The following is a 61,190-nucleotide window of genomic DNA, read 5'->3' on the forward strand; positions in this document are numbered from 1 at the left end:
GATAAAGCATTTTAGTACGCGGTTTTCACTAATACACACATTTTATACATATCTGTATACACATATTTGTACAGGTTAAGAATGGCATTTCAAAATTTGGAGAAGTGCTGATTTTGAAGGATAGTTGTGGATCAGTTTGTATATATTGTTTTACAAACTGAACCAAACTTCCCCACCACCATCCCTAGGACTCAGCTACATTAGTAAAGAAACAATGATTTGAATGCTCTATAAACATGCAATACCAGATGGCGCCAAAGAGCAGGAAATTTTCATACTTATTTTCCATAGGGTTTTATATATATATATAATGATCTAATTTCTGACTTATTTATAGCGTTCCCCTCTCCACCCCCATGTGTAGATCTACCCCTAGTGTACAATGTCCATTGCAGGGCAATTGAAAGAGAGCATGCTTGAGAAGAGGCCACAGGACTCAATGAGTAAATCTATGCCTCAATTCTGTTTGGTCACACCAGTGCAGCTGTCTGCTTCCTTCCTACTCCAGAAGAGGAAGAAACCTTACCAAGGGGAATGTGGTAGCTGACCAAGAGAAGAGGCCCATCTTAGGCCCCTCGGCTGGTTAGAAAAGACACACTCATGATGTCTTTTCCCACTGGGGATGTTGGAGCTAAACTAAAAACCCCTCATTCTCAAGTGAGATTCAGAGGTGGTTTAGGGTTGGAAATGACATTTCAAACATTTTTTTCCCCAGAGATGGTAGGATTCATAATTCAGCTCACCATTCCTAGTAGGAAAAGACATGATGCCATACATTTCCCCAGCGCTTTTTTCCTGGGGGTACGCAGGGTTACGCATACCCCTAAACAGTTTGTGAATCTTTGTACTTTTGTCCATTTTCCGTATTTATTTTTCCCGATTTCAACTATAAAATAGTGATTTTCTTGAGTCAAAATGAGAGTACCCATAAACTTTTTTTTAAAAAAAGGGAAAAAAAGCACTGCCTTTTCCTGAGGGACATGGGTGGCGCTGTGGGTTAAACCACAGAGCCTAGGACTTGCCGAGCAGAAGGTCGGCGGTTCGAATCCCTGTGATGGGGTGAGCTCCCGTTGCTCGGTCCCTGCTCCTGCCAACCTAGCAGTTCGAAAGCACGTCAAAGTGCAAGTAGATAAATAGCTACTGCTCCGGCGGGAAGGTAAACGGCCTTTCCGTGCGCTGCTCTGGTTTTCCAGAAGTGGCTTAGTCATGCTGGCCACATGACCCGGAAGCTGTACGCCGGCCAGTAAAGCGAGATGCGCGCCGCAACCCCAGAGTCGGTCACGACTGGACCTAATGGTCAGGGGTCCCTTTACCTTTCCTGAGGTTGGAGCTCTCCTTCCTACAATGGAGTGTATGGACATCTACTACGACAATGACTATCACCTGCACGAAGGCAAAGCTTTTTTCGCCTCTTTGCCTGTGAGGAAGAGAGAGTAGCAGCGGGTGGAGGATTGGCCAGAGCTTGTGCCCTCTTGAGAACTGAGCAAATGCTTCCCAGACGACTTCAAGGATTTGAAAACATTGACTAGAAAGGCTTTCAATGCTCAGCAGGCTTTTGGTAGGAACCCAGTTTGTGCTTGCCCACCACCACTGTGTAATAAGCAGCCCTTAGCCCATGCTAATTCAATTATTTCATTTGTTGCAGTCGGTGCCCACTTGGATGACTTTATACCAGCCTAAGAGACAATGTATAAAGGGTCTGGCACATAAATGTACTCACAGCACACTGCAAGGGACTGATAACCTCCACAGTTCAAAAGGCAGGATGAATCATTGCAAGTGAGGCGGTTGCCAAGCCGATGCTCGAGGCAGGAACCTGATTTGATGCATACATTTTAAATATACACTTAAAACTTCACTCGTCCTTTCAGTCGTTTTCCAGTCATTGTTGCAAAAGAACTCACTTCCAGACAGCTGATCATTTGTAAGGATGGGCTAGGATTGCCCTGGAAGACTTGTGCGGGGAATCTTTGGCCCTCCGGTAAACTACAAGTCTCATCAGCTCCAGCAAGCATGGCCAATGCCCGGGGATTATGGGAATTGTAGTTCAGCTAAACACCTGCTCTTACACTAGATAGGTTTTAGTTGCCCTTAATCTATCAACAAATAGCCCATTGTTTCCCAAACTTGGGTCTCCTGAGGTTTTCAGACTACAGTTCCCATCATTCCTGACTACTGGTCCTGCTAGCTCAGGAGGATAGGAGTTGTAGTCCAAAAACAGTGGGAGAACCAAGCTTGGAAAACCCTGAAATAATCAAATGTTGAGTGTCTACATACCACATGCCATTCCAATGTATTCAGATCCAAATATATGATATTGGTGGCCTGGGATCACTTGAGAAGGAAGGAAACAGCTGTCAAATCTGCAGCCAAGTGACTGTGAACAATGGCAAAAAGCCACAAAAGATTGGGGAGGGGCCCAACCAGCCTAAAGATAAAGCACAATAAAAATAATCTCAGTTGTCATTAATAGACCATAGCCTGTACAGCTTTCAAATTATTGGTCCTAGCATATATATACAGTCGTACCTCGGGTTAAGAACTTAATTCATTCTGGAGGTCTGTTCTTAACCTGAAACTGTTCTTAATCTGAGGTACCATTTTAGGCAATGGGGCCTCCCGCTGCCGCCGCACAATTTCTGTTCTCATCCTGAGATAAAGTTCTTAACCTGAAGTACTATTTCTGGGTTAGCGGAGTCTGTAACCTGAAGCGTCTGTAACCTGAAGCATCTGTAACCCGAAGTACCACTGTATATATATATATATATTTTCTGATGCTGACACAAGGTAATGCATTGTAAGTACATTGTGGTTCCAACAAACTAATTTGTCTCAGGAGCACCCTGTGCACTGATAGTGCTGTCATTTTTATGCTGTAAAAAGCATAGTTCCTTTGCTAGCTCACTTGTGGTGCTCTGTTCCTTTACAGAAAGATAAATGCCTCAAGCAAGCCAGATGAGGTTAAGTGCCCCCCTGTATCATCACCGGCTACAAATGTCTGAAAGCACAAAAGATTAATTCCTCACTATAAAGCCCATTTTGTTTTCAAGCCACATGGATTATTGTTGCAACAAACAAAAGGAAGGGAAGATGGGATCAAATTGATGCCCACTGAATGGTCTGTTTACATGCATTCCTTTCCATTATAAAGGTGATTTTATACACTGATTGGCAGTGGATTTCCAAGGTTTCAGACAGGGTTCTCTCTCAGTCCTACCAGGAGATGTTGGAGAAAGGACCAGAGGCCGTCTGTATTTGAGCAGGTGCTCTGCCACTGAGCTACCTCCCCTCCCTGTTTAAAATTTATTTACCGCACCCTCTGCTAGAAACAGATTCTTCCCTTAGCTCTGTTTGTTCCATGTTTTTATGATTGCTAGAATCACAGATGCGACAACTGTACATTCCCATTGTCAAACTTGGAATGCCTGCAATCATAAAAGCAATCAAGTATCTATCAGCAGCATAAAACCCAGCTCTAAAAAATCAGCCCAAATGACATAAAACCCAGCAGCAAAACTAACCATGTAAGATCCATGTAATCAGAGCTGACAAGGGAGCTTTCACTCCATGAATGCCAGCAACAATTCTGCAACCTTTTCTTGACATAAGTGGTGGGTTTATTCTGCTTTACTTTGTGTTCTGCGATGCCACAGCCCAACAAAAGTGGGACCACAAAACCCTCCCAGGACATTTATGGTATGAAAAGTTAGGGTGTTTCAGCTGCAAGTTATGAGGCACGCTCTGATTGGAAATGAAACAGTGTGATGTATAGGAAACAGGGCTGTGTGTAACCACCCCAGGAGCATCAAGTGCACAAATCATGGACGTGCGATAAAACGGATGTCACCCTAATGTGCTTCCACATTAGAGCATGGGTACCACTACAGAAAAGCCCCAAACCCATTCAGTCCTTTGAGAATGGCATATTGAACAGTACCACCCCCACCCCCTTCCTGGCTCATCCCAATGTATGGGAGGACATATATGGGAGAATGCACTCCGCAAGTGCTCAGATTGTTGATGGCTTCAAATCACCTGCAATTTGGGCTGGCTCCAGGAGCATATAGGAAGGCAGTGCAGTTGTGCCAGACTTGGAGTCATATACGCCCTGTGGCCTGTCAATATAAAGAAAAGAACCATAGCATTCTGCACGAGCAGTTTTTAAAAGCAGCTCTACCTAGAGCACCTTTGCTATAGTCAATTCTTTTGGTGATGGTTGTCAAAAATTACATTCTTATGTGAGAGAAGCAGTCACCTGAACCCAGGAGTGGTGTATAAAGGGTAGGGATGGGGCAAATCAAGAGCAGCACTCTCCTGCCAGGACCAGAACAGGGTGGAGAGTCATAGCATGAAGGTTGAGTGAGCTCTGAGGAAACTGCTGGAATGCACCTTGGTCTACTGGCACCATTGGAATTTAAGTGGAGTGTACCCAAGACAGGTAACACCACACAGAATAGCTGCCATAGACTAGAGCTACAGTCACCCAGTGCTGCTGCTGGTACTGGTCTGTCAGGTAGGAGAGATAGCCGCACCAAACAGCACCTTAGCTCATATCAGGCATGATAGAATATTCTGGTAGTGTCAACCAGGCCAATTTAAGGCATTTTCTCATTGGTGCAGATCTAGAAAACCCACCTTAGCCAGTTGGGTCCAAGTGAAGGATGATCAAAGTTTTATGAAAGCAGGCAAATATATTCAGTGAGAATTTGACATTTCTCTTTTCTTGTAATGCTCTGGAATAATACCGTAAATCTCAAGTTCACACAAGGCCATGCCTTTCGTGTTTCTCTTTGTGACTGGTACAATCCATTCAGTCTGCCCCAAACATCCATCTCTCAACGGAATGGATATTTATTTTCATTTTATCCTCCAAGGATACTGTATGTTTACCGTGACTGTTACAAACAATTATCCTTTGGGCATTTTGCTGTCATTTAGGGTGAAGCTGTTCATTTGTCTTGCATATAGGTAGAAGTCCTTCTTTCCTTGGCATTCTGTACAAGGCTTTGCTGCTCTTTGACTTAAGGGCAAAGTGCACAGAACATTTTGTGTGTGATCAGTACACAATTGATATGTCTGTTGTTTAGGGAATGGCCAGGCAAAGAGGGAGGAATGCTTTTGCATCTTTAATTGTATAGAAGACGGAATTTCAACAGGCATATCTCGTCATGCCCTCTTTTCCACCTGCAGTTGTTTTTTTAAATAGTTAAGGGATCAGGGCTGTGGCATGAAGCAGAGTTAGCTCTTTCCTTGTTGGAGAGCTGTGAACTTTATTCTAAAATACTAATATGTTGGCAAAACTATGATTCATAAAGGTATTTCAGTGCTTTAAGTTGCTTCATTATCTTCTCGTTTTATGATTTCTTTATCATCTATATGATGATAATAATAATAATGTACTTTAAAGGAAGCATTGTACACCATTAATCCAATTTATTCATTTCAGTTGCCATTCTCCTGAGTCTGTTATTATTAACTCCCTGTCTCACAGGGTTGCTAATGAGCAAATTCAAACCCTGATTAGAGGATGCAACTGACATGGGCGCATTGGCCAGGAATTGGTTGGGTAAGTGTTAAGATTTATTCGATCCCCAAATTAACCACATTCATGTAACAAATTACATCTGGATGAGGCACCAAAGGAAACACACTTTCAAATAAAACCGCTTTATGATTTCCTTCCCTCTGCAGCTGGTGCATTTGGGATTAGTCACACTGGTCTTACAACTACTGGGTTGGGACCAGCATGAGCTCTGCCACCATGCAAATATATGTGAAAATGTTAAGAAATGGGCCCCCAAATGAATGTTTGGGTTAAAAGTGGGTCCTGGGTCCAACAAAGGTTGAAGATACCTTGCATAGACCATAGGTTCTCCTTGTCCATGTTAGTGTGGCAGTACTTCTATCAATATAACAATTCATGTGTTCAGGTTTTGTAGATTTCTGCATATTCCCTGTCTACTCTGGAAGTTTCATCTGCAGGTATCTAGAAACTGAACATGTGAATCAGTCCTACTTCAGGAGAGTTATGGATCAGCCTGCTCTTACACCGTATATTTCATTCTGCTGGGGGGGGGAAAGACTGCTGTCACCATAATAGATTATAGAATTGTAGAGTTGTGCCATATGTTGGTTTAATTGTTGTTAAGGACTCTGCTCTGGGTTCTGTTTGCTGGTTTCTCTTGAATGCAGCTCCTCTTCTGAGGTGGCCAGCCACATTTGGCTGTTTCCACTGTGGCCACTGCTGCAGACCTAATGAGGCAACAATGCCAGCAGGAGAGTTTAGAAGAGGATTATATATGTACCTCACTATAAAATCCTCTTCTAGGCTTTTTTGCTGGGTTGGAGCCAAATTACTATCTCTCTAGGTCCGGGATGCCTAACTAATGGTCCTCCAGATGCTGTTAGATTACAGCTCTCATTAAACCTGGCCATTGCCCATGCTGGTGGGAGTCCCAGTACATCTGGAAGGCTACAGCTTCTCCCTTCCTGCCCTAGCACCCAAAACAGCCACCATTCCTGAGAGTTCTATTTTGTATTCTTATCAATAAGTATTTGTGGCTTGGTGCTGAATGGAAGGGTTTATGTGGCAGCCACGGGCAGTGAAAAAGAGTCTGCAAATGGCTCCTGGAACATACAGGATGTGATGGTGTCCACTCACTTGCACAGAAACTATTTGGCAAAACAAAAAGCCAAAGAAACTGTTTCCCACATAGGAAATATTCCCCCCAAAAAATACACTTCCCATGTGAGTCTCCCAGAAGGCCACAGGTGCTGGTGTCCAGGAGGTAGGTTGTTCCATAGAGTGGATGCCACCGTCAAAAGGTCCCACCCACTGGTTGCCATCAAGTTGAAATCTATCACCTTGGGGAAGCAATGCTAGAGAGGTCCTGGAGAACAGGAGAGAAAAGGCATGCAATAAGAAATGGGGGGGGGGGAATGATTTGTGTAATCAAAGAACAATTTCCCACATGGTTGTCAAGTGCCCACAAACACCCTGTGCAATGCAGATATACAGAATAAATGTGTAATGTGTTAGGAGTCCTTACAGGGATAATGAAATAAGGATTAATATAGGAGGCAAACTGTGTCCATATGTGTGTGTGTGTGTGTGTGTGTGTGTGTGTGTGTGTGTGTGTGTATGAAAGAAGTATTCTGTGCATTCTCTTCTTCACTGCAATACTGTGATTTGCACATCCTGGCTGAATGAAGAAGCTGGAAGCATGTGCTGCTTTTGTTGCTTGCCTCTGTGTCGCTGCAGCCTCTGAGTGTTTCCTCCTCTCTCCTGGCACTGCTGCATGCCTCTTTCCACTGGGAAATCCTTGGTATGAAACTGGTCATAGAAGTTGCAGTTGGCACTGGGCTGTTTCCTCACTGCCCACCCCCACCCCCTTGTTTCTCTTTTCTCTGCACATTCTTCTGTCACATAAACTATGGATGGATGGGCTTGATCACAGCCTGAACTACTGGATGGTTGGATTCAGATCCAGAGCACAGCAAATTATGTCTCTAACTCAAGTGGAGGAAGGCTTCCCATCTTGTCGAAACTGGTCATCTAATATAGAGCTGAATGGCACCCAGGAGGCTTTTGGAAACCCCTCCGCAGATTATGATGAGGAGGAATTTCTGCAATACCTTTGGAAGGAATATTTGCATCCCAAGGAATACGAATGGGTTCTGATTGCTGGATATATTATTGTGTTTATTGTGGCTCTCGTTGGAAACATCCTGGGTGAGTAACATTTTGTATACTAGACTCCTATAGCTATTATTATTGTTGTTATTGGATTCTTTTGATTTATTGGTTTTTTTGTTGCTCGTATGGGATATATATATATTTAATGTTGTGTTTTTATATATGTTGTAAGCTGCCCAGAGTGGCTGGGGAAACCCAGCAAGATGGGTGGGATATAAATTAAAAAATTATATTATTATTATCATCATCATCATTATTATTGTACTGTCATACCATCTTTTTCACACCACTTGTATACTGTACTGATAAAACTTTAAAAACCAACCGTACAACACTGAGATTTAGAAATATTATTTCTTTTTCTGACTGTGGAAAAGATTTCTATTTATTCTGAGGGTTTTGACATTCATAATCTTTGTTCTTTTCTGTTGGGATATGATAGAAGCATTTGATAATACAGCCACCTGAGACTGTTAGAAATGCAATTTCCATTTTTAAAAAAAATATCTGATGGTAAACATGTTTATTTGAAGGATTTCAGTAGCCTTTAACTTGTTGAGGCATCAGTCTTATACTTAGTTAAATGGAGTAAATATCATTGAACTCAACAGATATTACTTCTGTTCAGATGTGTATAGGATTTCACTGTAAGTGTCGATTTCATTTGAAAACATGTTCCTAAATCCAGACCTTGTAACAAGTCAGTAATAAGTGAGGAACACTTTGACCTTAAGCAAATTACATGGAAGTAAGTCATATCAAGTTCAGTGAGTCCTCAGGCAACATATTCAGCTATTTGTTTATTGGTTTACAGACTGAACTGCTGCCTTGCTTTCCAAAGGCAACTGGTGTGTTTTTTATTGCTGTCCACAGAGGAGGGGTGCTGAATTCTTCAAGCCTCATTCATATAACCAGAACACATTTTTCTTCATATGACAGTTTACCCTAGTGGTTCCATTCATACCAAGAGAATTTTGAATGACGAGTTCTACTTCATTCAACAGAATTCTGAATGAAATTCTGAATGAACATTCAGCCTGAGAAAGAGAGCAGCTGTTCTTCACGGTTCTCAATACTGATGGCTCTTGTATCCCATAGTCTTGGTGGTGTTATTTAAGACAATCTCAGATCTTAAAGCTGCCATTTGCCACATGCCAGTTGCAGTTTGCTGAAGTCAGTGACAACAGTATGAAAATTGTATGGAGCTTTGGCCCTCCCTGAGAACATATCAATTGCTGTACACATATGGTGTATGGGTTTTGAGGATGGGGAGGGGAGATAAAGTTAAACCCATCCCTTCTATATCATCCAGAGCCTGTTGAGAAGGGACAGAAGAATTAATCACTGAAATTCTGCACCAATCCAACTCACAGCCCTTAGGGGAAGTGCATCTGTGAGAAATGGGAAGATGAAAGTGAAGTTGGGTAAAGCATAGTAGGTAGGGTTGAGATAGCATAAAAATCAGGAACTGAGGGAAGAAGCAAACAGGAACAAGAAAGGATGAAGCATTAATTCAGGCATTTATAGAAACAAAGGAAAGGTGCATGTAAATGGGAAGTAAGGGAGCAGATAAAAGCTGATAAAATGATAGATAACGAAATGTTGCTTAAAATGCATGAGATGTTTTGAGGGAATGACTGATCCACATTGTTTGTGGCAGGATCAGGAAATACATAGGAAGAGCAATGTCAAATAGAGGTGATGAGGATAGAAGTTTTAGAACTCTCCGATGAGCTAGAGCTGTTGCGAACATTCCAAAAAGCATGCTCAGGAATGTGTTTGAATACTCCAGTACATTTGTGAAGCAAGCATGACCCAGCTATTGAAATGCAAAGCACCCACTACTGCTACTCCCTCCCCCTTAGCTAGTGCCTATAAGGACCACAAATCAGATCAAGGGAAGTAATAGTACCACTCTATTCTGCCTTCGTCAGACCACACCTGGAGTACAGTGTCCAGTTCTGGGTGCCACAATTTAAGAAGAATATTGACAAGCTGGAATGTGTGCAAGAGGAGGGAGACCAAGAGATGAGGAGAGGGTGTGTGGAACCAGGCATCTGGCTGAGTTCAACAGGTGTGAATCGTGAGAGGCAGAGCTCCCCACTCCCCTCATCCACCTTGTACAGAAGTCATAACTGAATTCTGTAAAACAGGTTAAGAAAGAGGACATCACACAAACATCCCAAAATAATCCATTTTTTGAAACTGATCGGTTACAAATCGGTGTCAGGGGAGCAGGTTCACCAACAGGTCAGAAAGGAGACTCAGAGACTCAAAGTAAAGTCAGTTGTTTTATTTAGGAAATTAGTAAGTAACAGAGATCACGCAGGCATGAAAACATTGCCAAGACTTGCTCTTAGCACTTCCTCTTCCTGCTACACCTCTTCTTCTGGACGTCTTCCAAGCAGACACAAGCTCTGGCAGGGAGAAAACATGAGAAAATCCAGCATACCTAAGACAGGAGGGTCCCTAAATGTCAGGAGTGGCTCTTCAGAGGACATAAGAGATTGTAACAGGAAAGAGGAATCTGAACAATCTCAGTGCTCACACAGAAACCTTTTCAGTCTGAGACTCTATCATTGTGAAGCCTAATAATTTGCAACAGGTGAGCCCTAATGTTCATAGTTACAGATAAAAAGAGGCAGACATTCACTCTTGTCTTGAGTCTAATCATTTCGAGCTATATGTTCTCATATTATTGATTTAGGCTGCAGTTCTATACACACTCACCTGGAACTAAGCCCCACTGGATTCAGCAGAGCAGCTAACACAACCACTTGCTAGCCATTAGAACAATGTATACTTTTTTCATTTTAAAACAGTGTTGCATTTCTATTTTCCCTTCAGGATTTTCAAGGCTAGAGAGGAGCAGATTGGTGCTGCATAGGCTTTAATCCCATGAAAGCAGTGAGACCTTTCATCAGCAAAATCCTCAGTAGATCAATTAATTTGCTTTTGGTAGTTTGAGCCAATTTAACTGGATCCATGTGCTTTGTGGATTAGATGCTTAGGTCAATATTAAACTGCACGGCACCAGCGCAGCACGACATGGTTTAATTAAAAAGTACCGTATTTTTCGCCCTATAGGATGGACTTTTTCCCCTCCAAAAATGAAGGGGAAATGTGTGTGCGTCCTATGGGGCGAATGCAGGCTTTCGCTGAAGCCTGGAGAGCGAGAGGCATCGGTGCGCACTGACACCTCTCACTCTCCAGGCTCCAGGAAGCTATCCGCAAGCCTTGCGTGCCCGGGGGAACTCCCCCCGGGCGCGCAAGACTTGCGGGCGGCAGCCTGCAGCACGGAGCAAGGGGCACCCTTTGGAGGACGCCCCGTGCTTCGCGCAGGTGTCCGCAAGCCTTGTGCGCCCGGGGGGAACTTCCCCCGGGCGCGCACGGCTTGCGGGTGGCAGCCGGCAGCGTGGAGCACGGGGCGCCCTCCGGAGGACGCCCCGTGCTTCGCGCAGGTGTCCGCAAGCCTTGCGCGCCCGGGTGAACTCCCCCCGGTGTGCAGGGCTTGCGGGCGGCAGCCGGAAGCGCGGAGCACGGGGCGCCCTTTGGAGGACGCCCCGTGCTTTGCGTAGGTGTCCGCAGCCTGCCGCCTGGCGGGCGGGGCACCCTGAAGCAGAGTGCCCCGCGCGCCGGACAAACATCCGCACCGTGGGGAGCCCTGCAGGAGTTCCCCGCAGGGCTCCCTACGCTGCGGATAGCAGCCTGCCACCCAGCGGGCGGGGCACCCTGAAGCAGAGCACCCCGCGCACCGGACAGACATCCGCAGCGTGGGGAGCCCTGCAGGAGTTCCCCGCAGGGCTCCCCACCCTGCGGATAGCAGCCTGCCGCCCGGCGTGCGTGGTGCCCTGAAGCAGAGCACCCCGCGCGCTGGACAGACATCGGCCAGCCCCACAAGCTCGGGGGACAGCAGGGAGGCGCAGCGCCGCCATCCCACTGTTCCCCGACCTGGTTTTGGGGGGGAAATAAAGGGGGGGAAATCCTTTATTCCCCCCCCAAAAAAGTAGGTGCGTCCTATGGGACGGAGCGTCCTATGGGACGAAAAATACGGTAATCAAATCTATATTAAAAGCGTGAGTGCTATCACCCTTCAAAGAAACGTGAGCATTTCCACACTAGGAATTCACTGCACTGGTATCATCGCCTTTATTTCTGATAATCTGCTTACCCTGTTTTGGACTATAACTCTATCGTTCCTGTCCATTGGCCAATGCTAGCTGTGGCCAATGGGGTTTGTCGCCCGAAATGCCTGAAAGGCACGAGGCTGGCAAAGGCTGCTCTGTGCCTTTAACACAGGACTGGCCCAGGGCAAAAGACAAGATGGCAGCCACCACCATTCCACCTACTGAAGCTGGTTGGACCTTAATCCCAACACTGGTGATGGGATGGCATAATCCACTGTAACTGAGGCAGCAGCACAGAATAGAGGGCCCAGGAGAATCTACATGGCAACAGATGGGTATGGTTGAGGATTCAAGCTAACTGTGAGGGGGCAGCAACTGCTGCCTCAGGTAGCTGTCTCACTCTGCCTAATGATAGGGCCAGCCCCTCTTTAACAGCTGCCATTGACAGCTTGCCACACACACAGTTTTCCCAGCATGGAGATGCAATGATGAAGGGCTATGCTTCTGCTGAATTATTTCTGGCATATAAAGACAAAGGTTTGTTTCTGAAAAGTATGGCAAGAGAATCACAAAGTCCTAGTGCATGAGTAGGCAAACTAAGGCCTGGTGGCCGGATCCAGCCCAATCGCCTTCTAAATCCGGCCTGCAGATGGTCCGGGAATCAGAGTGTTTTTACATGAGCAGAATGTGTCCTTTTATTTAAAATGCATCTCTGGGTTATTTGTGGGGCATAGGAATTCATTCATTGTTTTTCCAAAATATAGTCCTGCCCCCCCCCCACAAGATCTGAGGGACAGTGGACCGACCCCTTGCTGAAAAAGATTGCTGACCCCTGTCCTAGTGGGTGTGGAATTAGTTTATCCTACACATTTACCCCTGCATTTCCCCAGACCTCATTTCCTTTTGAAAGAAGCTCTTACTTTTCTTTGAAGCAGCATTCCTAAACAGCATGAAATTGGTACTCCAGCAGATATCTTTTCATTCTTCCCATTGAATAGTCCAAGTGAGATAGCTTTATTAAATCCTAAGGAAGGTAGGTATTTCAAGGGCGGCTGAAGATGTTTTGCTGCCCAAGATGAAACAGTAAATCACAAGGTAAAGGTAAAGGTAAAGGTAAAGGTACCCCTGTCCGTACGGGCCAGTCGTGTCCGACTCTAGGGTTGTGTGCCCATCTCACTTAAGAGGCCGGGGGCCAGCGCTGTCTGGAGACACTTCCGGGTCACGTGGCCAGCGTGACGAAGCTGCTCTGGCGAGCCAGCACCAGCGCAGCACAAGGAAACGCCGTTTACCTTCCCGCTATAAAGCGGTACCTATTTATCTACTTGCACTTAAGGGTGCTTTCGAACTGCTAGGTGGGCAGGAGCTGGGACCGAGAGACGGGAGCTCACTCCGCCGTGGGGATTCGAACCGCTGACCATGCGATCGGCAAGCCCTAGGTGCTGAGGTTTTACCCACAGCGCCACCTGCATCCCTAAATCACAAGGTAGGGGACCTTTTAAAGCCAGGGGGACATGTTCCCTTGAGGACATCTTCTAGGGCACAAATTCTAGTGGTCGATAGGACAAGATGCAAAAGTGGACAGAGCAACAGATGTGACTTTCACCTTTGTGCAGAGGTTGCATTTCAGCTATGCAGAAGTCAAAGGGATACGCATACTTATCCACTTATCCATTCTCCATCCAGACATTATCATCACTCAAGGACACATTCTGGTTAGGCAAAAGCCTTTGAGGAGGTTATGGAGCAAGGCCAGTGAATGGTGTGACCTGGGGTGGTATGTATCCTATGGAGAATCCTGAGAGTCAAGCAGAGAGACCTGGAGGTGCCAGTTGTCCTCAGGCCTGAGAGTCCCCATCTCTTCAGTAAATAGTACTTCCCAGGTCAAGGTACATAATGTCTAAGGAAAGCCAGTTCTGGAACCTCAGGCAAAACAAATATCTGCAAGCAGCCCACACTTGCATCAAAAATACATTGATAATAAATTCAATAGCCAAAAATTCCCTGCCCTTTCATGACACCCAAAACCAGTTACTTCGGGCAGCTTCCTCACTCTGCCTAATGGTAAGTCAGGCCCTGATCTATGTGCTGATAGGAAAGAACTGGTTTAAGTTGCACTGCATTCTTCATTCAAATTATTCATAGGAAGAATTTGGGCAGAAACTGATAGGGAAAAATGCAAGAGAAGTCCTATAAGTCAGTATATGTTGACATCAGTTATGAGGATGAACACAGCAGCGACTGCCAACTGCCAGATTGCAATGATGCAAAGATATCAGAGCTTCTGATCTGTTGTGGATGCTATTTTCCTGCCTCTCTTGAGAGGGTATCTTTGGGTTATCTCTTTTGTCCTCCCTCTCTCTGAAGCCTCTCAGATTTCATATCCTCTGCGAATGCAATTTATGGCTTCAATAAAATCAGCAATGATTATACAGAAAACTTCATAGACTTCTAAAAATGAAAGTTCCCTAAGGTGATCACTTGAGACCAGAGGTGGCTAAACTGTGGGTTTCCAGATGTTGAAGGACTACAACTCCCATCACCCCTGACCATTTTGTTGTGCTGACTGGGGCTGATGGGCATTATAGTTGTACAACATCTAGAGGTCCATAGGTTAACCACCCCCACTTTAGACCGTATGCTTCTGAATAGCAGTTCTGAATAGGAGAAGAGGTAAACAGCAGAGGACTTGTGCTCATGTCCTGCTTTTGGTTTCACATATGCTTCTGGCTGGCCAATATGGGAAGAGAATGCTGGACATCTATTCCGGGTCATTTAAAAACATCCATAGGTCTGCAATCCATAGAAGCAACAATGAGCAAACTCCCTTCGGACAGTCCAGTGTGCTGTCCGCTTGAAAGGGAGCCTCTCTTATGCAACCAACTTGCACTTTCTTTCTGGTGGTGCTGGGGAAATAAGGCATGGGGTAGGAGAACGTGACAGTGAGGTTGGAAGTAGCCTATGAATCACCAGCTGACCATCCACATTCTACAATTTTTTTAATGTTATGCACGCTCGCTCGCTCGCTCACTCACTCTCTTATATGTGATGTCTCTCATTTGTAGCCCATCCTTTCTCCAAAGAGCTCAGGGGTTTGTGCAGCTTATCCCATGTACAGGACTAGCCATGATGGATGTGCTCTGCCTTCACATCTGGAGGTAGTATGCTTCTACCTCCAGTTTCAGAAAAAATGGTGGAGAAGTGTCCTTGTGCTCAGGACCTGCTTGTGGGTTTCTCACAGGCATGTGGTTGGTCGCTGTGAGAACAGGATGCTGGACTAGAGAGGCCTTGGAGTGGTCCAGCAAGCTTTCCTTATGTTCTTACAGTAAGTTGATGGCAGAGGAAGGTCAAGCTGATAAAGTTAGGGGATCCCCCAATGAGCTTTATGTTGAGCAGGGATTTGAACTCCTGTCTAGGAGACAAACTCCCTACTCAGCTGCTCATCCTTCTTACATGTGTGGGAAAGCGGGGTTTGCTGCCAAGCCCCACGCCATCTGGGATCATGTTTAGAACATTCCACAATTGTGAGGGTGAAGGTCTACAGGGGAGGGCCTTCTCTACTTGAGAATTTAGAACCCTGCACGTGATTCTAAATTAAATTCTAAATTCTGGGAGCCTTGACCAATAGAAGCAGCTCCTCGCTGCTGTGCAGAGCTTCACCCTCACTCTCATGAGATGCTCTAGACATGATAATGGTAACACACCAGATGAAGTGAGGCTTGAGGTCAGAAAGAATAAATATACCAAATTAACATTCATTTTCAAACCTCCTGACGTTGCCATATGAAAATTCATGATCCATGTTGAGTAGAAGGTCACAATAAATTTTCCAGTGGCCTTTGGGATCTGCAAATTAATTTCAACTATGAACTTTTCTGAGCTCCGTCAGCTGACTGCAAACTCATAACAAGTGATTTAACAACTGGTGTACCCAAAGGTGACTCCATTCACTTTGCATGTTAAGGAAGACGAGAATGTTCCATCATTTGCACCTTGCACCAGTTGCTCTGTCAAATTCTTGTATATGTGAATTAACTTGCCTGGACTTTGAATTGCATCCTGTGCTTTATATATCCTCCAACATTTCTCCGACAAAAATAGGGATATCCAATTTAATAATAATAATAATACCCCACTCATCTGACTGGGTTGCCCCAGCCACTCGCGGCAGCTTTCAACATATATAAAAACATAATAAAACAGTAAACATTAAAAAGCTTTCCTATATAGGACTGCCTTCAGATGTCTTCTAAGGTTGTATAGTTACTTATCTCCTTGGCTCGAGGCTTGCATAACTCGATACCTTCCAACATTTCTCCAATGAAAACAGGGACATCCCAAGGAAAAGTGGGACACTCTGGGTTCAAATCAGAAACCAGGACAGCTTCTGTAAATCTGGGACTGTCCCTTGGTGGGTCAGGCTTTACAACCATGGTTGACCTCTTATGCAGGTGTCAAGAACCGCTTGCCACATGGAGCAAAGAGAAAGGCATATTCTGGGGAGATTTACAGCTGATATTAAAAAAAAAAATCCATCATAGACCCTGCCAATGTGCTGCTATGATTTTTGCTAGATGGAGCCTTGAAGCAGCCAGTGTTTTGCAAAGTGTGTTGTTACTGCTCCCTTGGAGAGAGGCCAGCTAGGTCTGTGCTCCCTACTAACTTCTGATCAGCACTTGGAATTTATCATGCGCTCAGATTTAATAATGGTTCACCTCTCACCTCACTCAAAACCCATCTAACCACAGAAATAGTGAGTGGGCTTTTTCTTTTGTTTACCGTTTAAGTGCACAGGCCTTTATAACTCAACAGGATCTTAGTAAGATGTCCTTCAAAAATGGCCTTCATTTCTTCAGTAGAAGAATAAAGGCCATATTTTTAAGTGTTCTATTAAGCTAAATAAAGAGATCTACGCTCCCATTTCACAACTGGCTTATGGATGATGGTATCGCAATACGGCTGACTTGGTCATGGTTTTCGCCAAGCTAGCTGGGCATTTTTGCATCCATTCCAAGCCATGTTCTGAAGCCATATGCTGAAGCTAAGCAGGTATGGGCCTGGCCTACGCCTGGATAGGGGGCCACATGGGAAGTGGGAACTCCATGCATGTGTCCTCGAGTTCCAGGAGGGAAAAAAGACAGCCAGAAAAGTCATAAATTCATTAAATCTACCCAGTGGCAGCTGGTGTCCACTAGACCTGGTGGAGCAGCTAGGATGCCATGGGGGGGAGTACGGTCACAGGGAAGCAGCCACCTTGTTCTGGTTTTCTCCCCATTCATCTTTCTTGCAGACACTTACAGAGGACACTTCAGCATTGCAATTTTACAAATAGCACCTGACAAAACTGAAAAGTGTCTTACTTTGGTTCGGGGGGGGGGGCTGTTGCTTTTTTGCTGTTGCTGCTGCTGTGGGTTCATGCCAAAGAAGCTGCACATTCCTCCAAGAATGCCATGAAGAGCTTTATGCTCTCATCCAGGCTACACTTGCTCACCTGCCTGACCCACCGTGGCAGAAACTGCCCCTCTCCACATCTCTTTTGGCCTGGCCAGGCAGCAGCTGTGCACAAGGTGAGGAGTGCAGCTGAGGAGTGCAACAGGTCTCTGACCTGGACAGAGTGGAGCGGTGCATTGCATTGAAAAATATTGTTTAAAAACCAACTATGCGTATCTGTGGGATCTGTGTTTGTTTTACCCTGTGAGTTTAGATATTGCACACAGTGCTGTAATGCATGCAGCAATCCGGCAAAACTCTTGCCCAAGACACGCCCTCCGACATCTTCTCACACAAATCCAGGGCACACACACTCACACACCACATCATGCCACCTCCCCACTGCAGCCACCCCCTGTCTGTCACATTCTCTGTGGCTGCCCCCCGCCCCCATTGTCACCTTATCTTCACCGACTCTTTCTCCTCCTCCTCCTCCTCTGCCACCGAAAGTGGTGTGCCTGCTTCTGGAAGTGTGCTTCCAGATGTGCTGTGCCTGTTCCTGGGGGTATGGTAGCGGGACTGTTGGGTGACATGCATCTGAGTTATTCGCACATTTCTTATGCTCCATGACAGCTGGCATTTTATTGCCCTTCGGTAGGTTTAGTACTGGGTATGCAGGTGGCGCTGTGGTGTAAACCACTGGGCCTTGGGCTTGCCGATCAGAAGGTCAGCGGTTCAAATCCCCATGACAGGGTTGCTCAGTCACGTTGCTCAGTCCCTGCTCCTGCCAACCTAGCAGTTCGAAAGCACGCCAAAAGTGCACGTAGATAAATAGGTACTGCTCTGGTGGGAAGGTAAACAGTGTTTCCATGCGCTGCTCTGGTTTCACCAGAAGTGGCTTAGTCATGCTGGCCACATGACCCAGAAGCTGTATGCCGGCTCCCTCAGCCTGTAAAGCGAGATGAGCGCCGCAACCCCAGAGTCTGGACTTAACTGTCAGAGGTCCTTTACCTTTTACCTTTTTAGGTTTAGTATAAACCTATTCTTGAGCCTGGGGTTAAGGAGCAGGCCTGGACCCCTCACCATCATTGAATATGTGGTGCTGGTGGTGATGCTGGTGGAGAATGCTCTTCCATCAAGCACATGGGCACCTCTGCTTGTTATTTTGTCACAGAATCTGCCTCAGTGATGTTATCTGTGCAGCAAAAAAATGGTGGAGAAAGGAATATAGTGGTGGTTTTTTGCACACATAATGCTCCTTCTGTGGTTTTGGGGAGGACCCATTCTTGAGACCTGTTTTTAGAAGCTGGAATTCCCCTAGTGCAAGGACCAGGACTTTGCTAGAGGCAAATCCTCGCCATTGTTTTAATGCCAGGATGAAAAGGAGCAGGCTGACACATTGTGGCAAAATGAATGAACTGCAAACACTTCAGATGTTCTTCAAGCAAGAAAGTGATGAAACAAATTAAGTATTTTTTCCCCTTCCCTACTCCTCCAAACTGCAAAATAAATCCTAAGAGGGAGAATAATATTTCTGTTGTCATGATTTTGCTAGTCAAATGCAGATTTGAAAATCTGGTGCCAAAAAAACCCCCAACTATATGAAAAAATTGGCAGTTATTTGTTGTCTGTTATGTTCACTGCTATATGCATTTTAATGCATACTCTCTTCCAATATCGGTTGGAGAACTGTCTCTCAATATTTGGATAAGTGTGAATTTCACAGGACAGCTATATTTGCATTCATGTGTTGTATTGGAAAATGTGAATTAAGTGTGAGAACCAAACCAATTTCCTTCCCCATCCCTACCCATGAGTAAATCCCACCAAGTTCGTTGTGGCTTCCTCCATAGTAAGTCTATTCAGGATTGCAGGCATCATCAATCAACTAGATAAGCACTGAGCCAATTCCAAGATGGCGCAAATCCCTTCTCATTCTGTAATCAAGCCAAAATTATAATCTCATGGTGGATTCTTGAATTTAAAAATTGGAACTCAATTCAGATAAGGAAACCTATGAGATATGAGATACTTTGGAATACCTGGTCTTGGGAGGGTGGTACTGCAGCCATGTCTTGCTTTGTGAGCTGCTCAGAGGCATTTCATTGGATGCTACTGAAACAGAGTGTTGAAGCCCATGAGCCATTATTTGAACATTCATTTTACTGAAGTGATTCTAAATCCCTTGGGGAGAGTGGTGTGTGTGTGTGTGTGTGTGTGTGTGTGTGTGTGTGTGTGCACAGTAGACCCATGCTTTCATGTTCCTGTGCCAGCTGACCTCCATGAATTGAAGAACAAAACTCTGGATTTGGAAGTCCTCTGAACTCATGCAAGTTCCCTGTGCGAAATGTCCCCCCCCCCCCGAATATTCACAGTTCTAAATCACACAGGGAGCCTGCACAGAAGGCTCCTTACTGTAGACCTTCCCCTTACAACTCAGCATGCAGGCAAACACTGGTGGACTAGACAGCAGGCCTCCACCTTGATATGAGCAAACTGAATGCTTAAATAGAGCCCTGCTGAGCAGCATAATAGTAGGACATTGAATGAGCAAGACTTGAATGAGCGAGAAAAATTCTCAGGGATCATTCACACCCCAGCCAACACCTCTTTAATGTTCTACCCTCGAGCAGGAGATATAGAAGTATAATCAGTCATACCAACAGGTTAAAAAAACAGTTTCTATCCATGGGCTGTTAGGCTGCTGAAGGGAAAATAATATAGTGCAACTGATTTTGGGGGTTGGTGTGTTCTGCGACAAACACACAGAGTGCAATGAGATTGAGTGTTTGGGGGGGGAGGCTTGGTTAATTTCGTTGTACACAGGTTGTACATTGACAATAAAGGTATTATTATTGTTGTTGTCAGAGGTACCTTTTTCTCATTTTCATTTTCAACCTCCTGGCAACAGTATTGCTGTTGATGGGCATGAGAAGGCTCTCAGCCAAGTCATGGATAATGATGGGAGCTCCCCCATCTGTAGACTCGCTTCTTTGTGCCTTCTCCAAGAATGCAGGCAGTTGTTCTTTCTCCAAGCCAATCATATGGCTTGGGCATCCCAGGCAGATCCCTCCTTTCACGCCACAACCCTGAACTGATCCTGAGCACTGCAGGAGATGTAGAAACTGTCTGAGTGTACCCAATGAGATGATCTTAAACTGGGAGAAGGTATGAAAGATTAGGTAATGCTTAGAAGGCACAACTTTGAGAAACTTGGTTCCCAAGCCTTGCCTTTTCTGGACCAAGATAATTGCATTGTTCTGATTTGTTGCTTCCTGATGTCCATATTGATTCTTCTTTGCAAATAGTTTGTGTTGCAGTATGGAAAAACCACCACATGAGAACAGTCACCAATTACTTCATAGTCAACCTCTCACTAGCTGACGTCCTTGTCACCATCACTTGTCTTCCAGCAACGTTAGTGGTGGATATCACTGAGACGTGGTTCCTTGGGGACAGCCTGTGCAAGGTGATCCCTTATTTGCAGGTATTGTTTTCCAGGTTGGGGGGGGGAGGGGCGGGCTACACTTTAATATAAATATGTATAGTGTTATGCATTGAGGTCAGGTGCCTGACCCCTCTAATCCCTGGATCCAGCAAGTGTTAAAAGTTAATTAAACCTTCTAATTCTGGGAAATAGCCAAACTAGCTTCCTGGTGAGGTGATGGGGGGTTATGGATTCCTCAAAAGAAAAAGGCAGAGTTGGGAGCAGAGGTAGCAATGGTGTAAAAACAACAAACTGGGAGAGGACAGACAGAGCAATGTTTGGTGCCTGTTTACAATCCAATTCTGCAGCTATGGGAGAAACAAGGCCCTCTTGGGGTGTTAACGCATTCGTCTCATTTATATCCCAAACTCTCCCATCATTTTATTGGCCTTCTTCCACATCACTCCATCATAGAATTTCTCCCACCACATCAGGCCTTTCCTCTAAACCACCTGCTTTTAGTGTATCCTTTCATTAAATATAATGTAACATGCCGCCCCAATCTCCAGAGCAGTGAGAGATTCCAAGCACAAATTTCCCACCTGGGCCTGTGTTTCATTGGGAAAATGAGGCACGGTGAATACTGTGGTTCCTTTATGAGATATGGTTTATTTACACACATATACACACAACTTGAGCCTGCGGGGGTGGGGGTCCCCAGCATTACACTCCAAGGGGGGGTTGCCTTCTCCAGAAGCACAGCATTTGATTCAACAGACACTAGTAATTTTTCTCCGCCTCCTGCACTTTTACTTGTCACTGCCGTTCCAGAAAGTGGTGTTGGGGGATGAGTGTTCAGACCCCTGGGCTCTCACTTGTGGGGTGCCTTAAGGTTCCGTCCTCTCCCCCATGCTTTTTAACATCTACATGCAGCTGCTGGGAGAGATCATCAGGGGGGTTGGGCTGGGTGTTCATCAATATGTGGATGACACCCAGCTCCACCTCTCGTTTAAATCGGAACCAGTGAAGGCGGTGAAGGTCCTGTGTGAGTGTCTGGAGGCAGTTGGAGGATGGATGGCAGCTAATAGATTGAGGTTGAATCCTGACAAGGCAGAAGTACTGTTCTTGAGGTACAGGGGGCAGGCAGGTGTGAAGGACTCACTGATCCTGAATGGAGTAACTGTGACCCTGAAAGACCCAGGTGCGCAGCCTGGGAAGTCATTTTGGACTCACAGCTGTCCATGGAGGCGCAGGTTAATTCTATGTCCAGGGCAGCTGTTTACCAGCTCCATCTGGTACTCGGGCTGAGACCCTACCTGCCCGCAGACTGTCTTGCCAGAGTGGTGCATGCTCTAGTTATCTCCCGCTTGGACTACTGCAATGAGCTCTATGTGGGGCTACCTTTGAAGGTGACTTGGAAACTTCAATTAATACAGAATGCGGCTGCTAGACTGGTGACTGGGACTGGCCGCCGAGACCATATAACACTGGTCCTGAAAGATCTTCATTGGCTCCCAGTATATTTCCGAGCACAATTCAAAGTGTTGGTGCTGACCTTTAAAGCCCTAAACAGCCTCAGTCCTGTATACCTGAAGGAGCGTCTCCACCCCCATCGTTCAGCCCGGACACTGAGGTCCAGCGGCGAGGGCCTTCTGGCAGTTTCCTCACTGCAAGAAGTGAAGTTACAGGGAACCAGGCAGAGGGCCTTTTCGGTAGTGGCACCTGCCCTGTGGAACACCCTCCCAGCAGATGTCAAGGCAATAAACAACAATTTTACTTTTAAAAGACAACTGAAGGCGGCCCTGTTTAGGGAAGTTTTTAATGTCTGATGCTGTATTGTTTTTAATATTCAGTTGGCAGCTGCCCAGTGTGGCTGGGGAAACCCAGCCAGATGGGCTGGGTATAAATATATTATTATTATTATTATTATTATTATTATTATTATTATTATTATACCACCTCACTCAATTTCTGGCCCACATTACTTACCCTCCCTTCTCTAAGATCTTGGCTTTCATCTCTCCAGTCAAAGGGGCTTATTTCTTTGCACTCTATGGTAAATTTCTTCAATCCCTTATACTGTAGTTGCTAATGACTCATTGCTAACACCTTACTTGCAGTAGGCCAGTTCTGACTTAATTAGCTCTAACACTTAGATTAATTAAAGGATTAGCAAGATCTAACACGGCTCAAATACACACTTGATTGATACTCAATACACATGCATCTGGCCATTTCCTGTCTTTGATACTCCAGACTTAAATTAAAACCTACCACTAGCATAATCAAGAATTTAGTGTGTCTTGCACTCCCAGATTCATAACAAGAATGTGCTTTTTTAAAAAAGAAAAGAAAAAAAGAACTGCTTTTCATTTGCAGATGATTGGCACTCTAGATGGCATTTACCTAACCAATCCTGTGAAAAGACTTCCCCCTCCCCCTCCCCCTCCCCCTCCCCCTCCCCCTCCTATGCACCCCACCCCCTAAATAAATTGGGTATGGGAGTCAGGAAAACCCCTAAACAGCACACGGGTGGTCCATTCCTTTGCTTTTAACAGGACTGAGAGGTGACTTTTGTTTGCTGGATAGTGCCAATGGAAGGGAAAGTTAATGTGATTCTGAAAGAATCGTTAAAAGTGCCAAAGCAACATTTCCCTCCTCCTTGTTTTTACTGATGCTTTGTTGCCCTTCTGTTCCTTTCCCTCCTTCCTAGACTGTGTCGGTCTCCGTTTCCGTACTAACCCTGAGTTGCATCGCCCTGGATCGATGGTATGCAATTTGTCACCCTTTGATGTTTAAAAGCACAGCCAAGCGGGCCAGGAACAGCATTATCATTATCTGGATTGTCTCCTGCATTATAATGATCCCCCAGGCATTCGTCATGGAGTGCAGCCATGTCTTGCCAGCATTAGCCAACAAAACCATCTTATTCACGGTTTGCGATGAACACTGGGGAGGTGAGTATTTTTCACCATGGGACTGGAATTGCCCACATGGACATTATGAAGGAAAACTATACAGTTAACAAACCCACCTTATCTCCTGAATTATTGGGTATTGGTTGAACCCAGGACTTTACATGATCTTCTCTGGCACTGGCTTTTAGCTGCCTTGAATCTCTAACTGGATTTCTTAGGTACAAGCAGTAGCAGTCAGTGAGGTGGAGTGGGTGGGTCAGGATTGCTTGTGTTGTTTCCTATAACTGAGAGGGGGGGCAAGGTAGGAGGGAGGTCTCTGTGGTGTGGATGCAGCAGCGGGAGCATCAGATTGGTTCCACCACTGCATTCACACAATGCTGACCTCCTCACTGGCTCCACCCTTCTCCTGTATGTCTCAGTTACCAGAAATGATCTCTACATTGCGAAACTAGGGGAGCTGTGCTCCACCCCACTGAGCAGCACTGCTGGGTACAAGTGTTGGGTACAATGTGGTTATTGTTAAGAAGAAAGCTCTCTACAGCCCAGAAGTGTGCCCTTTGACACCTGTGTTGGTGTCTGTGTTGGGCCTATATTGTGCCTATGTTGACATAGTGCACGACTTGAAGATGTGAACATAGAAACATGGGAGGAGTCTGCTGTTTTCACAGGAACTGGTCAGGTGCCTATGGGAAACACGCAAACACTCTCTCCCTCCCAACCACCACCTCATATGTGAATTTCACAGGCCTTTAGATAGCCCAAAATAACCAGAGGTATCACCAGAATAACCAAGGGTAACTGGATACCTTAAGGACTGCCATCTTCCACAAGACCTTGCAAGCCCATGCATTCAGAGCAGTTTCAGAAGCACATCAGAAGGTGGCATACAAGTAAAATGACTGATCGTTTGGATGGTCTCTGTGTCTCCCTGCCATTAGAAGTCAGGTGAAGATAGGGCCTTTTCGATGGTGGCACTCCACCTTTGGAATTCCCTCTCCTAGGAGATGTGCTTGGGGCCAAGGAGGAACTCTTCTTGGCTCTGGCATTTTTATTTCCCCAGGCCTTTGGGTTTTTGGTGTGTGGAAGACAGGAGTGCCTGGCATGCTCTGGTCCATGGGGTCACGAAGAGTCGGACACAACTAAATGACTTAACAACAACAAATGTATTACTTCTGCTGTTTGCTATGCATTTACTATTTACTTTGTTTTGCTATTGTGGTTTTAATTTACTTTGGACTGTCAGGGGATTGAATGATTGGATTCTTCAGCAGCACACACACAAAAGGCACCTTACATATAGAAAAAACAGTATGTGAAGGAAAAGATTGAACCCTTTATCCATTTGCTTGGAAGTCAGTCCTGCTGACATCACAGCGACCTCAGCTTTTAAGTCTCCCCTTGCTCCTTATTTCCGGATTGGCCAATCCGAGAGGAAGAAATTTCTCCATCCCTGCCAGAAGGCGGTGTCAAGCATACTTTCACTTCCCTGGGAGACTATTAGAATTAATTTGCTTTTCAGGCTCCCAGAGATGAGTTCTGTGAGGAAGCTGAAATGTCTCTACTTTTCCAGTGCTCCATTTTCCAGCTATTACGGTCAAAAAGGTTCAATAATACCTCACAATTTCCTGTTGGGAGCACATGGAACTGGCAATGAGATCCCAACTCAACATGGAACACAACCTAGCAAAAAGGATTTCCTCTTTAGGGGCATGCCCTGATTTGCTTGGTCGTAGTATCACAAAACAGGGTCTACAGTTACATGATCAGCATGCAGTAACTGTTGGGCCATGAGTTCACCACCAGCCTCACATATGCACAGGCAATCACACAGCTGAATCAAGGCACTGAGAGCCATTCAGCAATTTCACCGATGCTTTAACACAGCACCCAGCAGCTAAGGATTTGGGTTCCTTGATGACGAAACCTTCAGCTCTCTCACACTCCTACCCACCCTCTCAGTCAGATGTAATAATTGCTACATTGGTGGAATCTTTAGTTCTACTTAAAGCACAAAGGTCCTTAAGCAACTGTTATGTGAAGTATGTGCCCTGGGTTTTCTTTGAAGTTCTGCCTCCAAATGCATCCCCGCCCTGATTGAGACCACTTCAAAGGAAAAGGCTCGTTCTTCATCCATCTTGATCCATCATCGACTTGTACACAGCCTGGCAGCTTCTACATTTTTCTCCCTTTTTTTTTAAAAAAAGAAAAGCTAAAGATGTTAAATTAGAAGCCATAAACCTCCAATGGTTGTTGAAATAAATGCTGCAATTATACTTGCACTATGCTGCCTGAAGGTCACCGTGCAGGCAGGTGGTGGCTCTTTATGAGCTTTCTTGAGTCCTGCCGGTTGAGAGCTCAAATACTTAAGATAATGGTAATTTCTCCTGCAGTAAAATTTCAATTACAGTTCTGGCTCCCTGACACAGCAATGTTTCTTTTCAGACCTAGACAGTTACTGAACCTTCTTATATATTCTGTGCACTAAGAAAAAAACGACTCCATCTGGTTCATGTGAAAGATACAGATTTACCCAGATAACATCACAGTTGCAGATGCTGGAAACGGGTAATTCATGCATATTTATAGAACCCTTGGGAGATTCACACCATTGAAGAATTCTGTACAAAGCACTTAAAGCAGGACTACCAACCACCCAGTACTTCACTGGTCTGACCATTAGGAGGTAACAGGCACTGGGCTTCAAAAGCCTGTGACCTCCCAATTCTGTCTGGCACCACCCCATAACCTGCTATATGTATTGGCTGGCTTTTTCCACAACCCATCAGATTTGCTGTGGCTTATATGCCCTTATATGCCAGATTCCATCCTAGATCTTCACCTCACAGTTCAGTACTTTTCCTGACTCCGCAAGGTTCTGACCAGGCTGCAAGTGGTGAAGGTAGAGTGGTAGTCCAGTCCAGTCCAGTCCAGTCCAGTGGTAGACCATCTGCTTTGCATGCAGAAGGTCCTTGGCTCAGTCCTCAACATCTCTAGGTAGAGTTGGAAGAGACCTCCTGTCTGCAACCCCAGAAAACTGCTACCAGTCAACGTCAACAATACTGTAGATGGACCAGTGGAAGAAAGCTTCCTGTGTTCCTAACAATCCTAGCTGGCCTTCTGCCCCTTACCCCAGGGGGCCAACAATTTTGGAAATCTAAGCTTTGCAACCTTGATTTCAAGGTTGCTCTCCATTGTTTTCTACATCCTCATCTTTTAGCAAGGTCTTTTGTTTCCTGCTTGGCAGGGGGTTGGACTCGATGGCCCTTGTGGTCTCTTCCAACTCTATGATTCTGTGATTCTAGGCGATGGCGTAAGCAATGCCTTTGGATGGCTAGGTGCTTCCAAATGCTTCTGAACATTAGTTTAGCAATCTAGTCAGCTGCAAAGTCAAAGGGGTTTTATATATATATATATATATATATGATCAAACCTATCCTTTCTTAAGGAAATCAGCCCTGAGTGCTCACTGGAAGGACAGATCCTGAAGCTGAGGCTCCAATACTTTGGCCACCTCGTGAGAAGAGGAGACTCCCTGGAAAAGACCCTGATGTTGGGAAAAATTGAGGGCATGAGGAGAAAGGGACAACAGAGGATGAGATGGTTGGACAGTGTTCTCGAAGCTACCAGCATGAGTTTGACCAAACTGCAGGAGGCAGTGGAAGACATGAGTGCCTGGCGTGCTCTGGTTCATGGGGTCACGAAGTGTGAAACACCCTACCCTAAAGGCTTTTCACCACATGCAAAACATGCTAGGATCTGAGTGGCCTTGGTTAATAATGTGCTTGGAATGTTTTGGAGGAAAGGCTCCTGTTTTGAAACGATCCTATCTATTCAGCCCTTTAATTTTCCAATATGTTTGTTGCATGCATTAACAATTACATAGCAACTAACAACTTCAAATGAGCGCACGTAGAGAAGATCAAAAGAGATGTTATTCAAGCCCTTTTTGGTTTTCTTTGCAGCTGAAGTCTACCCCAAAATGTATCACACTTGTTTTTTCCTGGTTACATATATGGCCCCACTGTGTCTGATGGTGTTGGCCTACCTACAGATATTTCAAAAGCTATGGTGCCGGCAGGTAAGCTTATTTTGCTGTGAGATCCATCTGTGTGATCCATTTCATGATGCCTCTTAAAGACTGACATATTTATGTATTTCAGTAATGGACACAAAAATATATTAATGGTACAGAGTAGAATAATTGTGTATAATTCACATACAAGCAATCTTTCACCAAAAAAGGAACACCATGTTGTCCAAAACCATCCAAGCATATGAACTGATATAGCAAAGTAAGTGCTTGCATCCAGTCCACAAATTCTTAGCTTACATTTTCACTCTAAAGAGCTGAAATGAAATTATTCCTGCTAAGATAGGATCATTTTCTTCCCTGGCTCTTAGTTTACATTCGGATGAAGGCTTGGTAAAAGAAATGGAAAAATCACCTAGAACAGAGAAAGAAAAATGTTGTAAACATTTCAGAAACATTTACATTGCACTTCGGCAAGATACATATTATGTTTTTTTGTTTCTTATTTCTGTTGATAGAGTAGATTCAATACATTAGCAGAAGCTGTTTCTACTCCCACTCATGGAAAATAACATCTCTGTTTTTCAAGTGCAGTTGCCAAAGTGAACAAGGTGTTATATTAAGGAGAATTAACACAGCAAGCCTACTTAACACCTATTAGCTAGTGTGATTTGACTCTTTGCTCAGGTACGTCACAACAAGTAGAGCAGGTGTACCATAGTGGCTTTTTAATATCATTGGAAATTGGGCACAATTGGGCACAATTTTTCAGTGATATTAGAGCTCATTAAGAGAACCACTTGTTCATCGGTTATCCCTTGTATTTGCCAACTTGATTTTTTTCATTCATAAAAAAGTTCCATATTTTGGACCAATAATCTCTCTGAACATGTTTATGAATCTTTGGCTAAGTTAGCAATATGCTCCCATAAACTAGATCCTTAGGTGTGTCTTATGGGTGCGCTACAGTAGTATAGCAGGTATTAAGTTTAAATTTGCTAAATTTGTCACCCAATTTTACAAAGCCATATACAAAAGAAAATCAAAATCAAAATGCAACCAATACAATACAATTTAAAACATCATTTTAAAATTCTGCTTTTAATACTCCTAGACGAACCATCATCAGACAAAATGTCACACAAAGCACCAAAGTTGGCAAGGTGGCCATCTGTTACCTCCCAGTTTTCATCAATTCAGCATCTTTACTGAGTTCCCTCTTCAGGTCTCTCTTATATCTAACAAAAGGGAGTTCACATTCAGAATGGAGATGCATAAGCAAAATGAACACAATTCTGGAAGGGCATCTTTCATTTCAGCCATAGAAAAGAGATTGCATTGAAATCAACATGTGTGTCTGTTGTTGTTGTTGTTGTTGTTGTTGTTGTTGTTGTTGTTGTTGTTGTTGTTGTTGTCGTCGTCGTCTCTGGGCCAGTGAGCCTAACAGATTTTCCCTTTGGGCAAATGGAAATAATTAACATTCCCTTTACTATGCTCTGCTAGATTCCAGGAACTTCATCTGTGATTCAGAGAAAGTGGAAGCCTCTGCAATCCACAGCGCAAACCCAAAGGCAGAAGCCATCGGCAAATTTCAGGATTAGTGCTGTGGCAGCCGAAATCAAACAAATCCAAACCCGGAGGAAAACAGCACGTATGCTCATGGTCGTTCTCTTGGTTTTTGCCCTCTGCTATCTCCCAATTAGCATTCTCAATGTATTAAAAAGGTAACCTTAATACACAATGAGTAATAATATGCATCTGTGTGTGATTTTCTAGTCTTTAGGTAGCAGGATGATTCCATTTTGCAGCTGACTAGCCCTATAGCAAAATTAGCATTTGTTTGTTTGTTTGTTTATGAACTGCCAAGTCAAAAAAAAATACAATAAAATAATTAGAACATAAAACTTTAAAATCATAAAGTCACAAACAAATGGTCAACAGTGACTCAGATCTCTACAAGGTCTCAGGAAGAAATCCTTTCCAGTTCTGTCATGTGAAATCCTTATTTGCTGAAGATGTTGGAGACTGAACCTCGAACGTTCAGTGGACAAGAAATGAGCTTGAGCAATGAGCTATGGCCCGACCCTGGTATTAGCATGTGGTTTTTAATTTTGCAGAAAGGCAGGCAAAACTGGAGCTGATGTGAACATGGCTGGCTTGACTAGTTGTCAACACAGTTGAGCAAGAAGTGTGGAAACACCTCTCTGCTCCTTCAGCTGCTGCTTAAGGCTCAGAAGCAGAGGAGAAGGAGAAAAGAGGCAGGGTGGTAGAACCTGCTTGAAGAACCAAAGGGTTCTGACCACAGCAAGCCCATGCTTGACATCTTGCAAGAGGCAACATGGGGAACAATCAAGAACTGCAGGATACACTTAAAGGCACTAGAGGGCACTCCAGTCTTAGGGACTTGAGTGAAGGGGCTTAGGTGAGTTTAGTGTTTCTCTGTAAACAGGAAATTAGAGCACAAGCAAATATTAATGTTGTCTCAGTGATAAGCCAGGTTCCTGAAAGAATAAGGAAAACAACAGAACTAGAGTATGCATACCCAGCAGAGGAGTGCAGCCTTGTACTGTGAGGGCAACCAAAGTGGCAAGATTCCACGTAACTTCTTGTCTCCAGGCAGGTCTCCTTGATCAGGGCTAGTGTGGTAAGGACCAATATTTGCCTGGTCCAAGACCAGAACAATCCTTGTTCCCCCATCAGCACCACCATTCTCACTTTACACAGAGCATTCAGGCCAGAGGTGACCGGAAATACTTCTCAGTGTGTGGTTATCTGAATCAAGGCATGCGGTAAACTTTAGAAGTCACTTATAAGATTTGCACTCCCTTGGAGAAGACACACAGGCCCTTTCCTTTACTAATAATGAAAACACTGTGTCCTTGTGGTCCTCTGCATTTTGAGATACATATTCTGTGTACAATCTTTCAAACTGAAAGCTATTTTGAGATTTAATCCGATTTCTAATGTCTTCTCATTTCTTCTCTTTTTGTAAGGGTGTTTGGGATGTTCAACAATGCCAATGACAGAGAAACAGTGTATGCCTGGTTTACATTCTCCCACTGGCTTGTATATGCAAATAGTGCAGCAAACCCAATTATTTATAACTTCCTCAGTGGTAAGTCGTTCAGTTCTGCTGCCTTTTATCAATGCCCCCCCCCCTCCCCGCATGGTTTAGCTACACAGCTCAGAACTACTAGAAGTCTTTCATTCAATGTAATGGGCTCGAGCCCATGAAACTCTTTCCCAACTGAGATTAGGCAGCCACCCTCCTTGTTACAATCCAGGCATGTGGCCAAGCCCTTTTTGTTCCAACATTTTAAGACAGTGTTCCGTCTAACGATTAAAAAAAGGGAAAAAAATTACTGCCCCATTGCTTTGTGTTCACCACTTAGAAATGTGAGCAATTACGCAGTATAGAAATGTCTTAAATAAAAAAAAAAACAGTAAATAAATGAGCCTTTGGGCTTCCCTTATCTTCTTGTTGGGGGGTGGGAATATTTTGTGCCTCCAATTGGCTTCCCTGCTTTGAGTTTCAGGCTGATGCGTAATTTCCTATCAGACTATCTGCTGGTGGCTGCCTGAGGGGGTTATGCTTGCACACTACCCTTGCTGCCAACATCAGGACAAGACAGATGAACTCCCTGTCTCTACTGGGTTTACTGGTAGAACATGAGACTCAGTGTTGTGGGTTTGAGCCCCACATTGGGCGAAAGGTACCTGCACTGCCAGGGGGTTAGACTAGACGGTCCTTGTAGTCCCTTCCAACTCTATATTCTCTTCGCTACATGTGCCATGAATCCACCCATTTAACCAAGAGGGGGAATAATACTATGATTTTGCAATGAACAGGTTTTTAATGAAGCTATGTCATTATCTCTTTGGGGTTTACCCTATGGTTACTAGATTTTTTCCAATGAATCCAGGCCCCCCCCCCCGTGTTTTGTGTGTGCGCGTGTGTTTTGGGGTGTGTTTTTTTTGAAGCTGAGTAGCAACAGAGAGCCAGTAGTGGGGATGGTGAGGCAAATGACCCTGCTCCCAAGCACACATGCATATTGCATAAAGGTGCAATGCCCTTCTTTCCCACCCTGTGAAACATAAATGCGCAGAGTTTTTAAAAAATTGGGCAACACCCCCCACCCCCAGCTCCCGAGCCTCCCCCGATCAGTCAAAACAAAGGGGGAAGGAGATCTGTACCACCGGACGTCCCCGGTTCCCCTTTGGCAGTGGCAGCAGCAGCAGCAGTCAGCAGCCTGGAGCCAGCCAGGTAGGGCAGTTGGCTCTGGCTGGCTTCAGGAGCTGCTCATGGTCGTGACGCCCGCCATTTTTCCTCTCTAGAAGTTCCCATATGATGCGTTGCACACAAGACACATCACATGGGGACTTCCAGAGAGGAAAAATGGAGGGCGCCACGGCAGTGGGCAGCACCTGAAGCCAGCCAGAGCCAACTGCGCTACCAGGCTAACTCTGGGCTACTGAGGCTGCCACTGCCACATTTCCTGGGGACAGATTTGCAAATCTGGGGACATTCTGGGGACAGAATTTGTCCGGGGACAGATTTGCAAATCCCGGGACTGTCCCCAGAAACCAGGGATGTCTGGTAACCCTAGTTTACCCAAATTGTATCAGTGGCATTTTTAAAAAAATCAATGAAGTTAGGATTCATTTTCACACATGAATTGTTGGTAGGGGAAAAAAATTCCAGTTCATAGTATACTATCTCATGCTTCTGGTGCTGTTTGATTTGCAGGAAAATTCCGAGAAGAATTCAAAGCAGCTTTTTCCTGCTGCTGCTGCTTTGGCATTAGCCACCACAACGAGGACCGGCTTCGAGGACGGGCAAGCACAGAAAGTCGGAAATCCTTGACCACCCAGATCACCCATTTTGACCATGCTACCAAGTTATCAGAGCACGTTGCATTGACCCATATAAGCACACTCCCAACAAATGGCAATGGACCTGTTCACAGCTGGGAGCATCCCAGTTTCTCTGCGGTTTAATACTTTTGTAAGTGGAAATCTGTGCATCCAGTTGTCTCAACCAGTAACCAGAGTACTGCGGACTGGAAAGGAACGATAGTCAATGAACACCTCTTATTTTCTAAAAGAAACCACAGCCTTGTTTGGAAGCTTGCGTGATTTTAACAGCCTTTGCTTTTGAACTGTAAGATAAGATTGTTTGGGAACACATTAATTTTTTTATATACCTTAACTGGTCAGAGCTTCTGACGTATTTCCTTTCTCAATAAAGAGTGGGTGCATCTTGTGTCTCAGTCAAAGTTGGCAGTAAGCAAGGGGGAAGCATCATGATGGAAATCACATTAGGACCAATTTTGCCTCTACCAAGTTGTTCATAAAATAGCATAACTAAACCCTATATTAATATGGCCATACTAATTGATACTAATAGTGACATCATTTGTTGAATGTGATTCCAGTGTGGTGTAGTGGTTAGGAGCGGTAGATTCATAATCTGGGGAACTGGGTTCGCGTCTCTGCTCCTCCACATGCAGCTGCTGGGTGACCTTGGGCTAGTCACACTTCTCTGAAGTCTCTCAGCCCCACTCACCTCACAGAGTGTTTGTTGTGCGGCAGGAAGGGAAAGGAGAATGTTAGCCGCTTTGAGACTCCTTCAGGTAGTGATAAAGTGGGATATCAAATCCAAACTTCTTCTTCTTCTTCAAAAGGGCACCAGCCATATCAAGGAAGATATCTGCAGCAGAGGTGGATTTAGGAAAGCACGATTGGTTCTGACGTGCTGGGCATCAAGTCTAGGGGGCACTGCAGGGTGTACCAACTATGATGTAGTGAATTGAGCAAAAAGGGAGGTGAGAGGTTGTGTGGGTGCTGAATTTTGACCTTGCACAGGACACCACTGAAATCTGAAAGACTAAAGTCCACCCCATCTGCAGGCTTGGGAAAAATGGCAGATTTTTTTAAAAAAGGAGGGAGAATCCTAAAAAGGGTGGGGGAACATACCCCAAAAGAGTTCAACAAGGGCTAAGCATGCTCAGTGCCAAACAATGCTGATGGGACACACAGAGAGAGGAATGGAAAACTGGGGAATGGTGTATTCTGGAAAAACTTGACAGCAAAGGGACTCAAAATGGAGCCCTGTATACAACTGCCACCCATCTCTAGGCTGACCAAAGTCTTAAGCCCAGGAGCCAGGCTTGAAATTCATTGCTTGAACAGGTTAGCTTCCATAGAGAAGTTTTGTGACAGCCTCACTTTGCTTTCCCATTTCCAGACCTGCCACTGACCATATGCAAGGCATATTCTATAGGACATCTGACTTCACGAGGAAGTCATCTGATGCCTCCCAACTTATTGAGATGAACAATGTGCCCAGATCGCTGCACTCAAGGAATCCAATCCTTTGCTCTAACTTTTGTGCCATTCTCTCTCTTGGTCTTTTCTTCGTTTCCAAAGCCACAGCTGTAGGGCCATAGGGTCAGAACATCTGCTTTGCATGCTGTAGGTCCCAGGATCAATTTCCAACATCTGCAGGTAGGGCTTGGAGAGCCACTAAAACCCTGGAGAGCCACAGCTAGCCAGGATCAACATTTCTGAACTAGATAGTCCCATGATCTGACCCCCATCCACTTCTCCTTATCTAATGCATTATACCTCCCTCTGTCTCACAGGTGGGCTCCTGCTACTCAGCTTCAGAAATGTTTGTGTCACTGTGAGCCCATCTTTATTGAGTTGTGCCCTCCTATTTTGGTATGCCCCACACAGCTAGAGCATGAACTCATCTTCTCATGTCACCAGGGTTTCCTGGGACCCCAGAGAAGCAGATACTGCAGCAACTACCAGGTTTTAAAGGTCCTTAGAAGGTACTTTGGAAAACAGCAACCACCCGCCTGCAGGTTTCCACCTGCAAGATTAGATTTTCCCTTTAGCTTTGAAGGAGTGGGAAGCCCAACCCCTCTAATAATGGTATCTTCAGAAGGAAATTCTGCTTATCATCATTAACTTGGTATCACGACTGAACTATTGCCTCACCAGAAGACTGTAATTCATCTGGACTCGCAGGCAGCAAGGTATGTAGTAAGCGACTGTCAGGGCAGCTTTTACTATACTCCGGAAATCTGCAACAGGTGTGAAATGGAGGGTTGGCTTTCCTATCTCTCTGGGATACTTAAAGCAAGCGAGAGCAAGGAGGGGAGTCCCACCAGAACGGGCTCACTCTTTCAGCGCCAAGGTGGACCAATCGCACGCAGCCGGGAGAGAGCTGTCCAGCGCGTCGTGGTGCTGGAACTACTCGGCGGTTTTGAGATTTCAGAGAGCATCAGGCGATAACCTGCAGCTTACTGTGCTCCGCATCAATAGCTCAGGACCGCCTTGCGCGATGAACTCCATTCTGTTGCTGGGTAAGTTCTGCAGAGTTCTTCCTCGTGGAACCCAATCCTATACACGCTTACTCTGAAGTAAGTCGCACTGTGTTCACTGGGGCTTGTTCTGAATTAAGTGTGCCTATGGGACCGCAGTCTCATCTGCTTGTTGGAGGGCACAGAATTGGACGTTGCATATGGTCCCTACCACTTATTGGACTGCTCCCTCCTATTGTATGCAATATAAAGGACAGACTTTGTACTCACATATTTGCTATAAGTTAAACTTTATTTTCCTCCTTCTCTGCTCCTCTCCTATTCAAACATAATAAACTTGTTGAAATGGCAGCTGCTTTGTTTGCTTTTAGAAACTTTGCTTTTAGTCTTTGTGACTGTAAAGGGGAACTATTTTCTTTAAAAAATATATAAGCAATGTGCTAATTTAGAGCTCTGTGGTCCTCAGACGAAGGGTGGAATATAATTTAATATATAAAATTGAAGAAATGAATATGATCAAATAAAGGTCTGTAGTGAGGAGAGCAGTTTCCTATCCTACCACAGCCCACTGTTCGTAACATGAGCAATTTTGTTCAGTAGATTCAGATAGCCACTTATTATTATTATTATTATTATTATTATTATTATTTTCAATTTTATGCATTTCAATAATTTTACAATAATTTTAACATTTCAAAACTTCTCCCTCTTTCTGCGGTACCTTAATTTTTAAAAGATATTTTCTGCATATCTAAATTAACTTAATTTGCTCATTTATTCATCTACTATAAATGTATACTCTTATAAAACTGCAGGTTATTACAATAATTCTGCCAATGTTTCTATCTGTTTACAGTTTATTTGTAAATATTCAATAAACCATTTCCATTCTTTTATAAAAAGTCTGTTTTCTAGTAAGTTTCGCCATTTCTGCATATTCCATAAGTTTTTGTATCCATTCTTCTTTTGCTGGGACTTTTTCTTCTTTCCATTTTTGAGCAAGTAACATTCTTGCCACTGTAGCTGCATACATGAATAAATTTCTGTACAGTCTGGGTAGTTCTGTCCCTATAATTCCCAAAAGGAAGGCTTCTGGTCTTTTTACAAATGTTATTTTAAACATCTTTTTCAATTCATTATATATCATTTCCCAGTAAGCTTTAACCTTACTACAAGACCACCACATATGATAAAAAGAACCTTCTTCCTCTTTTGTCAATTAACTCAGTGTTAGGTACCATTGATATATCATTTTCATATAATTTTCTCTTAGACCATAGCATGCTGTAAATTTTATATCCATATTCCACATCGTTCCCATGCTTCCACATCTATATTATGACCAATATCTATTGCCCAATGTATCATTGAGTCAGATAGCCAGAATTTATCCCCAATTAAATTGACATTTGCAGTTACTAAGAAAATGTAATCAAAGTGAGATGACTGAAGGACCACATGGCTGTCACATGGCTGACTGGTCTCTACGACCATATAGCAGAGCAAAACTTCATTCAGATTTCTATTACCAGTGGGAATGTATTGTGTACTGGGAGGCAAAACTGTTTGTCTGACTCAGCCCATTCTGTCCCGTCTCTTTAGCAGTGTGTTGCTCCTTCTTTTGTGCCCAAGGTTACTAGTGCTCTGTGGAACATGGCTAATCCTTTAAATGCTCATGACTGTTGATGCTTCATGAGTCACATGGCTTTCTTGTTCCCAGAGGCAATGTGTGATTGGAACATTCTTCATGCGCTCCTGGCATGGCTGGAAAAGAGCAAGCTGTTGAAGAGCAGGTGCCAGCTTCACACTAAAATGCTATCTCTATGGTGGTACATATTTAATTTTATTTCATTGATTGCCAAGAGTGACACCTAGCCAATGTATTTAGGCTTGAGTGATGACCTGTTCCAGTCTGTAAGTAGTACAGTGGCAGATCACCCTAAAGGTACTATATGAAAGGTAACTTATCAAGTAGATCTGAAAAAGTGAGGTTTTGTTTAAACAAACACAAGCTTGTTTGCTGAGTGGAATGTCTAAGTGCATGTCAGGCCACAAGAAAAGCTATTGTTACTACTGTTGACTTTTCCCTTTGGCTTGAGGTAGGTAGGTGAGAGGAGGAACAGAGAAGCCGGCCTATAGGAAGCTGCAGAACAAGAATAAGATGTTCCCATAAAACCCACTTTTTTCAATCCCATTATTTTTACTTATTAACTCTAATCTTCTGAGGAAGAGGAAGAGTTCCTTTTCACACAGCTGTCTTTGTTGCTTCCTGATGAAACTGCAATTGCAAGAGGACAGTTGAGAGAGTGGAGAAGTCAGATAGAACTGCTGGGTTCCTGCTGCTGTTGCCTGATGTAATAGCTAATAGCCCTGCACCTCAGCACTCAAAGTCCCATTGTTTGCAGGGGGACTTTTAAGAGTGCTGTATGTGCAATGGATATCTGCTTCATCTCCCCAGGCACCAAAAACTTAATGGACATATTAACAGCAGAACCTTCCACATAGCTAGACTTACTAGGGGCATGAATTGCAAGCTGGTTTGAGCCCTAGCAAAGCTCGTTTTAGAACCTGTGCTCTGTGCAAGTTAGCTTGGATGTATACAATATAACAACACATGCACGCATATACATATACATATACATATACATATACATATACATATACATATACATATACATATACATATACATATACATATACATATACATATATTCTGTATATGTGGCATATCATATGTTGAAATATTTAAATTTTTTTCTTAATTCTTGATTGTCTGTTACTATAATATGCCATTTTTCCCCTGTATTGAAAATCCCTGTAACATATGTTTTTTAAAAATAAATTTAAAAACAAAACTAATTATGCACACATGCACACACATTTTTAAATAATAATAATAATAATAATAATAATAAATTTTATTTATATCCCGCCCTCCCCAGCCGAAGCCGGGCTCAGGGCGGCTAACAACAATCAAATAATCAAACAATCAAATAATCACACATTCTAAAAATATTTCATTATAAAAATTAATTAAAATCAAATTAATGGCAACCGATTAAGCAAAATTCTGTGCAGGTTGCCAGAGGAGGGAGTCAGGCTGCGTCCTGACCAAAGGCCTGGTGGAACAACTCTGTCTTGCAGGCCCTGCGGAAAGATGTCAGGTTCCGCAGGGCCCTAGTCTCTTGTGACAGAGTGTTCCACCAGATTGGAGCCGCAGCCGAGAAGGCCCTGGCTCTAGTTGAGGCCAGCCTAACCTCTCTGAGGCCTGGGACCTTGAGGATGTTATTATTTGCAGACCGTAGGTTTCTCTGTGGGGCATACCAGGAGAGGCGGTCCCGTAGGTACGAGGGTCCTAGGCCGTATAGGGCTTTAAAGGTTAAAACCAGCACCTTAAACCTGATCCTGTACTCCACCGGGAGCCAGTGCAGCTGGTATAGTACCGGATGAATGTGATCTCGCAGCGAAGACCCCATAAGGAGTCTCACCGCGGCATTCTGCACCTGCTGGAGTTTCTGGGTCAGTCTCAAGGGCAGCCCCACGTAGAGCGAGTTACAATAATCCAGTCTGGAGGTGACCGTCGCATGGATCACAGTGGCTAGGTCAGGGCGAGAGAGATAAGGGGCCAACTGCTTAGCTTGGCGGAGATGAAAAAATGCCGCCTTTGTTATAGCTGTAATCTGCGCCTCCATAGAGAGGGAGGTATTGAAGATTACACCCAAACTCTTAACGGACGGTGCTGGCACTAATTGCACCCCCGCAAGAGATGGGAGTTGCCCCCTCAATCCCATATCGTCCCGCCCCAGCCAGAGGACCTCTGTCTTCGAAGGATTTAACTTCAACCGGCTCCCACGTAACCATCCAGCCACAGCTTCCAGACATCTCGCCAGTGTGTCTGGGGCCGAGTCACATCAACAGATAGAGTTGGGTGTCATCAGCATACTGATGGCAACCCAGCCCAAAACTCCGGACAAGCTGGGCGAGGGGGCGCATAAAGATGTTAAAAAGCATCGGGGAGAGAATCGCACCCTGAGGCACTCCACACACCAAGGAGTGGCGCGATGACAATTCCCCCCCCCCAAGCGCCACCCTCTGTCCCCGACCAGAGAGAAACGAGTGCAGCCATTGAAGGACTGTGCCCTGGATCCCCACGTCGGCAAGGCGGTGGTCTAGGAGTTCGTGATCGACCATGTCGAAGGCTGCTGACAGATCTAGAAGAATCAGCAGCCCTGACCCGCCTCGATCCAGCTGCCTACGGAGATCATCTGTTAGGGTGACCAGAGCCGTCTCGGTCCCATGACCAGCGCGGAAGCCGGACTGGAATGGATCCAGAGCCGATGTTTCATCCAGAAACCTACCAAGCTGTTCAGCAACCACTCTCTCAATCACCTTACCCAGGAATGGAAGATTCGAGACCGGGCGGTAATTGGATAGATCTAAGGGATCTAATGATGTTTTCTTTAAGAGCGGACGCACCACTGCCTCCTTCAGTTCCCCTGGGAATATCCCAGTGCCAAGGGACAAATTGATGATATCCCCCAGGGGGGCCCGCACCTCGTCTGGACACGCTCTAATCAGCCATGATGGGCACGGGTCAAGAGGACAGGTGGTGGGCTTTCCAGCTCGGAGGAGTCTGTCCACATCGGCTGGAGATATCTGGTCAAAGTGGTCCAATACTGGACCCAAGGACAGTCGAGGGGCCTCCAGTTCCTTTATTGTATCCAAATTGGCAGGGAGGTCATGGCGGAGCAACAGGACCTTCTCCGCAAAAAAGCTCGCAAATGCCTCACAGCTGTGTGTCAGATTGTTATTTAAATTTGGCTGTCCTTCAAGGGATGTTAAAGACCGAATTATACTAAATAATTGCGCCGGGCGACAGCTAGCGGATGCAATGGAGGCCGAGAAGTAAGACTTCTTAGCGGCCTTCACTGCCATCTCATAGGTTTTCATAAAAACCCTATAAGATGTTCTTGAGGCTCCGTCACAGGCACCCCGTCATACTCGCTCTAGCCGTCTGAGGTTCCGCTTCATTTTCCGAAGCTCCTCGGTAAACCAGGGAGCCCGGTTTCTGCGGGGTCGCAGAGGGCGCTTAGGTGCGATCTCATCGATGGCTGCCAGGAGCTGGGTATTCCAGCCCTCAACAAGCTCAGTCAATGAGTCGCCAGGGGGAGCAAGGTCCCGCAAGGCTTGACGGAATCTATCAGGGTCCATCAACCTCTGCGGGTGAGCCCAAATCGGCTCGCCACCTAAGCAGGGTGGGGGTGGAAAGTCAATCCTGGCTTTCAGAGCGTAGTGATCAGACCGTGGCACCTTCATCGAAGGAGACATGATCACATCTATACCGGCACCAAAGATCAAATCCAGCGTGTGGCCTGCTTGATGTGTGGGGCCCGAAACAAACTGGGAGAGCCCTAGTGTCGCCATGGAAGACACCAGGTCCAGAGCCTGTGAGGAGGGAGTGGCATCAGCATGGAAGTTGAAGTCTCCCAATACCAATAGGTTAGGGAACTCCAAGGCCCAGCCGGCCACCGCCTCCAGCAGGCCTGACAGGGTGGCTGCTGGTGCGCTAGGTGGCCGGTACACCAGCCAGACAGCCAAGCTCTCCTCGGAGCCCCACACTAGGCCAACACATTCAATGCCGGGGATCGATGGCGATGGTAGAGCCCTGAAAGAACAATCTTCCCGGATTAATAATGCCACCCCTCCCCCCCGGCCCACAGTCCGTGACTGGTGGAGGACGGAGAAACCCGGGGGCGCCATCTCTCGTAAGGTAACAGTTACCCCTTCGCGAACCCAGGTCTCCGTCACACAAGCCAGGTCGACCCCCTGCAAGGTAAAGAAATCTCGCAGGGTGGTGGTTTTGTTGCCTATAGACCTGGCATTGCACACCAGTGAAGGAGGTGAGTAATCCTTGCTCACCCTACCCTCGTCTCTCGGGATGTGGCGCAGATTGGAAGGGGTACGAGCATATCCGTATCTCGATCCCCTTCACCTATAACATCTGCCCCCACCGCCATACCTCCCTCGCCCCTCCACGGTAGCAATCCCAAGCCTCATACTAACCTCCATTTACAAAATAGAAAAACAAAACAACCAAAACAATTATGCCCAAACAAAAACCAATCCCCACCCCACTCAATATCCAACTCCAAAACAAAACAAGATGGAACAAAACAAAAATACATAGATAAAAACCACCATTCACGGTGGTACAACAAAATAAGCAATAAAAACACGTTTAAAACACCTTAAAATATATAAAAACATCTTTAGCATTTGCTGCAGCAGCACCAGTGTCCTTAAAACTATCACGGAGGTGAGCCTGGGCCCCGCCCCCTAGGCCAGATGGAATTAGCCTGAGGAGGGAGAGGCCTTCTCCAACACTCACGATGCAGCAGCAGTAAAGTCATGAGATTAAAAGTAAAGTAAAGTCATGAGATTAAAAGTTTCCTCTAGAACCTCCCTTTGAAATAGTGAAGCTCAGACTGAAGCAAGAACAATGGCAATTGGAGTGAAGCACAGACTGGGGAAACACTTGCCAAAGGTGAAAGAGAAGAGAGCTCAGTCTGCTTAGAAAAAAGACTGAGTTCCTTGTTCCCTGATGGATCTAAACAGGGGTATCTGAAATTCAGCATGGGTAACCTTGTGTATCTCCTTTACCCTTCCATGCTCTCTACAATAAAACATTGGGTAGAAATGCAAAGGATCCACTGCTTATCACCAAGGTTATATTATCTGTTTTGCAGTGCTGGTACTACATTCCATGCATGTAACTGCTTTCCAGACCTCCAGATGCCAAGAGCTGAGAGAGAGATGTGAAGCTGCAGGAAATGGATGTGAAAGTGTCTGGGCTTTGCTTGAAGAAGTTTGTTGCATATCAGGTAACTACAGAGAAGCCATAGATTGCTCTGTGATTTCAGAGAACCAGCATTCCTTGTCTAATCAGCTTCCATTAAAACGAACACTGAACTGAATTTTAAAAGGGAATTCTTCATTTCCCAGACATGTGGTAGGAGAGCTCATTTCCTGTACCCCTATGGAGGTGGGCATCATCACCGCATACTTAAATGGAGGGAGCATTCCATAGAAACACACCCTTCCATGCCTAATTCCACATTCATTGAAATTAATGTGAAAGATCTTATAGACTGAGAGGTGCATATGCCTGCCGGAGCTCCTGCTTACACAATGAATTGCTGAGCAGGTTGCTAAACCCTACTTCTTTGCAACTAACTACATACTCAATGAAAACAGGGACTGGAGTATTAAATACAGTTACTAAGGAGAAAACGCCATTGCATATGGGCTAATTCTGATCATACAAAAAAAATGTTCAGGGGTGGGGAGGGGTGGACAAAGGTGTGCAGATAGCCCCAGGGATGTGTTTCCATGAAATAAAAGTTGTTAAAGCATTCCCTATATATTTTGTGAATACAGGCGTCTCCCCAGTTCAGCAGGGGTTATGTTCCTGGGTACCATGTGTATACATGAAATCACACATAGTGGGGAACACCATCTAAAAGACTTGTAAATTCCCTCTAAACCTCTGGAAACCCTTAAAAAAAAAACCTTTAAAAACACTGCTTTGTTTCAAAATCCACCAAACTCCACTACAATCGCTCCCTCCAAACCTACGTTCTTAATATCCAAATTTCCACAGGCCTCAAAGGTCAGTGCAAAGGCTCCTGGGATTGCTAGTGGTTTTCCAGCTCTTTTTGTGCCATTTTTGCAGTTTCCCCATTCTTTTCAAGCCCTCTTTGCCCTCTTTGCAGTTTACATTGATTTATTTATTTCCTGGCGCCACACGTATAGACACAGTCACATGGGTGAGTGGGGAGATGCCTATTGTTGGGAAATTTATAAAAGGAGGCAAAAGGAATACAGAATTTCAGCAGGAAACTACGAGGCATGCACCTATTACAAATCAAACTGAGCCTGCAACACTTTTGCTGGCACAAATGGTTTCCAAGTAATGCATACAATTGACCTGATAACATCATGAGCACAAAGAATAATGAATGTTCAACAAATAGACTACCTGGAGGGGCTGTTTGTTTGCAGAGGTTTGGAATTAAAAGCTTTGTAACAGAGTGTGATCATACATAATTACTTTGTCAAAAAAATGGGGGGAAATCTACGGTAAGTGGTTTTTAAGATGAGGATCCATGGCTCTGATCCTATGGGTTGCTCCTTAAGTTCAGTAATACATTTGAGACTCCATCTTTCCCCATCCCCACCCCAGAATATAGCTCTTGATGTTCTTCTGAACCATTTTCCTTACACTTACTGACAGATATAACCTATAGCGTGTCAGACTTAGGTGTTAGGCTAAGATATACAGCCAGTTTAAAGTTAATAGAATCTATACTAAATCCCCAAAGTAGTAGTATCTACAGTATAATATATACAAAGGGGAAATCTCATACTTTTCATTTGAGTGAATCTACGTTGCTAAGAGTTACTCTGCTCAACAATAACAGGAAACTATTATTTTTTAAAAAAACTCCAACTCCTACATAAATGAAATTCTGGCATTTTAATTGGACGGCTGAATCAACAGACTGAATCAACCTCATGGAACTTGTAAAAGAAATGTACACCAATTTAGCACATGTCCTAAACATGCACAGATTACATGAAAGTCTTGTGACGTTGATAATTGAATTCTCGGTAGCTGCTGATCTTTCTCCTGGAGGCCAGATGTTAACACAAAAAGTGAAAAGATAGGGGTGGGTTGGCACTTATATTTTCAACAAGTGTCTGAGTCTTTAAAAAAAGCAAAAACTAAAATGTCCCCCTGAGCAAGTACATTTTGCATCCTTTCCAAATGCAACCAACAGGCCACAAAGCAAGTGATGCAGTATGAAACAGCATCTTTCAGGATGGTGTCCATGACATGGGTATTTTGAGTGAGAAAACCACCACTTCATGTGTTTGCCATCAGTAGTCACATAGTAAAATGGTCTTGAAAAACGTGAGAGTAAAAAAACAGCAACCAGAATGTTCCACACTTCAGGTAACAGTGCAGCAACTTCCCCCCACTTTTTTTTTTTTAAAAGTAATCCCTCTTAGATACACACAGCACATTTACTGATGATTGGAAACTGTTGAGAAAATACTTAATGGAGAGTGTGTTTGATCATCCACAGAAGAAGTACATATACACCGTTTCACTTTCCAGTTCATCAGACAGGACTGAACACGCAGAGAGCTCTTTCTTAAAAGCTACACCCAAGGAATATGCTAGCCCAGAGGTGGAGTGTGGGGTTGAATCAATAGGATTTTAACTTAGAAAAAAGAAAATGGGGGCATCTACATGTACATACTCACAGGGACATGTTCTGTTGGAGTGTTCTTATTTTGTGGTGGTCTAGGGTTTTATAGACTAGAGATGACTTCATCCAGTGAAATGGTACCTAGTCCATGAAAGCTTTTGAGCCACTCAAATTTCAAGCCTTTAAGGTGCTACGGGATTGCTTTCATACAAACTACTTCATACCATAGTTTATATTGGGTCACAATGTTTATTCCCACTAGACCCATTGAAGTGAATGCCCATGACTAATCAGGTCCATTCATTTCAATGGGTCTAGTCCGAGTAAAAGTTAGTTGAAAAGGCAGGATATAAATAAATAGATATAATAACATTAATGAAAGTATTAAGACTCATTCTTGCATTTGAAATCCAGGCAACAACTACACAGTAAAAGATTCAACCAACTGTAATAAAACAGTCAAGTTCTTAGTTGACCAGTTCCCAGAATTTAAAGACTGCACCTGCACTAACGATAACTGCAGCACTACAGCGTTGCTTGGCAAGCAATGTTTTGGGAATAAAGGTAACAGATTATTTTCTTCTCTAGAACAAAATAATGCAGTGTAATCATGGCCCTGATTAAGGCTATTAACAGCTGCTAGAAATGGGAGCCGTATGGTACCTCGAGGATCAGGGGCTCTCAGCCATTTGCTGGGGAATGATTGAGGGAGAGGTCATGTCTTGCTTGCATGATGGACATGGGCATCTGGGTTACCACTGGGGGAAGAGGGATGCTGGGCTAGAAAGATCTTTGGTCTGAAGCAGCAGAGTGCTTGTTATGCTCTTATGTTCATTGTGGCTTAGAGGTTTAGCTTTGACAAACTATCGGATTCAAATATTATATGGATCTTTGACCTCTAATTAAGAGACTGTGACTTTCCTAAGCAATTATAGTAGTCATCGGACAAATTCAAGACAAATAAAGTACCATTCAAATCCAGACAAAACCAGTGGATTATTCCCTTCTCCCCAAGAACCCCCCCCCACAGCTTTTCAGGTTTTTCAGGGGGGCACAGGAAGCTGCAAGAGGGGAGAGGAGGGGAGGGGGACTTCCTTCCATGAACTTCCCTTAGGATCCAAGCCAATTCATCAACCATTTAAGACCAGCAATGAACCCTGCAAAATGACAAGGGTATGGACTCCAATTACCACCTTGATTAACATAAAAAGCAGAGAGGAAAAAACTAGTCTTCAATTAATGTTTGACGGAAGAAAAAGAGAGATCTAACAGCACTCCATGAGGCATAATTCCACCCTTGGGTGCTTCTGTAGGGAAGGTTCTATCCTGGATCAGCCTCACAAATAGGCAGAATGAGGTATTCACCTCAGGCAGCATATGCTTAAAAGTACAGTAAGGTCAGAGCCGTGTGTTTCACATGAACAGTCCTGCACTCCCATAGCTAGCCTGCTATCTTCAGGGGCAGTGCGGAGGACAGTGTCAAAAGCCAGATTCAGTTTCCAGTTTAGTTGGCTTTTTTGTAAATATCCTTCGCTTCAGGCAGCAAAATATCTTGGGATGGCCCTGGTACCATCCCAAATAATCATGGGGGGGGGAGGTATTTACAAAGCATAATTCATGTAGCTGCTCCTTTGCTTATCAGTTTTTACAATCAGCCTGATTGCATTTGAAAGATGCAGCCGCGAGCATGATCTATCCAACTGATTTTGCTCACAAATTCTCTTTTGCACAGGGAAATCGAAGCTTTACGCAAGCACAGATGTCCAGTTAGGATTCCTGCCACAGACAAAATTGCAAGAGACGGTGCACCCAGGCATGTTAGGAACCGACTGTGCGGTTGCAAAGGAAATATGCCGAGGAGATGACACCTGTTTCTTGCAGTACAAGAAATTCCAGAGAATGTGCAGAACCAAAGTAGCAAACTGTAGCCTCCGTGTGGTGGTACAGCAATGCCTCACAGCATGGAAGGAGTTAAGAAGAACAGTCCTGGGGAGTTGCATATGCCCAGAACCACTGCATAAAAGATGCACTAAAATATGGAAGCATATATTTAACAACACATGCGTACAATACACCCAGGAATACCAAGCCTCTGCCATTCAGGAGGAAACCTATGCAGACTTTGATGCAGGTAAATGATGAAGAGTCATCTCTTCAATAACACCAGTTCAAAGATACTGTTCCTAGGAACCTTGAAATGAATAGGTGTGATGGCACAAAGCGCCACTTTTTACATTTTAATTAAAAAACAAATGCAGAAAAACTGGTGGTGGGTTGGGGTGGGGTTCTCCCTGTTGACACCACTGCTCACAAATTCAAGCCCAAAGTTACCATGCTTATACGGAGTCCCAGTGACCTCTGTGTGCATTGCTTACAGGTTCTCATGCATAAGACTGGACTGTTGAAATTGACGGGACTTGCTTCTGTGCAAATATTTGTCAAGGTGTGGCATCACAACTAACTTCTGCTGCATTGTTCTCAAGGTCTTCCATGCAGGATCAAACATAGTCAGCCACAATGTGGCAGGAAACACCCTAGAATCCTACGAGAGATGTAGAGATGGCCACTCACTTGGACAGGAATAGATACATCCATGGAGGATAGGAAGATCAGGAGCTACGAGCCGTGAAGTCTATGTTCCACCTCCAGTGTTGGAGGATGTAACCAAGTGGATAGGTTACATTTTCCTTCAAAATTATAGGAAGGGCTTTGTATGCCAGCTTCCTTCATTTGGTGCAGGTATTTTATTTTTGGTATAAACAGGACTCTGTTTTTGCACCTACAGACACACAAATGCACACCAAAGGTTCCTGTTTCCAAAAAGGACAAAGGGGTAGTCTGATCTCTCCAGCACTTAAAATTGCTCTCCAAGATGTGGAGGGAAGGAAAAGGGAAAACCTGGACCATTCTGGGGTCAAATCAGAAACCAAGATGGCTGCTGTAACTCTGGGACTGACCCTGGAAAATTGGGACACTTCGAGGGTATGTCATAGGCAACTGGTTGGGCATGGATAGAACAGATTGCAGGAACAGACTGGTCTTTGGCCCGATGCAGAAGGGCTTTTCTCATGTTCTTGCGTTAATCCATTCTTTTTATAGATAATGGTTGTTGCCTCAGCTAGATACCTCCTCAAATAACCATTGAATCTTGACTGTGTACCTAATCCCAAAGACAGAGAATTATTTGCTTTCTCTCTGTTTTTAATTCCACATTGCTGTAGCTCGCTGTAACTCAAACATCATTTACTCAGTTATGTTGTTACTCCTATGTTTGGATTTCTTCTAGGCAATTCAGATAAAATTGAAGCTGATGTGTAAATGCTAAGAGGAAACAGCAGGTACAGGAGTCAGCAATTGACATGAACAACACTTGTCCCAACACTTGCAGCTGTTGCATTATGCAATCAGTGCATGTGAGTCAATGTCAGACAACGCTTTAAATTCATATGGTTTGCATCTATTCTCCTGCCCTGTTCACTGAATCAAGAGCTATGGCAAGCTACAGTTCCCATCCATCCCAATGGCAATGCTCAGAAGTGTTTAGCCTTTAAAAATGAAATATAAAAGGCCTCATTTGACCATGCAAACAAGATGAACAAAGATGGTAGTGAGATCACCTTTGCTGCCACCAGCAGAAACCAGCAGGTAACAGTCTGGTGTCTGCAGTTTATGGAGGACCCCTCCCCACCCATGGGTCCTATCAGCTGTCTGAATATACTGATTACTGACACCAAGCCTGGTTAAAAGGTAATGTTGTTGTTACTCTGTGTTCCACACTCCAACGTTGTCTTTGGCTATTGGGGTTGATGGAAGCTGGAGTCAAACAACATCTAGAGCACCAAATGAGCCCCACCTTTGCTCTAAACTAGGAATGCCTCTGCTAAAGGCCGTCAAATAACCTGATCGTCATTTTTTTCTTAGCATTGTGTTTCATTGCAAACTGCTGCTTCCATTTCAAATCTACAATTAATTTACAACATGTAATCTGTATAATATGTATCTCCTTCGTTGTAGATCACCTGAAAATAAAATCACAGTGGAAGTCATCGTCTCTTTCAAACTATGGTAAACAGTAGCCTACTTTTTAAACATTTCTAAACCCTTATCGATTTCAACTTTGTGGCCCACATAAATCATGAGTAATCCAGCTTCCTGACCCCGTGCATAATGAGACACTGCAAGCTCATTGCAAGAGCTGGAAATAGTGATGGCCTAGGGAAAGTTACAAGGGCTAAACTGAGAGGTCTGGAGGGCCATATTAAGCCCCCGGGCCTGAAGTTCGCCACCTCAATGTATGGGGTGTTTTTTTCAGAAAATGCAAATAGAAATGGGTTGCCTATGGTAGAGTGACCGCCATGTCACAAATTCAAGGGAGAGTTTGAGAACTGTTGTGCTTTCAAAATCACTCCTCGTACCCCTATCTCTATCGTCTTGTGATCATTTTGCTGTTTCCTCAGAATATAAACACCTGCGCTCCTGCTTCCAAGTCAAAGTGGACTGTGTCAATGATGGAGTCTGTAACAGACAACTATCTCGCTACCTTCAAGCCTGCCAAGCTAATGCAACACAGTGCAATTGGAATCGATGCCAAGCAGCCCTGCGGTCCTTCTATGAAAACATGCCTTTGAACGTAGCCCTGCTGTTGACCTTTTGTGATTGCATGCCGTCAGATGAAAACTGCCGCCAAGCCAAGGGATTCCTTCATGGCACACTGTGTGGAGTCAATATGGTCCCAGCTCCTTCATGCCTCAGTGTAATTGACACATGCCAAAGAAACGAGATCTGCTGGTAAGTGGAAATACACATTTTTGGTTGACTGCTGGCACATGTGTGTTTAATATAAAAATGCACAAGGAGCCCAAGATGATCTCTTATTTATTTGCTCATTCACAATGCAGCAAATAATGTTTGCTTTCCAACCTACACCACTAGCAAAAGCTGTAAGAGGGTTTTTCTGTGATTTAAGCCTTCCTCCTAACCATCTTTGTCAATCAGGAAATTCATATAGATATTTTGCAGGACATGTACATTTTAACTGTTCTTGAATGTGCACCCTATAATCCAGTCACTGCAAGGTGGTCTAACCGGAAGATAATGCACTTTAAGACTGTGTTACCCACAAGGCTGGGCATGGGACTTGGTGCTTTTTAATAGCATTTTCTTTTTTAAAAAAAAAATATATTTTATTTTATTTGGGTTTTAAACATAAATGCAAAAATAAAAACAGCATAACATATATCATAACATCTTTTCTTGACATCTATGGACTCCCTCACGCCTCCCGCTCTCATTTGCATCATTTTCAATTCTTGCCAGCAATTTATCATCTTGTTTACACTCTTGTGTCAAATTCATTTAAATATAATCTATAAATTCTCCAATAGGTTTATAATTTTTCCTCAAATTTACTTATCATCTTAATTCCTTCTATTTTAGTGGTGCACAATTATTTATGATCTAGCATCCTTTCTTAACATTCAACCAAATTACAATATTTTTTAAAATAAATCTTGAATTTCTTCCAATCTTCTTCGAACCTCTCCTCTCCCAGGTCTCGGATTCTGCCAGTCATCTCAGCTAGTTTCATATAGTCCATCAGTTGCATCTGCCACTCTTCCAGTGTGGGTAGTTCTTGGGTTTTCCAATTCTTAGCGATGAGTATCCTTGTGCCGTTGTTGCATACATAAAAAATGTTCTGTCCTTCTTTAACACCTTCTGGCCGACAATGCCCAGAAGGAAGGCCTCTGGTTTCTTGGTAAAGGTATACTTAAATACCTTTTTCAGCTCATTATATATCATTTCCCAGAAGGCCTTCACCTTAGGGCAGGTCCACCAGAGGTGAAAGAATGTTCCTTCATTTTCTTTACATTTCCAACATTTATTATCAGACAAATGGTATATCTTGGCAAGTTTAACTGGGGTCATGTACCATCTATATATCATCTTCATAACATTTTCCTTCAAAGCATTACATGCAGTGAAGTTCAGCCCAGTGGTCCACAACCTTTCCCAGTCCTCAAACATAATATTATACCCAATGTCCTGTGCCCACCTTATCATAGCTGATTTAACCATTTCATCTTGTGTATTCCATTTTAACAGCAAGTTATACATTCTTGAAAGTACCTTAGTTTTTGGTTCCAACAATTCTGTTTCCAATTTCGATTTCTCCACCTGGAACCCTAGCTTTTTGTCATTTTTAAAGACTTATTTAATCTGAGCATAATGTAACCAGTCTCACACTTTGTCCTTCATTTTATCCAAACTCTGCAATTTCCAATTGTCTCCATCTTTTTCTAATATTTCCCAATATTTTGGCCATTTGGCCTCCATATTGGGTCTTTTTCGGGCGTTAGCTTCCAGAGGTGAAAGCCACCTTGGAGTTTTGTTTTCCAATAAGTCTTTGTATTTTGTCCAGACATTAAATACTGCTTTCCTGACAATATGGTTCTTAAAGGCCTTATTGATCTTAACCTTGTCATACCATAAGTATGCATGCCAACCAAAAGCATTGTTAAAACCTTCCAAATCCAGTACATCAGTGTCTTCGAGAAGTAGCCAGTCTTTTAGCCAGCAGAAAGCTGCGGCTTCATAGTACAACTTTAAGTCTGGCAGGGCAAAGCCCCCTCTTTCTTTCACATCAGTTAATACCTTAAACTTAATTCTGGGCTTTTTGCCCTGCCAGACAAATTTAGAGATATCTTTCTGCCACTTCCGGAAGCACTCCGTCTTGTCCACAATCTGTAATGTTTGAAACAAAAACAACCTTTTTGGCAATACATTAATCTTAATAGCAGCAATTCGGCCTAACAAAGAAAGCTTCAATTTTGTCCAACTGTCCAAGTCTCTCTTAATTTCAGACCAACATTTTTCATAGTTATCCTTAAATAGACTCAGATTTTTTGCTGTTATATTTACCCCTAGGTAGCTTTTTAATAGCATTTTCATCCTGGTCCTGGAGATGCTCAGCAGAGCAAAGGATTTGGGATCTTAGCAGGGGCTTCAGAAGGCTGATACACTCTTCCCTGCTGCTGATACCTCTCCAGCTGTTCCTGTTGCCTCTCCAATGACATAACTCTAGTGCTAAAGCACATGAGCACATCTACACAGATGTAAAAATAATCAATATGCATAATTTAACATAGAGGTGCATACAGATTAACACTGAAAACACTGTAGGCAAATAAAGCCATAGGAGATGACAGGACTGGGCCACCAGTAGCAGACAGGACCATTCAAGGTCTAAAAGTTCTAGGTTTGCATTGAGAACAGAGTTAGGGTCAAGTTACAGCTTATTATGTGCCATTCACCCAGCAATGTCTCTTGTTTATATTCCATTTTGAGGATCATAGCACATGGAGGCGGGGGAGATGTTAAACCCACCTCCCCAGCTTCAACTTCCCAAACATTGCTCCCCATTGAGGGTATGAGGCTTTAGGGTATGAACATGTCCAAGCTATATGCCCCTTGTTTTGTCACTTACAAGAAATTCTTCATTTTTCTTTCATTTTGTTATTTGCTAATCTATCCTTCAGCTCTCCCTGAATTATACATGAAAGGGAATAAAAGTAAAGGTAAAGGGACCCCTGACCATTAGGTCCAGTCATGAACGACTCTGGAGTTGCGGCGCTCATCTCGCTTTATTGGCCAAGGGAGCCGGCGTACAGCTCATGTGGCCAGCATGACTAAGCCGCTTCTGGCAAACCAGAGCAGCGCACGGAAAAGCTGTTTACCTTCCCGAAGCGGTACCTATTTATCTACTTGCACTTTGACGTGCTTTCGAACTGCTAGGTTGGCAGGAGCTGGGACCGAGAAACGGGAGCTCACCCAGTTGCGGGGATTTAAACTGCTGACCTTCTGACCGGCAAGCCTTAGGCTCTGTGGTTTAGACCACAGCGCCACCCGTGTCCCAGATGAAAGGGAATACCAGGAAGAATAAAATGCATACACATTTCTCTTTCCACAGGGCCAAGTATGAAGCATTTACATCTAAGTGTTTAAAACCCTTCGCCCAACAATGCCTTGAAGATAAAGCTTGTTTCGAATCTTTGAATGCAAATGATCTGATGTGTTCCGACAGCGATGAGTGCCGAGCTGCTTATGTCGGAATGTGGGGGTCTGTCCTTCGAGGAGTCGAGTGTACCTGTGACACAACGCCACTAGCTAAGCAGACTGCATGCAAGTGGTTCCATCATATCCTCCACAGCAAATCCTGCTTCAGTAAGTTGAACTAACCCAAAGGAGCACCTCTCTCTTAATCAACCTGCCCAGGCCTTACAATTTGCCTTGTACCTTTGCCAGGAGGTCCCATTATGTGGGAACGAATGAATGAGTCAACCAGTTAACCATTTGCAGCTTAAAGTTTGCTTCATCTGCTAACAGGGGAAAAAAGATTCCTGTTTTTTAATGACCTTATGATAAAATGGGAATTCTAGCAAAATTGGCACCAGGCACACACAAAAGCAAGGCATCAGCAGGTTTAGAGGATTCTCGAGAGTTGCAGAAGTACACAAAACATTTAAGGGGAGAAAACTCTACAAGAATTTGTGTTTTTTTAATTACCCAATGGGGACTGAAGATGTTCTATTGGCACAGGTTACTGGCTGGCTGTTGCGGCAGTAGGCAAAGGGACAGAAATCTGAGAGGAGGTGGAATGAAGTATCCTGAAAAAGGGCCCAGATGACAGGGTGGAATCCTGGACAGAAGCACTTCACAATCCAGCATTTTGTTGCAGGCTCTGCTGGCTTTTACACAATTGCTCTCTTTTTATATCCTCTTCAATTTACAGCTCAGATATCAGGTGGAAAAGCTGACCTTTACTCATCACGTATGGTTCTACCTGGAAAAATACTTCCTGTAACTGGAGAACGGTCTTCATTGTACAGTAAGTTTGGCTTTTTTAAAAAAAAAATGAAAAAGCTCCCATCAAGGTCACTGGAGAGCCACAATGTTATGAGAGGCATAGGCTCCCACAGAACAAAAAAAAAAAAAAAAAAAAAAAAAAAGCACCAATCAAGGGGTCAAGGAAAGGAATCAAACCAAACTTTTAAATATTATTATTAAGAATCCTGGAAGCAAACTTAACATAGAAACCTCCTTCAGGGATAGTTTTTAGAAGCCGAAAGAAAAAATGAAATATGGTGATCAAGACCCTAGGAGATATTAAGCTGAGGAAAGTGAATATTTGGTTTTAATTTGTACTATAGTGACTGCGTAAAATACTCTTTGATCAATGTTTTAATTCTGTTTCCATAATTTAATTTTTAGCGGACACAATCATTATAATGATATACACCTCTTGCATAATCTTGGTGCTGGCGATAATCCTGCTGACTTTGTTAAAGACCAGGTAATTGCAATGTTTGTGTGGGGAATGCAGGGCTTCAGAGGAAATGTGTGAGAACGTCCTGTTTCCATAGTGTGTGGCTTCTGAATCCTGCGGAACCCTTTTCCTATTTGGTTCCAAGACAAACGGAGAGTTTCACGATTGCCAGTAAAATAGAAAAGACACATGAGGAATGCACATGAACTGAATAAGAAATGAAATGAATTGTGTACTGCATGTATCAGATAAGGCAGTACGTGTTGAGTCAAACTGTAATCTTAAATTTAGGAAAAAGTGTTATTTTATACTGTAAAATAAAGTTCAGAACCATAATACAGTCCCGTCCCCCGTGTGGAATGCAAGAGAACATGGGTTTAGCCAGGATTTATGTTGGGGGTGGGAGCAGGACACCCACCTATCCTGTTCCAGAACCAAGCTACCTGCAATGCGATTGGTCAGTTTGTGGATGCCATGCCTGTCACTCAGTTGTGTTGCCAATTGCATCACCATAATATGACACAACATCATCCAAGTGACCTCAGCGAGCATTTCTAGTTCAAATATTCTGATTATTTCTACTTTTAGTTAAGTATTTTTATTTATTTACTTGATTGGGGGGCAGCTGCCCCCCACCCCAGCTACACCCATGCAAGAGAGAAAATTGGGTGACATAGAGAATATTTATGCATTCCTTCAAGCTCCACCCATTTATGGCTTTGGCTCCACCCACCATAAGCATGTAGTTCTGACAGAAAAATTGGCCCTCAGCAAAAACAACCATTCTCCACACTTTAAAAAATAAAACAAAACAGCAGTTAAGGAGGAACACTCACAATTTATCACCTAAAAGACTCCAGCTGCCCTGAAACAGAAGGCGCACCATCCAGTTAATGTTCAGTGGATTTATTTCAATGACAGGCTGTATGTTTAACTTTCTTCTGGGAATCAAAGGGAGCTCAAAGTGCTTAACTGTGACTGGGTCATACCCAACATTTACACAGCAAGTGATAATGGCTATTGATTTCGGTCAAGTAGATTGTGTCGCTCGTGTTTCATGGGTATAGAGAATGATGTTAAAGCAACACACACATGTGTTTGTTTTCAGAGCTTGCACAACTGTGTATCAGGCCAAGACTGTTTCACCAGCCCATTTATCCAAGAAGCTCATGATGCCTCGACGACCATGGATCACTGACTGCGTCGATAATGCTATTTCAGGCTCTTCTCATTAGCCAACCTGGTGCTCATATGCCATGAAATTTCTCTTCAGAGAACACATGGCCTGTAATACTGCAGTTCCACTTCAGCAAACACTGGGCAACTTACTACAAGAGAGGACACCACTGGAGTTGTAATTGCTTTATTTGCCTCAGTACTGTGTTGCTGTGTTGAATTTAAGATTGAGACATACATATGATATACTACAGGATGACACGTTTGGCCATGACATGTTTCCAGCCCAGCATTTGCCATACCGCTGTGTTGAAAATTTCCTCTCCATTTTTTCAACCATTCTCGAGCAGTCAGTGAGGAAAGAAATTGCATTTGAAAATTATCACAGGGAAGAGAAAATGTCAGTGAAATTCTCATGGACAGGGTACAACATTAGGGTGTACTTCTATTGCTTTTGAGATGGCCAAGGCATATTGAAAGTGCCCTTTCATTCCTTTCACAAACCCCAGTTCCAGGCCCTAGTTTATTAATACCTATGAGGGTTTTTACCTCTTTACTGTGGCAAGGTCTATTGTCCATTAATATACAAAAAAGTATTTTGCCAGATTGTATCTCTTATTTGCTCATATTTGCAGCTCTAAGCTGAGAGAACGGGTCACATTTTAGTCCAATGCACAGAAAAACAAGTTGAGAAACTTACCAAATGCCAAAAACATACAAATATCTACATTTGAGGCCCAGCCCAAATGTGCATTAGCCCTGCATGTATATCACATTGCAGTTGGAATGCAAATGCTAAAACCTAAATCACAGGACTTGTGTTACACTTCTGGCACAGGGACTGCTGCAACCCTGCTCTTTCCTGCACCTCAAGGAAATTTGAGAGGCGCAGCAGCAACTTCCCCCTGGTAATGCAATTTCCTAAGGTTTTATGCTGGCATGCAAATAAACCATGGCATGAGGGTCCTTTTGGGTGGCCCAAGTCACCTTCTCACATCATACTAGTGGCATGGGAAGGAGTGGTACCACTGTGGTCTTCATATGGCTGGGCTAATTTTACTGACCCTTTGCAGTTCTTCGTTTGATATGCTATTTCGTAAAAGCACTCCTGCTGGGATTGTAATGAGGCCTTTTCAACCAGCAAACCTTTCTAAGCATTAGGACCCTTTCAAGTATTACGCTTTAACACTGGTGTGCAGAATCTCTTTTAGCAAATCTGCACCAGGATGCTTTTCGGATACAGGATATATGCTATCTCTGATCTAGGGGATTTCTCCCCTAATTCCCTCCTTCCACCATCTCTCCCACTGTGTACCGTCTGTTTGATAATTGGTTTGGCCAAACACCTCCTGACTGTGCTTTATATCCATTCTACTAAAAGGGGAAAGGATCCTTAATCTGAGATACAGGTTTACTTTGGGAAATAGCTGAAGCAGCAAAATACACTTCTTGTAGAGTTATTGAGTTTTCATTGGTGTAGGTTTTTTTATTGCTATTAAAAATAAACAAAAGTGATGTTATAATGATGTATGAATTCATCTCACAAGCGCTGCTATGGGAGAGGTGGATCCTTTCTAGCTGTGGAAACAAAGACTAGACAAAGATATGTTGAATCTCTTCTAGCTGTGTAGCTCCATTGGCACCATCAAGTAAGGAGAAAGCAGACACTAAGCAGAAAGGCAGCACCCAAAAGTCAAAAGAGCAGAGAGGCAAGATTATCCATTGTGAAATTTTCCCCACAGGGTGGGGGACAAAAGAGACTTAGTATATCTAATGCTGGTGACAACTTAAAACAAACAAAAAAAAAAAACACTTAGAAGACTATTTTGGTATTAAGCACTCTCTCTCTCTCTCTCTCTCTTGTGTGTGTGTGTGTGTGTGTGTGTGTGTGACAGCTAGGGAAGATGTCATCAGAAGAAAATGACCAAAACATGCTGAGTAGATCGCATTTTAAAAACACAGGGCAGCATCCAATGGACTTGTTCCATTAGTGCAAGGATTTACATTTGTGGAATGAAACGTTTCTTCCCTCTTCTCTTCCCACAAGCACCCCATGCACGCCCCCAAATCTGCTCTGGAGGGTTGTATGAAAACACAGAACAGATTTAGGAGGCACGCACAGGATTAGGAGAGGGAGGGGAAGTTCTGTCAGGCAGCCCAAAGTGCATGTGCTGACAGAATGCGTGCATTATTCCACAGTAAAAATCGGTCTGAGGCTTTTTCTGTTTTGCGGAGAGGGAGGGGGGAAAGCACTCCTGCCAATAATTTGAGTGCAGGTTTCCCATTGCAACACAGAACATATTTCCTAGGAAGGTGGTGGACTCACTTTCATTGCGGTTTTTAAAGCAGAGGCTGGATATCCAGCTATCAGGAATGTACCTGGATAGGCTTGGAGTAGGTGGACTAAGAGATCATTTCCAACTCAATGATAAAGGTAACCTCAATTTTCCCATTCCGCTTAAATCAGCAACCAAGTTTGACACAGAAATGTTAATCAATCTTTATTCATTTATTGAAGCTGGCACCAGCCAGGAAGCTACAATGCTGTTGATTCCAATTGACAGTTTTCCCCACACTTAATTGCACTGTCAGTATCCACAGCGGAAAAATAAAGTCAAGAAGCCATTTAAATGGAAAATACAGTATCAACATTATTCAGAACACATGCCAGATTTCTATTGATTCTGTGGTGAGACTGCTTTTTCTTTTTCCTCTAGATATACACAGAACATAGCTTGAGTAAGAATGCACTATTGCTGTAAACCAGTGTAGATTCACATTAGGAACCAGTTATGCAGGAAACTTTATATTCTACCCTGAAGTTCTTATAGGCTAAATAAATAGTCAAAGGTGCAACGTGAATTTTCTGGAAAATGTGTAGTCATTGTACACTGAGTTCACCCGTTGAGATCTTCAGATTGTACATGGCTATCTACTTTGTCACAGTTGATTAGCTGATTCATGGAAATGGCAGCAAAACTGAGACACTGCTCTGAAGCAAGTAGTCATTTGTTCTAGAAGAGCAGTCCCTTGACCTGATCTAGGGCCATGTTCACACTTGATGCATACTTGGGAGTTCCTACACGAGTGGTTTCCCCATTCACTTACGTTGAAAGTGACCAGCTCTGAGTGTGAATCTCTTTGTTTGCACACAGTTGCCCCGTCCATTGAAATGAAAGGGCAAGTTCTTGCAGAAGGAAGAGCATCACCTTGAGTGCTAAAATTCTGCAAGAGTTTAAAGGACCAGGACCTCTGCAGCTTTGTCTGTCTCTTTCATAACATAGTCCATACATAACACAGTATGAACCATATGACAGCATGCATCTGAGTGACTTTTCCCTATCCAGCAGGGAAGAGCTGCACAGAAGTCTGCAATCTCCTCATATTGCGCATGTTGGATTGTGGTGCTGCAGTATAAGGGCTCCTCCAGACAGTGGCGTAGCGTGGGTTGTCAGCACCCGGGGCAAGGCAAGTAATTTGCGCCCCCTAACCCGTGGATTTGCGCCCCCTAACCCGTGGATTTGCCCTACCCCAGAAGTTGCGCCCGGTGCGGCCGGCCCCCCCTGCACCCCCCACGCTACGCCACTGCCTCCAGATAACCGGTTTATTGAGCATTCATCCCGATTTGCTTATGCAAAGGCTAGGCTATGTGTAGTCTTTACTGGGCATTTGTTCTGATTGGTTTGGGTAGCGTTTACCCATCTTCCCATTAACTTGCCACACATTTTTTGTGTGTGCAGAGGAGGGTGACAAATTGGGTATGTTTAACTTAAAGAAAGAAGAAAGGAAGAAAGGAAGAAAGGAAGAAAGGAAGAAAGGAAGAAAGGAAGAATTGATGTTTTTGAATTATGGTGCTGGAGGAGACTCTTGAGAGTCCCATGGACTGCAAGAACATCAAACCTATCCATTCTTAAGTAAATCAGCCCTGAGTGCTCACTGGAAGGAAGGATCCTGAAGCTGAGGCTCCAATACTTTGGCCACCTCATGAGAAGAGAAGACTCCCTGGAAAAAAAACCTGATGTTGGGAAAGATGGAGGGCACAAGGAGAAGGGGACGACAGAGGACGAGATGGTTGGATAGTGTTCTCGAAGCTACTAACATGAGTTTGACCAAACTGCGGGAGGCAGTGGAAGACAGGAGTGCCTGGCATGCTCTGGTCCATGGGGTCACAAAGAGTCGGACACGACTAAATGACAGAAGAAGGAGGAGGAGGAGGAGGAGCTTGGAGAAGAGAAGACTGAGAGGTGGGTATCTTCAGATATCTGAAGGGCTGTCACAGGGAAGATGGAACAAACTTGTTTTCTCCTGCTCTGGAAGTTGGGACCTGAACCAATGGATTCAAATTACAAGGAGATTCCAATTAAACATTAAGAAGAACTTTCTAAGAAGAGCTATTCGATAGTGGAGCAGGGTCCCTCAGAAGATGGTGAATTATTCATTCATTTATTTTATTGAATTTATAGCCTGCCCTTCCTCTCAAATGACACAGGTCAGTGGGCATAGACCTGCAGCCTTGGAAATCCTATTTAAATAATAATGCCAGCTAGTTATTTAGCTTTGTGTGCAGTGGAGACAAAGACATGAGATGGAAAACAAATATTAGAGCTTAAGAGACTCAAATGATAATAGAAGCAGGCCCAGCTCCAGGACTGAGGGGGCTCAGGACAGAGTAGATCCCCTGGTGGATCCCCTCCTGCCTTGTATTGGTAGCAGGAGGCATTCTGAATTTGTGCTGGCGGCCATTTTAACTTCCCAAAATGACTGGGTCGTTATGTTGCATCAAGTACGCTGCAGGAAGTTAAAATGGAGTCCTCCCCTCCCAGTACAAGGGGTCAGGGTAGGCATCACCAGCACAGAAATGTATCCTGGCAGCTGCCTAAAGGCACCATGTGCTGAAATCAGGTCTGCTGAGAGCCTTTTCTAAAACAGGTTGGATGAACATATTTTGAATTGGCCAAAACAGCAGAGAGAAGAAATCAATCTTCCCGGTTACATAAAAGAGCTCCATCCGTTGTGAGTCATTACCCATAAAAGCTGATGGAAGAAGTGATTTTTTTTTGGGGGGGGGACAATCAGAGGTAAATGTACCCTCTCAGTATGGCTTATTACAGCCCAATAATGTCAACACTAAATGGAAAGACAAGCAGATATTAACGCTTTTATGTGCAGGTGGGTCACCGGTAGGTAATGATTGTACTATTTTGTAATATTATCAGGCTTTCTCCTTGTGTTCTTTTTGATTCCTAAGATAAAGGTCTATATACTGGTGCAAGGAAATAACAGATGCATTAAGTGAGATATGCTACAACTTTTCACATGACTTAGTAGTCAAAGAATGGTATTTATAATAAATCAAAACTTTTGTTTGTACTCCTGGGGTGCACAAATGCGAAGCAGCTTGTTGTTCGTTGGCTGAAATAATTCGAGTGGTGCTCAGTTGTAAATAGACTTTACAATTCCTTGTTCATTATATCTGACTGACACTGTTTCTCAGGTGAACCAATAATTCCAAATGAACAACACTTTTTGACAGAAAAAGAACCAAATTAAAATACGTAGAGATGAACAATTATCCAATCTTCTATTCACAGTACTAATAAAGGAGAACTATGAAATATCTTAGGGGCATTTGGTTGAATGGGGTTCTTTTTTTGTTTTATTATACCTTTACAAATATAATTTGAATCAATGCAAATATTAACTGATTCTTAGGAGAGTTGTTTGGAAAGGTAATTTTACCAGATATCACCTGTTAATGATGATAATGGTGGCAATGAGCTACTTCACCCTCCTCTGCTTGAAGGTGGGTTGCTGTCAGCTCTGACACTTGTTTTGCCCCTCACTGGCAAACAGCAGTCCCCTCAAGTAGGCAGAGCACATCACCTGCAGGAGAGGCAAGGCAAGCCCCCCTTCTCCTCTTGCCCACCTGCACTATCATTTGCTGGGACTTCAGTGCCACCTTTCCAGATTGCCTGGGAGAAGTTGGCACGGGCACATTGGCAGAAGAGGAAATGGGCAGGGAAGTAGAGTGCTGTGGCATTTTATGTAGGCTAACACAAAATGTTAAGTGCTAATATATGCAAATGTTTTCTGATGTCCCAGGGAATTTCCGGTTCCCCTCCTTTGCCTCCCAGGCCCCGTTTTTAACCCCAGGCAAGGGTATGCACCACCTATCCTGGTCCCTGTCCAAAGCACACATCATGATTAATGCTCAATAAAAAGGACATCCAGAGGGCTAAGAAAAACACTTCTACTGAACAAAAGTATGCACTGTAAAAAGTACTGAGTTTGGGTGGTTCAAAAAGATTAAAACTAGATTGTATTAGATTCTATTATTTTTCAAGTGGCTTTCACTGATTTATATATGATTGTGCAGTTCTTTTGATTGCACTCAAATGCACTCCACTGTAATATTCATCTTACAAAAGTCCACAAAAGGGGAAGTCTTGAATAGTTAGGAT

General features: G+C 43.9%; 2 protein-coding genes and 1 long non-coding RNA gene across 3 annotated transcripts; 2 read left to right on the forward strand and 1 right to left on the reverse strand.

The window, feature by feature from the left end:
• The first annotated feature begins 7,271 nt into the window (after nt 1–7,271).
• Nucleotides 7,272–33,141, forward strand: HCRTR2 (hypocretin receptor 2). The gene is made up of 7 exons (XM_081857218.1): nt 7,272–7,732; nt 20,559–20,737; nt 23,391–23,634; nt 27,558–27,673; nt 29,129–29,349; nt 30,619–30,740; nt 32,373–33,141. Exons 1-7 carry the CDS (start codon nt 7,438–7,440, stop codon nt 32,621–32,623), a joined length of 1,428 nt encoding a protein of 475 aa, XP_081713344.1. The 5' UTR covers nt 7,272–7,437; the 3' UTR covers nt 32,624–33,141.
• A 91-nt stretch (nt 33,142–33,232) lies between these two features.
• On the forward strand, nt 33,233–56,580 carry GFRAL (GDNF family receptor alpha like). The gene is made up of 10 exons (XM_081857153.1): nt 33,233–34,998; nt 41,703–41,837; nt 44,646–44,795; nt 45,964–46,362; nt 48,246–48,296; nt 48,689–49,019; nt 52,198–52,451; nt 53,020–53,115; nt 53,499–53,580; nt 54,662–56,580. The coding sequence occupies exons 1-10, from the start codon at nt 34,977–34,979 to the stop codon at nt 54,786–54,788; spliced, it is 1,647 nt and encodes a 548-aa protein (XP_081713279.1). The 5' UTR covers nt 33,233–34,976; the 3' UTR covers nt 54,789–56,580.
• Nucleotides 56,581–57,217: 637 nt separating this feature from the next.
• LOC309339368 lies at nt 57,218–58,520 on the reverse strand. The gene is made up of 2 exons (XR_014155246.1): nt 58,316–58,520; nt 57,218–58,150 (listed from the first exon to the last, which is right to left on the reverse strand). It is a non-coding gene; the product is annotated as an uncharacterized lncRNA (long non-coding RNA).
• Nucleotides 58,521–61,190: the final 2,670 nt, after the last annotated feature.

The sequence above is a fragment of the Podarcis erhardii genome (genome assembly GCF_964252035.2).
Source record: "Podarcis erhardii genome assembly, chromosome: 3".
Taxonomy (NCBI): Eukaryota; Metazoa; Chordata; class Lepidosauria; order Squamata; family Lacertidae; genus Podarcis; species Podarcis erhardii.

What these genes read in the sequence shown, in the direction of transcription:
- GFRAL (XM_081857153.1), top strand. Translation starts at nt 34,977, where the DNA reads ATGAACTCCATTCTGTTGCTGG. An exon ending in GAACTCCATTCTGTTGCTGG is followed by an intron (nt 34,999 to 41,702) that starts GTAAGTTCTGCA and finishes TCTGTTTTGCAG; the next exon opens with TGCTGGTACTACATTCCATG. An exon ending in AGAACGGTCTTCATTGTACA is followed by an intron (nt 53,116 to 53,498) that starts GTAAGTTTGGCT and finishes TTTAATTTTTAG; the next exon opens with CGGACACAATCATTATAATG.
- HCRTR2 (XM_081857218.1), top strand. Translation starts at nt 7,438, where the DNA reads ATGGATGGGCTTGATCACAGCCTGAACTACTGGATGGTTGGATTCAGA. An exon ending in TCTCGTTGGAAACATCCTGG is followed by an intron (nt 7,733 to 20,558) that starts GTGAGTAACATT and finishes CTTTGCAAATAG; the next exon opens with TTTGTGTTGCAGTATGGAAA. An exon ending in ATTCTCAATGTATTAAAAAG is followed by an intron (nt 29,350 to 30,618) that starts GTAACCTTAATA and finishes TCTTTTTGTAAG; the next exon opens with GGTGTTTGGGATGTTCAACA.